General features: G+C 44.8%; 9 protein-coding genes and 3 non-coding genes across 18 annotated transcripts in view; 10 read left to right on the forward strand and 2 right to left on the reverse strand.

Annotated features, from left to right (window-relative positions):
- The window catches only part of rpn1 (ribophorin I), a 4,714-nt gene extending 3,913 nt beyond the window's left edge, over positions 1-801 (reverse strand). Inside the window, exon 1 of the mRNA XM_029151739.3 lies at positions 423-801. Within this exon, the coding sequence (XP_029007572.1) occupies positions 423-662 (240 nt within the window). The 5' untranslated portion in view covers positions 663-801. The remainder of the gene's footprint in view (positions 1-422) is intronic.
- Positions 802-999: 198 nt separating this feature from the next.
- trnaf-gaa (transfer RNA phenylalanine (anticodon GAA)) lies at positions 1,000-1,072 on the forward strand. The gene has a single exon. It is a non-coding gene; the product is annotated as a tRNA-Phe (tRNA).
- Positions 1,073-1,959: 887 nt separating this feature from the next.
- LOC114855873 (ras-related protein rab7) lies at positions 1,960-6,396 on the forward strand. Its single transcript, XM_029151383.3, has 6 exons — positions 1,960-2,294; positions 3,761-3,823; positions 3,943-4,069; positions 4,219-4,437; positions 4,554-4,682; positions 4,833-6,396. Exons 2-6 carry the CDS (start codon positions 3,771-3,773, stop codon positions 4,926-4,928), a joined length of 624 nt encoding a protein of 207 aa, XP_029007216.1. The 5' UTR covers positions 1,960-2,294; positions 3,761-3,770; the 3' UTR covers positions 4,929-6,396.
- On the reverse strand, positions 5,655-8,536 carry hmces (5-hydroxymethylcytosine binding, ES cell specific). 2 transcript variants are annotated; one of them, XM_055509057.1, is made up of 7 exons: positions 8,048-8,536; positions 7,799-7,942; positions 7,484-7,687; positions 7,094-7,245; positions 6,914-7,008; positions 6,816-6,873; positions 6,580-6,753 (listed from the first exon to the last, which is right to left on the reverse strand). In XM_055509057.1, exons 1-7 carry the CDS (start codon positions 8,234-8,236, stop codon positions 6,723-6,725), a joined length of 873 nt encoding a protein of 290 aa, XP_055365032.1. In that variant the 5' UTR covers positions 8,237-8,536; the 3' UTR covers positions 6,580-6,722. The 2 variants fall into 2 exon arrangements, with proteins under 2 accessions (XP_029007214.1, XP_055365032.1); XM_029151381.3 differs by having other exon boundaries at positions 5,655-6,753; positions 6,816-7,008; positions 8,048-8,535.
- A 1,796-nt stretch (positions 8,537-10,332) lies between these two features.
- On the forward strand, positions 10,333-14,656 carry LOC114856240 (cytochrome b-c1 complex subunit 1, mitochondrial). Its single transcript, XM_029152043.3, has 13 exons — positions 10,333-10,493; positions 11,375-11,515; positions 11,598-11,684; positions 11,778-11,907; positions 12,114-12,312; positions 12,540-12,619; positions 12,957-13,072; positions 13,198-13,341; positions 13,571-13,731; positions 13,837-13,922; positions 14,001-14,089; positions 14,177-14,252; positions 14,336-14,656. The coding sequence occupies exons 1-13, from the start codon at positions 10,431-10,433 to the stop codon at positions 14,398-14,400; spliced, it is 1,437 nt and encodes a 478-aa protein (XP_029007876.1). The 5' UTR covers positions 10,333-10,430; the 3' UTR covers positions 14,401-14,656.
- Positions 14,657-16,733: 2,077 nt separating this feature from the next.
- LOC114856221 (urocortin-3-like) lies at positions 16,734-17,479 on the forward strand. The gene has a single exon (XM_029152016.3). The coding sequence runs from the start codon at positions 16,734-16,736 to the stop codon at positions 17,118-17,120; it is 387 nt and encodes a 128-aa protein (XP_029007849.1). The 3' UTR covers positions 17,121-17,479.
- A 1,527-nt stretch (positions 17,480-19,006) lies between these two features.
- cidec (cell death inducing DFFA like effector c) lies at positions 19,007-22,438 on the forward strand. Of its 2 annotated transcripts, none has more exons than XM_029152015.3 (6): positions 19,007-19,089; positions 20,294-20,367; positions 20,449-20,590; positions 20,674-20,823; positions 21,337-21,527; positions 21,958-22,438. In XM_029152015.3, the coding sequence occupies exons 2-6, from the start codon at positions 20,315-20,317 to the stop codon at positions 22,136-22,138; spliced, it is 717 nt and encodes a 238-aa protein (XP_029007848.1). In that variant the 5' UTR covers positions 19,007-19,089; positions 20,294-20,314; the 3' UTR covers positions 22,139-22,438. The 2 variants fall into 2 exon arrangements, with proteins under 2 accessions (XP_029007848.1, XP_029007847.1); XM_029152014.3 differs by lacking the exon at positions 19,007-19,089 and adding an exon at positions 19,832-19,991.
- A 996-nt stretch (positions 22,439-23,434) lies between these two features.
- LOC114856063 (G-protein coupled receptor 22-like) lies at positions 23,435-32,966 on the forward strand. 4 transcript variants are annotated; one of them, XM_029151683.3, is made up of 3 exons: positions 23,435-23,602; positions 25,912-26,098; positions 29,608-32,966. In XM_029151683.3, the coding sequence occupies exon 3, from the start codon at positions 29,717-29,719 to the stop codon at positions 31,229-31,231; it is 1,515 nt and encodes a 504-aa protein (XP_029007516.1). In that variant the 5' UTR covers positions 23,435-23,602; positions 25,912-26,098; positions 29,608-29,716; the 3' UTR covers positions 31,232-32,966. The 4 variants fall into 4 exon arrangements, with proteins under 4 accessions (XP_029007516.1, XP_029007518.1, XP_029007514.1 ...); XM_029151684.3 differs by having other exon boundaries at positions 23,591-23,713; XM_029151685.3 differs by lacking the exon at positions 25,912-26,098 and having other exon boundaries at positions 23,435-23,713.
- Positions 32,967-33,770: 804 nt separating this feature from the next.
- Positions 33,771-33,843, forward strand: trnaf-gaa (transfer RNA phenylalanine (anticodon GAA)). The gene has a single exon. It is a non-coding gene; the product is annotated as a tRNA-Phe (tRNA).
- A 900-nt stretch (positions 33,844-34,743) lies between these two features.
- On the forward strand, positions 34,744-34,816 carry trnaf-gaa (transfer RNA phenylalanine (anticodon GAA)). The gene has a single exon. It is a non-coding gene; the product is annotated as a tRNA-Phe (tRNA).
- A 3,658-nt stretch (positions 34,817-38,474) lies between these two features.
- Positions 38,475-53,738, forward strand: LOC114855911 (inositol hexakisphosphate kinase 2-like). Of its 2 annotated transcripts, XM_029151440.3 has the most exons (7): positions 38,475-38,613; positions 41,889-42,033; positions 49,610-50,134; positions 51,133-51,355; positions 51,615-51,794; positions 52,063-52,246; positions 52,341-53,738. In XM_029151440.3, the coding sequence occupies exons 3-7, from the start codon at positions 49,867-49,869 to the stop codon at positions 52,992-52,994; spliced, it is 1,509 nt and encodes a 502-aa protein (XP_029007273.1). In that variant the 5' UTR covers positions 38,475-38,613; positions 41,889-42,033; positions 49,610-49,866; the 3' UTR covers positions 52,995-53,738. The 2 variants fall into 2 exon arrangements, with proteins under 2 accessions (XP_029007273.1, XP_029007274.1); XM_029151441.3 differs by lacking the exons at positions 38,475-38,613; positions 41,889-42,033 and having other exon boundaries at positions 49,385-50,134; positions 51,615-51,799; positions 52,071-52,246.
- A 7,215-nt stretch (positions 53,739-60,953) lies between these two features.
- Positions 60,954-65,633, forward strand: LOC114855673 (protein transport protein Sec61 subunit alpha-like 1). The gene is made up of 12 exons (XM_029151023.2): positions 60,954-61,108; positions 61,944-62,011; positions 62,097-62,162; positions 62,263-62,341; positions 62,556-62,687; positions 62,852-62,961; positions 63,280-63,433; positions 63,545-63,705; positions 63,830-64,027; positions 64,148-64,339; positions 64,418-64,494; positions 64,594-65,633. Exons 1-12 carry the CDS (start codon positions 61,102-61,104, stop codon positions 64,778-64,780), a joined length of 1,431 nt encoding a protein of 476 aa, XP_029006856.1. The 5' UTR covers positions 60,954-61,101; the 3' UTR covers positions 64,781-65,633.
- Positions 65,634-66,499: the final 866 nt, after the last annotated feature.

Consider the following 66,499-nt stretch of genomic DNA (forward strand, 5'->3'; position numbering starts at 1 on the left):
TGTTCCACAACTCAAAATCTGTCTCTCTCATTTATATTAAGCTTTTCGCTGGGTTAGACTTCATGCCCGTAATTTGCATTAGAAGTAGACACGAACAGAAAGCTTCATGAGTTAACTGTGGCCACTTGGCTCCAAGCTTGTAGAGTTCACTGCCCCACAGGAACACAATGAATCACATCACATGGCTAATAGCAAGCATTCAGTGCATTAATTGATCGCATCCCAACATCGTTTGACAAAGTGCTCTAATTAAGTTCAGCCGCACTCTTGCTGTCACGACATGCGTGAAGTGCAAGATTTTTCAGAGCCAAACTGAATAAATAAGGAGTTACTTCAAAGTAGCTAACGGGCTAAAGCTAGCTGGCCTGCAGGAGCTACAGCAGAGGTTCTGGCGCTGTTTCAGTCGCGTAGGTTCGGCTCACCGAGGCTCCGATGTATGCCAGGTGCGGAACCAGGTCAGCCTCCACCCCTAACACGAAGCTCTGCACGGCAGAGGCTCCGTGGTTGGACAGCACGATCTCCGCAGTGATCTTAGCCAGATGAGTGCTCAGGTCCACGGTCCTCTTCACCTCCTCGTTCACCAACCCGTCTGCTAAGACCTGCGAGCTCAGAGCCGCCAGACCCAGGAGCAAAGCGGCGACGAACTGCGAACGTCGGATCATGGTTAAAGATGTTACGAGCTGGAAACCGGGATAAAAGCGGAAAGCTTGGGAGGAATGTAGAGCAGCGAAGAAAGGCCGCCGTGCCGCTCTACATCAGAAAAGATGACGCTTCATTCAATCCGGCGCGATGACGTAACAGCGCGCGTCGGGTCAGACGTCGTAACAATAGTCACTCCTAAATAATGGGAAAACTGTAACAAACGCCTACAATTACCTTACAAATACAAAACTATGTTAAAATAACATATTGAACTTTTGTTTCTGTGTCCTTCGTTGGATTGTCTCTATACAATCTTAGTACTTTCTTACCAGCGTGTGCATGAGACCTGTTCTATAGGCCGAAATAGCTCAGTTGGGAGAGCGTTAGACTGAAGATCTAAAGGTCCCTGGTTCGATCCCGGGTTTCGGCAGAGTTACAAGTGAATAATGTGACATTTTGTAATCCACAGTATTATTAAACTGTTTTGCATTAGGCGTCTGTGTTAGTTTCATTCAAAGATAGAAAGTTTCCATGTATTCTTTACCGTTTCGAATAATAGTCACATGCTTATATCTGTTTATGGGGCGAAGTTGCATATTCTTTGCAGTTACATACAAATTTGATGGATTGTGCTTGTACATATTTAAAGGTCCATGTAAAAGTATCTATACCAAACCTCAGACCATTGTTTGATATGATCATAAAGATGCTGGTTCCGTTCTACACAGACATCACTGAATCCGTTATCACCTGCTCCATCAACGTGGGGTCACTACCAGAGACAGGCAAAGTCTTCAATGCATTGTGAAGGTGATCAGCTGTAGCTTTCCATCTGTCCAGCGACGTGCAAGTCAGATAACAACTGATGTCTCCCACCCCGGACATGGACTCTTTCAGTACCTGATAAACCTCACGTCATAAAAACAGCTTCTTACTGTCAGTTGGACAACAAATAACACTGTCCTGCTCTGCCCATGTTCCACTCCTGCTTTGCCCAGCTGCTGGTCAATTTTGCATTGATATTTATATTTTTATGTTTTATGTCATGGGTCCAGGGAAACAAAAGTCCCTTGAGCGAGACACTTCACGCAAGCGTTTCTGATTAGATTGCATCTAAGATTATATCTATTTAACTATTAAGGTGTTCATGTGTTGCTAGTGGAGAGATGACTCGGATGTCAAGGCTGCTTACATGCATAGTCTCTCCGCGATAAGTGGCATTACATTTTTATATAAATTTTTATTGATAGTGTTCCAATTCCTCGGCTCCTGTCCAACAAGGCGTGGCTAGAATGTGACGTCACGCGGCGCCGTCAGAGCTTGTTTTGGAGGAAGTGGCCAGAACTTGGCTAACTGCTAGCACGTTAGCTTGACAAGAAAAGCAAGCGTCAACGATTAACAGGCTCGCTTCTGTTACACGAAGGGCACATACATCTGCAGTGGCAATTTTGAGTTTCACAAGTAGGGTAGACTGGGAAACTAGATATTGTAGGTTATTCAGCTGTGGACGCTCCAAACGTGTTGCTTTGTTACGGCAGACATTTATAGGAGATATTAGCCTGTTAGCTAGCCTTGCGTTGGCTAACGCTTGCAGACCGAGGTAGCGGAGAAGTCCACTTTTGATATTACTTTACTGCGGGATCATCACTCAGGTTGGTATCTGGTAACGTCATTTTTGGTTTTAGCATTGAACGTTGTAAACAGCACGGCTCTTGTTAACTAATATATACTAATTGTCAATTAAACGTATTAAGCTAACAAATGTTAGCTTAAAATAAGAGACACTGTCACGGCATTGTTGGCTAATTGACAGCATACACGATAACGTTATTTGAAACGTCTTGCTTAGATTGCTTGTCTTTTAGAATTTGTATTCTATAATAATCCGTCTCTAAAGCTGTATTTTAGATTCTGCTTTCGTTTGTGTGAATAGCCATCTAACGTTTCTCTTCAACCTTACGATTTCTCTATTGCTAACCTTTTGCAAGATGCGTTTGTGGTCATTCGGTTAAGTCGGATCGATACATGTACAGCCACGTAGGCCGACACATTAATCACATTTGTGGCAATTGGCAGTACGTGTACTGACTTTTGCTAATAGTCTCAGTGTGCTAATCGCGCTTGCCAAGTCATGGTTCCGTTAGTCCTGTTTTTAAACCATGTGATCAGTCACTGACACAGTGTCATGAGGTGCAGATTATGAGAGCCGCACCGACAGCTCTATGCTCCTTCTGCTTCATAATAACTAAATGGATTAAAGTAGTGTCTCTTTTCCACACTTGTGTACAAAACGTAAAATGACCTGCGAATTAAAGCTATTTTGCTGTTTTTCCTTTTTAAAGGTCGAATTCAATTTAAAATGATGATTTAATCAAGTCAGCGATAGAGTTTGAACTTTGGTCATTGCACCTTTATTGAGAGGTTTACATTGCTAAGCACAGTCATCCAAAGTCAAATGATCAGTGATCTCTTAAAACATTTGTACAGATCAGTTTTAGTGCACAACACTATGTTAATGTAATATGCTGGAGCGTATTTAAACATGTGTGTAGATAGGTACATTTGGTTGGGCAGGTATTAATTTCTGGGACAATCACACATTAGTTTGGTACTGTAACTGGGTGTGTTCCATCTTTTGTTTTAAATTGATATAAAAGATTGATGACTCGGGAATAGAACAACAATATGTTTAATGTGAATACATTGTCGAAATCATAAATATAACAAGATATGTTCTATAAAAGAACAAAAGAAATCTGTTGTGGTGGAAAAAATAGAGAATGTCAGGTCAAATCAACAGCCTCCAGCATTGCACTCTTACATTAAAAGCTTTTTTTTATTATTTACTGGAAGAATTCTATTCAAACTCTCTTGTTGCTCCATGTGTCGGAGTACATTGTTACCCTCTTATCCCCTGTTACTGTGTTTTGTTTCTTTTTCAAATGAAGGAAATTCAAGCCTCGGGGGCTGTTCCCTAGAACTGGAACATTCTTTTGGACTATACTTTAAGACACAAATTTGGATGGCTTGGAGTGAAACCTTCTGGTCATTGCCAGAACAAGGCTATTGAGGCGTCTGTTTCTGTTCTGCACTCAAATCTGCTTTTTTCACTTCACAGCTGTGGGACAATGACATCAAGAAAGAAAGTACTACTCAAAGTCATCATCCTTGGAGACTCTGGGTAATTTAAGAATAGCAACAGTTCCATGAGCCTCACCAATCAAATATTTTAAGTAATGTCTGCCATGGTATTTCTTATTATTCTCTTTTAAATGTTGCCTGTCTTATGCTGTTTTGTAGAGTTGGGAAGACTTCACTGATGAACCAGTATGTGAATAAGAAGTTCAGTAACCAATACAAAGCCACAATAGGGGCTGATTTCTTGACAAAAGAAGTAATGGTGGATGACAGACTTGTCACAATGCAGGTACTGAAGAAATTATCTTAATAATTTAAAGAGTAAAATCATTCTTGAAAATAATTTATCATTATAGACCCAACAACAGTAATGTAGTTTATATAAAGTATTTGCTGATGAAAACATGGTATTAACCTTTCTCGTATTTTGAAACTCAGATTTGGGACACAGCAGGTCAGGAGAGGTTCCAGTCCTTAGGTGTAGCATTCTACCGTGGAGCTGATTGCTGCGTCCTGGTGTTTGATGTGACAGCACCCAACACCTTCAAGACTTTAGACAGCTGGAGGGATGAGTTCTTGATCCAGGCAAGTCCCCGGGACCCCGAGAATTTTCCATTTGTGGTGCTGGGCAACAAGATCGACTTGGAGAACAGACAGGTTAGTCCACATAATCGCACTAAAGATGGCCAGGTTAGCCTTCCAATTCTGATTCTGTATGAAATATGATGTTGTGGTTGGTAATTTTATGTGAGTTCCCTTCTTTTGTGTTTCAGGTAACAACCAAACGAGCACAGGCTTGGTGTCAGAGCAAAAACAACATCCCATATTTTGAAACAAGCGCCAAGGAGGCTATCAATGTGGAGCAGGCCTTTCAGACTATTGCACGCAACGCTCTTAAGCAGGTAAAGTATCAATATTACAGCTAGGATTGAGACAATTTTCTGAGTGACTCTTAGTAAAAATCCTCAATTCAAATTATTTAGCCTGAATGCTACTGCGTGTTGTACAGCACACTGCAAAGACACTTACTGACCTATCCTGTTTGATTTCAGGAGACTGAAGTGGAGTTGTACAACGAGTTCCCAGAGCCAATAAAGCTGGACAGGAACGAGCGAGCCAAGCCGTCAGCAGAGACCTGCAGCTGCTGAGGACTCTGAGGACCATCGGAGGGCTGTCACTGCCCCCATTACCCTGTCTTGCCTTGTCTATATATCCCTTTTCCCGTGGCCCACTGTGTTAATTCCTAAAGCCGAACATACAAACAGCGTCCCACTCGTAGAGTATACTGCGACTACTACTACTACACACAAACACTCACTTCCTAATGTATACAAAACACACATTTTCTATCAAAAATATGAATTTCCAAGCCCAAAGAACATCTTAAGGAAACATACAATTCAAGCGTAGGATGCTCACTACTTGATGTTTTCCATGTACCTTTTCATAGCAGTCGTGGTTTGGGCTAATCTCATTTTCAATTTTCACGTATATGGTTGCTTTCGAACCCCACTTTTGGTTCTAACCAGTTTTATTTGGATACTTTAGGTGGTAATTTGAAGCATTAATAACCGTATGTTTGTGTTTAGAAGTTAGAAAAGCAAATTTAGTTGATTTTCTTTTTTTGAAATCAAAGTTTCTTGAGCAGTGGTGCTTGTTTTTCTTTTCCACTGCTGCATAAGTAGTCCACTGTCACTGTTCCACCCGTCTTACTCGTGTGTTGTGGAATTTGACCAGTTTCACTTTACCTCATGAAAAATAATCCCATACACAAACAGGGAGCCAGCTGAAGCAGTTTAGAATGCGTGAAGGAGCATGTGTGGGTCATGTTTACGTGCCACCTGATGAATTGACACAGCTCGAATTGAATTCAGTAATGACATTCTTTTTTTTTTTTTCTTTTGCACTTTGCTGTCCTCCACAACAACTGAATCCTGGTTCAGACATCTCATTTAGGAGCCACAAGAAAAGCAATTGTAGCTCTAGTTGCTGACATTGTGTGAATACAGACTCAGCTCCTCTGTGTAAGTACTGTCCCTAACATATTATTTGCTTTTCCTCCATTGGGAAAAAATAAGGTTTATATTGTAATCGGTTATTCTTGGTACAATATTCAATATGGCAATGCACCAATCAAGACAGCGTGTCATTCTGCCTGATAGTCCTGAAAAGGAGAGAGGGTTTTTCTCGAGTATAAATATCATTCATAACCGAGTACTGTTAGCTAGTACATTTCTTATTATTGCCATTTATTGCAAGACTTTGTATATTTGCAAACCTCTGAATCAAGACGTGGGGATGCAGAAACTTCGGTTGTAAATCTCCATATCTGACTCTGCCAGATGCTCGTGTTGGCAAACAGTTTAAGTGCTTGACGTTTCTTTTAACCGATCAGATCTTTAACTGTCTGTTCGTATCTGTATTATGTCAAACTTTGAAATACGTCATTGATACATGCATAAAGTTAGAATACATACTGTAACTTTGAAACAAGAAAAAGGTGAGGGGGAAGTCCTGGCATTCATCATTATCAATAAGATAAATGCATAACATCTACATTCTTTGGAAATGTCTTTGCGTTTCAAGTAATAAGGGTAAATAAAACATTGAATAATGCATGTTGTGTTCATTTCTGACATTTATTGATAAAATTGTGATAATTAAAAGAATATTTTAATATAGTTCATAGAACAATATGCCGAAAATCCAATACAAACTATTGACAACACAGTGGAACAAGATCTATAAAGTCTTTAACTGTGTTTTAAGTCCGGTTGATCATGTTCACTTTGTTCTTGGTTTCTTACTGGATCCCTGAAGCCACTGCTGCAGAGCACCTTTAGGCTTTGGCTGAACCTCTGGCTTGCTTTCATGCTCTTTACTGTCACATGGCTCGGGCTCTTTTCTCTTTGAAGGTGAACCTTTGGCCAGCCAGTTCATCATCATCTTACTGCTTGCCGTTGGCTTTGGTTCCTAAGGATCGGTGATCACAGTTACCACAATTTTCCAGTTACTGTAAGCAGTATATTTAATACCTTTTTGCTGTTAAGATCCAGGGGCTGAATGCACTCGGGAGAGTTGTTGCGTGAGTTGTTCACTAGTGAAGACACAGGGTGAAAGGTCAAAATGTTTTTAGGCTGTAGCATTTTCAGGGCTTCTAGAGACTTAACCTCCCCGTAATTGAGCCATTTCCTCACTTCTTCTTCTCCATCCAGGATTGCTGGCATCCTAAACACAACCATGCTATAACTTAGTGTTTCATATAGACATAAAGAAATAACAAATAAAATGTTTTCTCATCAATTCTACATACCTGTCATGGATGCCTTTCAGGTTTGAGGAAGCATTCACAGTGATGACAGTGTATGTGTAAAGGGGTTCGCCACCATCTGGGGTCCAGCAATCAAACAGACCAGCCATGGTCAACAACCTCCAGCCATTCCATTCAACCAGTTCTTCTTCATTCTGGCCATTATAAAAAAATTGTCACCGAAAGTGCTGTTTATGGTATTTGCAGTCTTTAGTTTGCTGGTATACTGCATGAGATCTTAAATGTACTGGATGACACGTGTATGCCTTTGCCTTGGCTTCTCTCCCACAGGAAATTTTCACCCACTTTAATTTCCGCCGCGGTTGCTTTTCATCTACTTTTGTTCTACATGAAAGCAAATGTTCACGGCGCTATAAAGAATGAAACACAAACCTCAGAGGCCTCCTTTGGAGGACCCTCTGTCTCTGAATTCTTATTGGAAAGGGAGGATTTACGGTCATCCTGATCCTCTGTTTTCATCTGGGTAGGTGCCTGAGGGAAGTAGATAAAGAAAGGCTGCTTCGTCTTCTCTTGCCTCTTCCACTCATAAAATCCGTCAGCCAGGATGACGCACCGCTGTCCTTTCACCAGGGGATCCTTTGGTATGAAAATAAGGTCATCAGAGACTCATGTCTTCAGACCTGCAAAAAACATACTGCAAGCGGGTATTTGTAGAATGCCTCCAGCAGCATCACAATCTGTACGTACTTTGTAGGATTTCTTCTCTAAAATATTCTCACTGCGACAGTTGCTGGTGCTGTACTGCATCTTGCTGGGGTCATTCTCTCTGAACCACGCAGGTATCAGACCCCAACGCATGGAGGCCAACACATACTCATCTTCAGGAGCATTCTGAGGACATAGGGGCACAAAATAAAGTTATCTAGGAAGTTACCGCGATCAACGTTACATTGTATTTATGTCCCGACTCACAGCCGGGCATCACTGTGTTGTTACCTTGTCAAAATGCCTCTGGGGCAGCAGGACGGGACTCGTGGACTGGGGAGTCTTGTTATAGGAAGGTCTGTATTTCTCCGCATCCCCATCCCTCCAGCGCGGCAGTCTCCGCTGCCCTCCCCGCTTCCCGAAGGCGCAGGCTCGTCTCACCTCGTCGGGAGCAAGCGTGCACGCAGTTCTTCCGCACATTTTACTGTGAATCGACTCTTAAACCTCCCGAGAAAAGTTCAAGACGGAGCTAACGTTAGCTGTTAACCGACGGTTAGCATGTTAGCTGCAGATAATTCCAGGAGTGTTTAGTGGCCTTATATGCGCGGTTTATAACATAGCGATGCGTACCCCTACCGGCGTGATATACGGTAATGCGTAATATTATAGTTACTGTACATACAGAACTGTATATATAATATTTTCGAGCTGCGCGTATTTGAATGTTGTGCGGGGAGTCGCTGGAGCTGCTGTCAGGACAGAAGCGCGCACGTGACACCGTGACGTAGAGCTGCCCCGCCCATCGCAAAATGGGCTCAACATATTATTATAACATCTAAATATTCATTTTTTAGGTGTTTTAAATGAATAGCAAAACAAATATTGTACAAATAAAGGTTTAAATATTATTAAATTGGGTGGGTGTATAAGTTTAATAGAGAAAAAAACAAAGTGCTTTACTGAATCTCAGCACTGTTGCATGGATTTTCTTCCTCAGTGATGGAGGTTAAAAACAGTGATGCTGCAAGGCCTTGTTGCAGAGACTGGGGGAACTGTGTCCACATCTGGACATAGATGGCATACAGAACATCTGGAACATCAAGCCTGGGGTGAAGTGTAGGGGCAGAGGTGAGGTGTGAGCCATTGTCAAACAGTGAGTTTGATATCTGATATCTGACTAAGACTGAAATCTAACTGTTAACAGGCAAATTAAATAGATGGTGCCGTATGTGGAACGGCGCAAAGTTTAAGGTGCACCAGTGGTTGCTTATAACTGTGTGGTACCGAGCAACCTCAAGGTTCTATAAAAGTGCTATTTGTGCTCTCGTCCCCGACCGTACTCACCTGATAAGCTGGACAGGTGAGTCAGATAAGTGTAAGAGTGTGGCAGAATAAGTGAGAGGTAAAATTCTGAAACTAAATGAACATCTGGAAGGGGAAGTGAGACATGAAAGGTAGCATTCATTGTGATTATGCACAACTGATGCGTGGCCTGAAACTGACTGTTGGGCATCTCCTTGGGGAATATTTAAATGTGGGTTTTTTTATGCCTTGCGCATCTGCTGCAAGAAACCTGAATTTAAAACCTTACAACTAGTCTAGTGAGAGCTGAAAAGTGAGTGTCGGAAAGGAAGGAAAGATGGCTGTATAAAAATAACAGACAGAACACACAGGTAGAACATGCAGATGAGCTAAAACATAGAAAGTTTTATAATGACCACAATTACTGTGTTAATATTTTGCATCAATCATCTTTTGTTTTTCTTTTTTTGTCTTAAAATTAAACTTATTTTCATTATTTTAACTTATTTACAGACAACATATGGTCTGAAAAAGTTATGCAAAAACACCTTGAGCATTGATGGAAATTAATACCAGTCTCCCTCCGTACATTGCCTCTACACTACAGTTTAGAAGGGCATGTTACACAGGAGAATCTGAGCTCATATTCAGGCAGGCGAAAAAGACTTTTCTTTTCTCTGATTAATCAAATGTTCAATTGTGGCAGTGACATACAGTAACCTAGCTCTTCTATTCTCTAGGCATCAGTAGAACCACGTTATGTAGTAGTTTATGTTGAAGGCTTCATGTCTCCAAAGCATCCTGCCCTGAAACACAGATGCCCTGTAAAGGAGAAGGACCATGCAGCAGAAACAACAGTCCAAACGCTGTTGAAAGGTGCAGACACAATGGCAGCAAGAAACATTGGCCCTTTCCATTGTTCCGTCCACAGGAGCTCAGTCTCACTCCATATTTCCTTTCCTGTTTCACGGAGAAGCAGGAGGGTCATTCTTTGGAGTTCATTATATTACCTAAACGAGCAAAGCCAATACAATTGCTGTGGAAGCCCAGATGTTTTAGTGTGACCTGTAATGAGATTATTTATATATGACAATATATCAGATCAAGCATTTTGTTTAAAACATCTGCTCGTTATCTGTCACAGCTCATACCTGATTCTGATTAGAGTTGATATTGCAATTTCACACCTCACATGCACAGAGGACACATTGTAAATAAAAAGAAAACTATTACCCAGTTAGAACATACTACTGAACAGTAGACGGCGATCTATGCCCAGCTAAAGAGGAAACGCACTTTTTCACGTAACGGCGAAGAAGAGCGCGAGCGCAGCCGGTTCGCATCCTTTAGCTTTCTGCAACCCTCCAGAGAAATGGCGGCGTCCGTATGCCGAGTTGGGAGCACCGTGGGCCGAGCCCTGGTCAAAAACCGCAGTGTAAGAACACAATCAATGGCGGAAAAGCGTTTTTGAAATGTTAAATGTCTAAGTGAGACACACGACATGTGTTTTGTCTCGCAGTGCTGAAAGAGGTGTAGCTAAGATACTGGACTGCTTGCTAACAGGCTAACTAGCTAAAGCGACCAGGACTTGTTAGCTAGCAGTGTATGCAAGGTCAACTGGAAAATGATGCTCTGAGGCTTACAACTAGTGCTCGGCGTAAAGTATTAGTGTTTTGTGCACACAACTGGAATCTGTGATTTATGATAGAAGTATAATACTCCTCAATTCACAAGCAGCTGTTGTTCGTCCTCTGTTGTCCTCGTAACGCAGCTGATCTTCCTGGCTAACCGAGGCTAGCACTTAGCGCTTGACTTTGACAAGACACTTGCTGGCACTGACAAGTCTGTTTATATTGAGATTTGCAGTTTTTTTGTTGCTGTGCAACTATTTTTAACACAAACTGCATCGATTGGGATTTTAGATTTTGTGCGAAACCGACTGGGTGATGTTGAATGACTGATGTTGTGTTGCTTGTTTTTCTTTTATCACACCATGTTTTTATTAAGCAGAAGACGAGAGGGAAGTCGTTTTCAGCTCCCAGTCATCAGTTTATAAGTTCAGATGGAGCATATGGATTGCTAAGCATAGCCAAAAAAAAAGAAATATGCCAATATCAGCTGCTGTTCTGTGCATAGTCTCCAGAGATAGTAACATAATAGTCTCTATGAATATAATAAGCTGGGTATTCAATGTTTTATATTTTGAATTGGAAGTATTTTTGTATAAACATGAAAGTATGCTCATTTCAACAGTCTTTCTACAGTACAGGTTGTGGACACGATTCCTGTTGACTCTTGTGTCTCTGCTCACTTTAGCCGATACTGCTGTCTCTGAGGCGCGGACAGGCCTCAGTCAGCTATGCCCAGAGCCTGTTGGGACTCCCTGAAACACGTCTCACAGCTCTAGACAATGGCTTGAGGGTTGCATCTGAAGAAACTGGACATGCCACATGCACTGTAAGTACACAACAACCGTCCTCATAAAACCGTGGTTTGACAGAATGTTATTGCATGATCCTCATTCTTCCCTTTGTCAAAGGTTGGATTATGGATCAGTGCTGGTAGTCGCTATGAGAGTGAGAAGAACAATGGGACAGGCTTCTTTTTGGAGCACTTGGCTTTTAAGGTAAATTAGATTAATTTATATCAATCAAAACCATACTGTATTATTAATCAAAACAATACCATCAATGCCTTCACATTTTTTCTTGTCTACCAGGGAACCAAGAAGTATCCTCAGACAGCTTTGGAGCAGCAGGTGGAGTCAATGGGTGCTCACCTGAGTGCCTACACCTCCCGGGAACACACTGCTTACTACATGAAGACCCTAGCGAAAGACTTGCCTAAAGGTGAGAAGCCACATCTGGCTGTGAAATTGTTTAATTCATAGTTTTAAATGATGTAGACCCTTTTCCATGGCATGTATAAGCAATGGGGTAAGCTTCTTTTGTCAGCCTTGCATTGTATGGATCACTATAATCTATGCTCTTCAAACAAAGGGGATGTATTCTGTGTCTGATCTTGCTAACAGTTATTTATTCCTATGTGCTTGCAGCTGTAGAACTGCTGTCAGAGGTGGTGCAGAACTGCTCACTGAACGAGGCTGAGATTGAACAGCAGAGGGGTGTGGTGCTCCGTGAGCTTGAAGAAGTTGAAAGCAACCTGCAGGAAGTTTGCCTGGACCTGCTGCATGCCACAGCCTTCCAGGGCACTCGCCTGGGACAAAGTGTGCTGGGACCCTCAGCCAATGCCAAGTAAGGTTGATTACATGCTCTCACAAACAGGGACCATTTAAGATTAGTCTAAACATCTGAACACTTGTGGCTGAGCAGAATTGTTTTTTATCAAAATACATATGTGTAATATGCCTTAATGCAGCGTTGAACATTGTGTTACAACATTCTTGTAACACAATGTATGTATGTTTCTATTTATTATTCAATTAATGCAAATAAATAACGCTTCATTTTTAATTTCCCAGGAATCTGACCCGACAGGATTTAGTGGATTACATCAACAGTCATTACAAGGCTCCTCGTATGGTGCTGTCTGCTGCTGGAGGTTGGTCCTCTTCCTTCTAATACTGGGCTTAGAATTTACCATAAGAAGCACCATAACAACCCCACTTAACAGACCTAGGACATCAGTACCAATAATAGGTGTTGGACACAACATCTGACAGTTTGTCCTGTGTGTCATAGTGGAGAACAACCGAGGCCACAGCTCGTAGTCCTTGTTTTAATGAGCCAAGTCATTACAAGAACTAACAATGTCTGTTTCGAAACCAGTGACCATCGTTCATTGGCATATGATAAGATAGTGTTGTGTTGTGATATGTGGAGAAAGGCTGCAAATGACTGCTTTTGCTTTGTGTTTATGTGATGTGCTTTGTTTACAGGCGTGAACCATGAGGAGCTAGTGGGTCTGGCCAAAACTCACTTCAGTGGGGTTTCTTTTCAGTATGAGGGAGATGCCATCCCTGTGTTGTCCCCCTGCCGGTTTACAGGCAGTGAGGTGAGATGTACAGTATGATATTATGTCAGTAAAGTATTTAAATGAACAATCTATTTGGTCTGAAATTTTAAACAAGACATATTGGGTTAAGTGTTTTTGATCTCTCTTTTTTTTTAACTCTACAGATCAGTGTGCGTGACGATGCTTTGCCTCTCGCACACATTGCCATTGCTGTGGAGGGGGCCAGTGCTGCCAGCCCAGACATTGTGCCCCTCATGGTGGCCAACGCCATTGTTGGCAGCTATGACCTCACCTATGGTGGTGGAAAGGTTGATATATTTTTGTTCTTGTTTTGTGGGTTTTAGTTTACAAAGCTTAAAACGTAGAAAAATGGCATTTGCAACCATAATGCTTCCTGTCATCAGACATTATTGGTCACCCTCATTTTTAAATTTTTGGGTAATGAAACAAATATTTTTAACCTATTACCTGATTCAGGTATGACACGATTTCACTGTAAAGTCCAGCATTAACAAGCATGATCCTCCTCTCGTGCAGAACCTGAGCAGCCGCCTGGCTCGTCTGGCAGTGGAGGAGAAGCTGTGCCACAGCTTCCAGACCTTCCACTGCTCCTACAGTGACACCGGCCTGCTGGGCATTTACTTTGTGTCTGATAAACACCACATTGATGATATGATGCACTGGTCCCAGAATGCTTGGTGGGTAATGACATCAGAAAACTAGATACTACTCTCAGTACTGATCAACTGTTAGCACTGTAACATGATGCTCATGTTGAGTTTTGATGGGTGTACTCCTCGTAGGATGAATCTGTGTACCACCGTGACAGAGAGTGATGTGGCCAGAGGCAAGAATGCTGTGAAAACCAGCTTGATCGGACAGCTTAATGGTATTAAATGTGGCAGCCACAAAAATACATACACACGCATACCCCTGTGAACAACACAAGACAAGTGTTTTCTTTCAGGAACAACACCAATTTGTGACGACATCGGCAGACACATCCTGAACTACGGGCGCCGTATTCCTTTGGCAGAGTGGGACGCTCGGATCGATGTAAGTAGACAAACAGCAGAATCTTCTCGAAATACCTCCAAGTCTGTTTTCAGGATGAGTTGTGACGTCAGCTTCATGTCTTCTCAGGCCGTGACCCCAAAAATGGTCCGCGACGTCTGCTCCAAATACATCTATGACAAGTGTCCCGCTGTTGCAGCCGTCGGTGAGTACTGCTACACTTTCATTGCTTTTGCCGTAGATGATGATGACTTCCTCTAATCTGTCTCTACTGTCTTTATCCACCAGGCCCCGTTGAACAGCTGCCCGACTACAACAGAACGCGCAGTGGCATGTACTGGCTCAGGTACTAGGTTGTTGTTTTCCAGTGTCCGAAATTGCTCCTTATTTTCCATCTCGACCACAAACTGCTTTCATTCTCTCGTGACTGCGAGAGAATTGCCTAGATCTGTTTGACATCACCGGTAGCCAAACAACAACAACTGGATACAGTACTGGTTATAATGGAGCAAGAGTATATTTATCAGCTCTGTAATGCGTTGCTGTCCTTTCTTGTACATAACAGAAGATCTCATTCTGATAAAAAATAAAATGCTGTAAACCCCTGCAGCGTATGGCCATTATTCATAAACACATTACTTACAGTAGCAGTGGTGGATCGGTTTGTAGAGGAGTCGTCTGTGGTTGCACTCCTTCATCCACGTGGCTGCATGTTGGCACCAAACCCCTGTAGTAGCACCTACATCTGTGTCCATCTGTCCAGCAGATTTATAAAGTAAGGCATTAGCTGTACAGTTATGTCACTTGAGCCATTCATATTAGTGTTATTAGTTTTGTTTGATTTACTTTAATCATATTCATTTAAAACTTCTAATTGCAAACATGTCACACACCAGAAATTTAACACAGCAAATTAGGGTGCAATGTCCAAAATAAATGTTTCACAACAACAGACTGTTCACTGTTAATTAATTAATGAAAATAAACCATAGTCCAATTTTCAATTGACAGAATGATCCGATAGACGTCACAGTTTAGAGCATGAGTTTGGGTGAGAGTGATAAAACCAAGACCTTCCATGACTGTACAGTCTATCAACTGTATTTTGAGTCATCAGTTGACCAACGTTCTCCGTGCTCCTGCGTCATCCTGTGCTCTGACAACACTACTGGTAGGAGCCTGGAGTGTGTATTTGGTTCTACGTGACATTTATGTGACCCATGTTTGTTGATCGGAGGGTAAGTGAGAGGGCTCATGATGCTGTGGACCCCTAAGGGCGCCAGACCTTCACCATCAGGTTATTCTTACACTGTTCATATCATTAGTTGGATGAGGAGAAGTCCCTTGATGTGCTGCACTGGAGGTGACTCAGGAAATGAGGTAGGCTTTGTCTGTGTGCATCTTCCTCCTGGGCCTAACTGCCTCTTTCTTCTTATTCCCTCCTGTTGTTCCTGTCTGACCCGCAGGACTCCTCTGTGTTCTGTACTTTTAAGGACTCTTGTTGCTTTAAGTGCCATTTTCTGTCCCATTTTATACATCGTGAGGATTCTCTTTCACTCAGTAACCTGCACTAAAGGCTGCTATACGAAAAGTCAGATCTGAAGATTTGACTCCATGAAGTGACTGAGTACTGAATCAAGCCCGTCAAAAGGAAGAAACGCGTTTCTATCTCTTTTTCTTTGCAGTTAATTGGTTTTTAAATGCAGATCATTAAAACTGCTCTTGTACCTTGTTGACATTTTGTTTTAATGGTGCTGTAACACATAGAGTACAATCTTCACAAGTGTATGCGTGTATGACTGTTTTCAGGTCCTGATACAGTAAAATCACAATGATACATTAAACAGAAGTAAATGTTTGTGTGTGAAGTGAGAGCCTTAAATGTTTTGTGGCTACTGTTTACACCTGCAGCAAAACTTCACTGGACACAAACTAGAAATATAATTTGTGTCTCTGTGTGTTTACATTTTTTCCGAGCGTTGATATTTTATGAATGGAGTTGGTTCATCTTTGATTTGGCTGCGCAATGAGACAACTGTCCAACTTATTAGAGGCAAACTATTGCCACGACGATGCGCGTTATTTTTAGAAGGGACGATAGCGGCGAGGGTGGAGGAAATTAGACGAAAGGAGGGGAGGGCGACGGGGTGCAGCGATGCCAGCGATAAGCCGAGCGTGGAAGGGGCAGTGTCACGGCGAGGACCAACGTGGGTGCAGACGAGGCTGCGGACGAGGCACAACTCCACAGCATCCGAGCGCGAGTCACACGGGAGCGGCAGCGGCGACGCAGGACACAGGAGACATCAGCCGAGCCCCGCCGTGCAGCACGCGGACGACAAGTGCCTTTTGCCAAGTTACTGACTTTTCACGGGGTGACACCGAGTGAGTACTGGGATTATGAAATCTGACAATGTATGTGTGTGTGCACGGGTCAAAGAATAGTGCATGATTAATGCAAAAACTGGGACTGACAGGAGAAGTAGGTCAGAGTTTGATGAAGCCATCCTTATATTGACACTTGTGTATTTATCAGAACAATGTATGACAATGAGAATATTAGAGAAGTGTTACATTCCACTGTATTGATGTATTTCGGTGAATGGCTGCTGTGCGATCGTCCCACTGATCGGAGTGAAGTCTCGCAGGGTCACAGTCGTGTCCTCCTCCCCCGCAGACAGCGCCGACCATGAGAAGCGTGTACGTGTGCTTCTGCCTGGCTCTGCTGCTGCCCCGCTGGGTCCCGGGCCAGAGGAGCAGCGGCGCCGCCCTCGCCAGGCTCCACGAGGACGCGCGGATGGACGCGCTGGCCGCCGACCTGCTGAGCCGCGGCGGCGCCTTGAACTCGCTGCTCCAGTCGGAGCAGCAGCGGCGGCCGGCGCCGAGGGGGGCGCGGGCGCCGCGCCCGGCCGCCCAGGTGCCCAAGAGAGCCCAGCAGGGGTCCCGCTTCGCCCTGTCCCTCGACGTGCCCACCAGCATCCTCAGCGTCCTCATAGACCTGGCCAAGAACCAGGACATGAGGACCAAGGCTGCGGCCAATGCGGAACTGATGGCACGAATAGGCAAGAGGAAATGAGGCGGCGGTGGGAGCAGTTTGAGGATCTGATGGAGGAATCCTGGCTTCAGAAACAATGTTAGTCTGGGTAAAAACGGTCAATGTGTGTTCTGTAGAGCTTAGCTTTACTTTTTTACTAGTTGAAAATAATTGATATACAAGAAAACACTCCACGGACGGACTGAGAATGACGCTGAGCATCAACCAGGACACAGCCAACCAAGTCCGACAGCAGAAGATGACACTGACCCTTTGTCTTGAACATTATTCACCTTATTCCGAGTCAGAAACCGATCAGGTTGTGAAATCAGCTGCTTTTTGTGTGTTTGCATGCGTAATCTTGAATTCAAAGGTTGTTCAATTAAATCCAGTCTGATAATCACACCCCCTCCCCCCCCTCACGTCCAATTCATTTCGACGCAGCGGCGATAGCAGACACGCTTAGTGTCATCACCAGCATCAGCGCAGCCATAAAACACAAATGAATGGGTCCGAGCCAAATGAGCCTGCGTCACCCACAGCGCGGCCTGATGAGTGATAGCGGGACAAAACGCGCACAGGATATTGACAACAGGCGCCTTCTATAGACTTTTGTTCACTAATTCTGGCTACGTTTCACAAACAAGTCACAGCTATTTTAGGTCCGATGCCTTGTGCTCATGGGGGCTCTGCAGCGAGCGTGAAACGGGCAGCAACAGGGTGAAAACACTGCTCGCCTCATTCACGCTGGTTCATTTTGACCTTGGCTTTATTCACCTATCACTCTGTTACAGTTTGAATCGTAGCTAAAGCCAATTCTCAACTTAAATGATCATTACTGTGGTTGAGAGCACAGCATAATTAAACCAGTGAAGACTCCACCATCTAAATATACAAATGATAAAGCAGTTATATAAATATTAGAGCTTAATTGTTGCAGCCCAGGCTTGTTTATACTGTCATGATAATATTAGAAATGACCACATTTCTGTGAGTCCTAAAGGACCCAACAGTTGTGTTGTTTCCTTAAAGAACCCCACGAGTCGTCAGAAGGAAGTTGTCACGGCGGCAGCGTGACTGCAGCCTACTGCTTTATGTAATGAGTGACGACCTCTGGAGCACGGCGCGCTTTATTTAGCCTTTTCACTTGGGTTTAAAGTTGGTTCGCAGATTAGCCGGGACAAGTTTACTTCTGCTACAGTAGCTGCTGATGAGACGGGAAATAAACCCGGATGGGCTGTGGACACTAGTAACACACACGGTGCAATCACGCAAGTAACGTAGTGCAACGAAAAATATGCATGTTAAATAAAATAATAATAGAGGATGAAACCTTTAATTATATTAGTACAAAGCAGTATTTACTGAATGTGTATGGCAAAATGCACATTCAGTGAAATATTATCATTAGACTGTTAATATTATATGTGATGCATCTGCTGTAGCTGTTGAGTGGAAATCATTTGAACTTATTGTAATGAGCCATTCGCACCTGCAGCACATATAATGTGGGTTAACTACATAGCTGCTTCCCAAACCTAGAGCTTAATGATCAGAAGCTAAGTCCTGACAATGAAACACTTCTTTGCTTGTTTTTTATTTTTTTCCAAACATGTTTCGGACCTTTTTGTGCGTCAAACGGTATCCCCCTTAGCGATTTTACCTGGGTAACACCCATGTGGAGAGTGAAGCGTGTTTTCAGCCTGCAATTCCTCGTCTCTCCACACGATGTCCTCGTTGCTTCTATCGACTTTTTTATCCGTTTACGTCCTTATGGGCCCAGTCAGCTCTTTTTCGACTCGACCCAGCTATTCAATTAAAGTTGGACTAAAGGCGACTTTAATTTTTCTGATTATCTGCTCATCTATTCGAGTAGCAGACTTCACCGTGTAGCTTTTTGGACGAATGCTGACCGTCTAGCGTCAGTGGGGCCGTTAATTAGCTGCGTTCACGCCAGGTGTGTTAATTGGCGTCAACGCAGTGGCGGCTTCTCGTGAGGAGCACGGCGGAAGTAAGTATGGACGCTCTTCTGTCTTTCTGCTCCAGCTTTGTCTGTTCTGTCAGATTACAACCTGTGATGATTTGGTAATCGTATAAAGGCCGGTGACGCAGAAAGCCGCTCTGCTCCTTCAGTTCGGCTTCACGTCGCAGACATCAGCCCGTCTGAGCAAAGTCTAACCGTGTGTATGGAGCTCAGCTGTGTGAGGGTTGCGCAACGGAAGCGCAGTGTGACTCCGGTCTGCGCCCTGTATTTTATCTGAACTAAAGTTTACCGTGACATTAGCAGCAGCAGCTGCTAGTTTTCTTAAATACCTGAAGTTCTACCATTGGTTCAAACAGATTACATCAGTTGTGCAATATGTGATAACACAGGGAGGTCTGACACACCTTGTCCCGAAAAACGTGTCGTCTGCGTCTTTAATGATGACCTCATTTGGGAAGCTTGGCGCTTTAATTACCCTTTAACCTTTGACCTAGTGCTTTACCAGATTTACCAGAGGGTCAGTTGTATTGGTGCCTGTTATAATCCTAGTAAATATACCAGTTGTATGATCGAACAGCCAAAGTTTAACCATTTCAAAATAAAAGTTCAAACGTGTACATGTGTTGAATGCTTGATTTACCAACCGTATGATGCTGTGGCTGCAGCTGTTGCAATAATGTGACTGTGGATGACAATCGGCAGCCGGGCCTTCGATTGGGCAGGGTCAGTGGGAGTGTTCAGAGAATTACTCAATTAAGCTGCAGACTTGAACTAGCTCAACAGTCATTAGCACAAAGTTCAGTGACCAAGTGGTGCAAGAAGCGGCGACGGGACGAGAGGGAGCGTTCTCGCAGAGGTTTAGTGTTTAAATCGGCAGCAGCAGCAAAATAAAGACGGCCAGGAATCGACTGGGGAAGAAACACCACTCTGTAAGTGTGAGGTTACTTATGTAGGTTTTTATTCGGTGTTAATCAGGACTTTATTGTGGAATGTGTGTTATTTGTTAAATAAGGAAGTTAATTCTCTCTAACTATTTCTAGCCTTGCTCAGTATTTAGTGTCTGGCCATTACACACCACTGAGTGGGATTGTGAAACTTTAAATCTCTTAAGTTTTTGTGTAGAGGAAGTCCAGATGACTATTTACAAATGTTGTGCATAGCCATGAACGCCCGCTCAAACATAAACAGCTGTCGCCGATGATGAAATGTGCTGAATAAACATCTGTTCCAGTTGCAGGTTGTGTGGTCGTAGATGGATTATGCCATGAAGTCTCTCAGCATTCTCAGTCCGACCTCCCTCTCAAAGTGAGACCGCAGCTCCGTGCTCCCAGGTTCCACGGTGAGGACTTCCGCACCGAGTGACCGGTGTCTTCTGTGCCTCCTCAGGTGCGTGACGGCCAGCGCGTCCATGACCCAGCAGCTCCTCTCGGGTCGGTCCCCCCGGCCCAGGCCCTTCAGGGTCACGAACGCCGACCGCAGCGTGAAAAAGGGCATCATGGCCGACACGCTGCGGGACCTGATGGACAAGGTGAGGCCGGAGGGCGGGCGGCGGGGGGTGGGGGCTGTGCGACCTGGGGAGCGGCCGTGTGAAGTCCTTCCCTCGTCTCGCAGGTCACCGACTCGTTGAACGTGTCGTGCGCTGGAGCCCTGGTGCTGGACGAGGACGGCACGGGTGTGGACACGGAGGAGTTCTTCCAGACGCTGGCCGACAGCGCTGTGCTCATGGTGCTGGACAAAGGGCAGAAGTGGACCCCACATCACGTATGCATTTACCCTCCTGATGATCATTCCTACGTTGTCACACAACACAAGCCTGGACGTTTATTATTAAGCATTGGATATGACAGATGGTCTGATATGTAGAGTTTAGACCGATGTCGAAAACCTGTTTTTTTCAAGGCAGCAGCCGTGAATATGAATGGTACACGCAGAGAACATGTAATCCTCCAGTTACATTTCGGTTATTGTGCAAAAGCAGAAGGCACAGATCAGTTTCCAAATGATTTCAGGAGCAATGAGAGGCCGAGGTTGAATATAAATCCGTCCCAGAGGTATCATGAGATTTGAAGGGTGTTCGCCTAAAAGCAATCAATTTCCAGAGAAATAACGCTGGTGGTGATTTGCATCCCACCCTCCCTTCTAAAGAACAGCAGCAGTGACCTCGCGCTGACCTTGCTCCGTGGTAATTTTCCCCTCTCATTACCGCCGACGGCAGCTTCCCTCCGTAACCAGACGGAACGCGTCCTCGCCCGACTCATGTCTGTCGCCCCACAGAACGGCACCCCCCGGAACCAGCTCAGCGAGCACCGGAAGCAGCACCGGACGGATTTGGCCAAGGTGACCTTTGACCTTTACAAGAACAACCCCAAGGATTTCATTGGCTGCCTGAACGTGAAGGCGACTCTCTACGGCGCTTATTCCGTGTCCTACGACCTGCGCTGCTACGCCGCCAAGAAGGTGCTCAAGTGAGTAAGCGATGGTATTTCTATTTGATGAACTCATGCTGTGCTTCATGTGGAAGTACATGTCTGGTAATGCACAAATGAAAAGGGAGCAGTGGTTTTTCCACAAGTGTTTCATAAATGAGTGAGCTGGTCGAGTTCTTCTCTGGTCTCTTCCCACAGGCTGCTTTTGTAACAGCATTGTGTGCAGCCTCTAACGTTTGTACCTGTGTGGGCGGCGGAGTTGAAATGGCCAGATAAAAGTAGAGAGGCCCGGTTTTTACCCAGATTAATTTAGAGAGGAGCTGTTATGCCATCGCGGAAACCTGCTGGTTTCCCTGCGTTGGCACGGAGCTCCACCAGAGGATTAGTTGACGCAGAGCTGGTGAAGACGTGCCTTTTTGCGTGGCGTCGGTTTCATTGATGACTCCCGCCACCGTCTCTCTCTCCCCAGGGAGGCGCTGCGATGGACCATCTTCTCCATGCAGGCCACGGGCCACATCTTGCTGGGCTCCTCCTGGTACATCGAGCAGCTGCTGGAGGAGGAGGAGCAGGCGGAGAAGAGGCTGGCGCTGCCGCGGGAGAGCCGCATCCGGCAGCTGCAGAGCCTGCTGATGGGGAGGAGCTCCCACTGAGGACGAGCTCCCACTGAGGACGGCCTGGAGCTGGAGCCCAGCGTCCGACGTTGGGCTCAACAAGGCGCAGATGTTACGTCGACGTCGAGGTGATCTTTACCCGACTAAGTCCTGGTTTCCTGTGTGTTTTGGGAACATGGCGTTGGAACAGTCTCTCCTCGCAGTCACCTGCTCTGTTACATTGTTTGTGTCTCATGAATGTAGAAACCAACACCGCATGTTCCTTAGAAAGCACTTTTACTCACACTTGTCATTTCCCTTCCCTGTTGAGATGAATAAATAAAACTAACCCTTTTTTTACTTCTCTGTTTGTAAAAGTCAATAGAAGTTTCCATATATTGGGTCAGATCAGTTTGCTGATCAGTTGGTGTTATTGCCAGAAGGCTCAGCTGTGTCTCTGCTGCTGTAATTGTCCTGTGGCCTCCACTTCCCCATCAGCTTCACCCTGCTCCTGAGAATCAGGACGGAGGGGGAAAGCTGGCAGGTGAGGGAAGATGTCAAACCATTATGCTGAGAGATGATGAGTTTAGCTTGTAGCACAAATGCCATTTGGGCCATCAAGGCCTGGACGGCAGCAGCCCAAAGCTGAGCACAGACCTGACGATGGGGTGTTTGGTCTGTAATGAGGCAGACGCTGGTTTATGGGTCGAATGTCAGAGTGCGACTCTGCTCGGGTTCGACCTTCTGTCACGGGCTGCTTATCTTTTGTTTTGAAAAAAAACAACAAAAAAAACAATCATTGCGACAACAGGAAAGGTCAGGTTCTTGTGTTTGTTTTTCACGAGTTGCAACAAACATGGTTTGTGTTCGTCTGGATGCGCTGTTGGATGTTGTCGTCGAAGCGGGGAGAGATAATGGACGGAGGCAGTGGCGTTTTCCAGTTGGTTACAATGCATGAACTGTGGTCACACAACACAACACAACAGCCACAACGGGCCATATGCTCTTACATGCCTCACTTCAACCCGGTGTCTCTGGAAGCAAGGATTTCACTGTTTACAAATGATTTTCCAGCAGATCAAACATTTTTCTACACCTTTAAAGTACACTTAATGTACATGATAGGAGTGTGGTTTTTATCCCTTGGTATTTTAATGATGTAAAATGGCTGCCGTTATGGCTATAAATATGCCTGTGTTGACTGAAGCCATAATAAACTGTATAAATACTCACCAGAAATTGCCTGAATTTATTTTGTGTTACACACAAACCTTGACGGCACAAACTGCTGAAGCTTCACCTGTGCTCTGACCTTGGTGGTATTTGCGCCCCCCCCCCCTTCCCCCCCGGTCAGTCCTGACACCGGGGCGCACGCGAGGCGTCCGACTGAGCGGGGTCGTAGCGGCTGCAGGCGGATGCGCCGCTCGCGCTGCTGATCGTGTGCTCGTTGCTTCGCCACATAAACGGAACGGCTCTTCGTCCGCGCGCACTCCGATCACGGACGTGGACGGACGAACACAGCAGGTAAGAGCGTTTGCGTCGTGGAAACGGTCTTTTCCAACAAAACGCGCGTGTTTGAACGCGATGCGCAGCAGGGGGCACGTTTGGACTCCATCGATCCAGCACCCATTAAAGGTGAGAAACATGCAGTAATTCCACTTTAGCGCAATGGACGAGCAGTTAAACGTTACGGAAACGACAGTTCGGGCTACAGTTGAACTTTTACGCAGACGCTACAGGCGTTTATTGCTGCTCGATGTTTTAGCCAAACGTGTCACCCGTCGCGTGGACATCGCGCTTAATCTTTACAAACTGTTGTTATTCCACCTATTACACGTCTAAGTTTGCGTGTTTACTTCATGCGATGGCGGGAACGGGCAGCTTCGCCTCGCGCTGCGTAAAGCGCGCAGACCGGCGGCTTGCGGCGCACCGAGCTCCGCTAAATACTCTATCGATTGAGCGGGAGAGACGTGGGCTTCGTCAGGAACCTCGGGCTGTGCGTGGGAGTGGGTGCCTGACACAGTTCCGTGCTCCGAGGCCGCGTGTTTTCTCCCACGCTCCCGAGGGAGTTCTCCCCTCAGCCCGCCGCAAACACGCTGGTGCAAACACGCTGGATGGTGCGCGAGCGGTCGCGTCTCTTCTCCGTTGCTGCGCTCCATCAGCCTCGGGCACAGACAGGATTTAAAAATAAATCAAATGCTCCAGGACTTATATCATTTAGTCTCACTGTCCCTCAGGTTTTCTTTGTTCTAAAGTTGTGCTTCCGTCTTCTCTTTTAATTGCACATTCAAGCAATTAGTGCACACTTGTCTGGGCCTGTAAAATGTGACATTTTAAAATATTAAAAACGAGCTTTATGACGGACCAACATGTTGCAGCTCATCTAAGAGAGTCCAATAAGACGAACAGTGTCCATTAGAGTTTGTCAGATGGAACAATGTGTGGCTCAGCAGCTGTGAACTGATGTATACTCTTATTAAACTCCCATCCTTTTCTGCGCTGTGCGTCTGTCTCAGCCGCTCATTACAAACAGCAGGACACTGGGGGGGGGGGGGGGAAACACTGGCTTAAAAAAATAAGGGATGAAGAGAAAAAGCAGCGAGGCCCAGCAGGTGTGATGAGCAGTAACAGAAGGCAGAGGTTGTTTGCTTCCACGTCCGCGCTGCCGAGAAACAAAAGGGAAGAAGTCCTGATCAAAGCGTGTGGGCTGCGTCTCCGCTCGGCCATCGCTGCCTTCTGCTTCTGAACATCAAGGGCTGAAGCCCGGTTGGACACTGGCAGGCAGGAACCCAGTTTATACGCGCCTGCGTGCGAAACATGCAGCCAATTTACTAGGAAATTAGTTTCCTCCATGAACATTGGCCCTTTTCACCAAGTGGCCGCTGAGCGTCCGTCAGTTGCACCTTTTATTCTCGTCTTATTATTTTCTGTTTCTGCGACTAGTTTCAGTAGCTTCAGGTCCGTATTTCCATTCAGCGATAAATAATTCCACCAACAGGACAAAATCAAGGCCTTCGGCAAAAGCCAGGGTGCTTTGCTCAAAGCTGAACTGCTCATTTGGAAATTCTGCCTGAATAATGGATTTGTTCCCCAAAAGGAAGTGCGTCCTTGTCAGTTACATCCTGGTCCAATGAGAAATAAGAAATATCCACAAACGTCACAGAAGTCAAATCATATTCTCTATTACAGAAATGCCTGTATTACTGTGTATTTCATGCCGTCTTGTTGTCAGAAAAGAAAATTTGAAAAATTTATGTCCTGGACAGAAATTATACTGGGAGGCATGAGTGCGGCTACAATGGAGGGTTGTAAAAACCCTGGAAAGGTTCGATAAAGCATCCAGAATGTGTGACCTTGCTTCCGTCCTCCCTGAGATGAGGGTTAAGTCTGGATCTGGAGGAGACGTGTGGTGGAAGCATCACGTGAAGTAAAACAAACACGCTGGGCAGAACATCCTTGCTTTTTATGAGTCATGCAGATTATTTAGAAGATATGACTAACTGTTGTGTCAGAAGTTAAATATATATAAATGCACCCTGTGTTAAGACAGTTGAAAATGTATGTTATCATGAAAAACAATGTAAGTGACCTCTTCGCAGTGTGCACAATAGCTCCATTTATGAAATGGTAATCCTAATGCAGCGTCAGCATCATCTTTATATCTGAAGGTCAGAGGATGCGCTGACCTCATGAGGTTTGATGCACTAAAACGTTGGGGACCAGCTGGAAGTCCGCGCTAGCTGTGTTCAACCTGTATTGTTTTACACTTAATCTACTGGCAGGGAAATAATCCCCCACGTTTACAGCTGTGTAATCTGTATATTGCTGTGCAGCGCTGCAGCTCCGCGGGGGCTCCTGCTGCGATGCCGGCTCCGGTCCGACTGCACTGGGGACGAGCGGCTGCAGCACCTGCGGCTCGTGTGACTCCGTGACATCGGAGCTCGTGTCTCCTCACAGCACAGTGCGCCTCCTAACCTTCACCAGCGAGCGCGGCTGAAGGCTACACACGCACACATGCCGGTGGGTGTTTACTGTAGACACGGCGCGTTCTCATTCCCACTCACTGCGGCTCCTCTTGTTGGGCGCCGCTTTGTCTTAAGTAATGCTTTGTTCCAAACGCAGCGCTGCCAAGCGTTGGGGTGCCGCTGTCTTTACAAGCGATTTGTGCCTTTTCAGAACAAAAGACGTGATAATCAGACTCATTCAAGCGACACACTAAGGATAGATGTCTTTTTTATAACTCGCCATGGGACTGCAAAAAGCAACTTGATCATCACACTGCTAGAACTACATGGTGATGTCACTATGAGCTAGCATTAAAAACAATAAACAAAGTAAAATGATGTTACGCATTAAGATTGTATGATGCTAATTAGCATGTTGCATTAGTACACAGCCTTGTTGAGGTTGCATAATTCATTCAAGTGACCTTTTACATTTAATGTCTCAATGTCTAATGTCTTAAAGACATGATGCAAAAAACCCCATGATCTTTAAAATTCATCCATCCATTTTCTACCGCTTGTTCCCATTCGCGGGGGGGCTGGAGCCTATCCGTGTAGCTGAGGACGAGAGGTGGGGTTCACCCCGAAGTCCATTGCAGGGGATCTTTTAAAATATAATAGAAAAATGTTTTACAAATTGACCTGAACAAAACAACGCGACATGTATTCGGTTTCTATTCATGTACTTTTTTCTGAATCCCCATCTTTTAACAACCTGTTACATCACCTTGTCTCGCAGGAATAGCAAGATTATCCTCCCTGTCCTTCATCTTTTTAATCTCGCTACTTGTTACTTCTGGGAAAAGCTGAACGGACTGGAGTTGTTCAATTATACATGCCATATAGTCTCTTGTCACACAGGTTCTGGCTCCTGACAACAGAGGGGGGAAAGGTTGAAGGGAATCACTAAAAGCTATGTGGGAAACAGTGGATCCGGATACAAATGGACTCCAATGTGTTAAAGACATCGTGCTTGTGTTTGAGAGCAGTTTTGTGATAGTCATTTAAAGTTTGATTGCTTTTTCTAAGCCGGCTCTCATAGACTACATTTCCTAGAATAACATTCTGCCCTCGGGGGAATGAGCCTAAACTGCTGCATTCAAGTCAGACTGTTTACAAGAAGAGGCCGACGCTGATCAGTAAAACAAGAGTGAATACAGCATATAAATACATATAATACAGCTTCTTGTATCAGCTACACTCTGGGCTGCTGTGGGTTCGCTGCATTCATAAATCAACAAGTCATGTAGAAAAATAACCTTTCGCACATGGAATATATTTACATGTAAATACATCTTCACTGAGATCTAACAGAACATAGAACCACTACATCAAAACATTGGGTCAGGCTCCAGATGTGATATTAAATACTTTACTGAATGAAATCAATATGTTAAGTGCATTTTTTGCCCATATAATAAGCCTCTTTAATAATAAATAGATATCAGGCACCAACTGCAGGATGATTAAATAATTAATTATTTATGAAGGTGTAAAAAGTGCATCCTACCAGCAGCATCTCGCTTCTCACATTATCACAAGGTAAAAGATTCAGCCGCAATAACTTATTAGGGGTTTAAAGGGAGAAGCTGCTGCTGAGACTGTACAGTACAATTATTAAAGGCATCACCTTCATTTGACCTTTTCCCACCGCCCAATATATCAGGGTCTAAGTGCGATTATTGCCTTGTGCAGAGCCTGAGCGTGGTCCCGTCACCCGGAGCGCTCCCCGGAGGGCGGCTTCCGCTCGCAGGCCACTTAATTAGGAGGCCATCTTAAGAAATGCAGTTAGTTTCACACCTCCCTGCCTCTCCAGTTTCCAGCTATCGCCTGGAAATAGAAGCGAACGGAAAAGCTTTCCCCAGGAAGTCCAGGTTCTTCATCTCGGAGCGGAGGAGCTCCCTAATAAGCGGCATGTGGATGATAAACAGTGTGACAGGAGCCGATCCTCGGGTCGGAGCGAGGTCGTACGCATTGACTTTTCTCACTCCTGCTTCAGATAAATGGTCTTTGGAACGCAACCGTTGAGACAGTGAGAACCAATTGGCATCATTTCATTATTTGGCAGATTCACAATAAATCTCCATATTATGTACACGAGCCGTGCACGATCAGCAGTCCTGCGCTTTCAGGAATGGCAGCAGTGCTCCTCTTTCCTTCGCTCAGCGTCCAACTCATCACAGAGCTTTTGGGCCTCCTGGGACCCGCGCAGTCTGCTGGGGACTGGAGGGAACCAGGAAACCGGCTGCAGTCGGGCCGACTGATGTAAGCCCTGAGATTAGACAAAGCCCCGGCAGCGCTGCTCCCTGGGACCGCTTGTTTACCAGCGCTGCGCGGCTGCTCCGCTCCGCTCCGCTTCCTTCCTACTCGCTCGCGCTCTGTGTGATCTGGCCTCAGCGCTCCAGCGTGTCCCGCTCCCAGGTGATACTGTACGTCTCCACAGCTCATTTCTTTCTCCTTACTGTGTGCCTTCCTGTTTCCTCTGGTGGCACTCGGCCGCCGTGCTCATGCCTGCAGCGGCAGGAAGCCTCCAGCACGAGTCAAGCAAAATAGCTGCAAGTCTGATGGGCTCGATTCCTTACCCTTCATTTTTGTGGTTTCCATGATGACTGCAATTTTCTTATATTATCAAAAATAATAGGAGTGTTAGTTTTTCGTTTCCAGGAGGAACCAGAAGTCATTATTAAAGGCGATATGCAACGCATCCATTGAAGCCGACTCTTCCAATTGCAGTCACCTGTTGACATTTCCGCTCACCCGCTGAGGGATGCTGTAACTCTACCGTCTCACTCTTACTCGCCCGGTGTCACCAAACTACCCAGAGTCACACTCTCCGATGCGACGGCGCCCGCGCTCTCGTTAATCTATATCCCTCGTAGTGCGGTTGCCGTGGCAACGGAAACAAGAGCAAAAGAGGAGTCCATCACTCAGCTGAACGCCTCGCTGCCGCGCTGGAGTTGTGCAGAGGCTGACGGATGATGTGCTGCGTTGTTTGTTTTGACGTCGCCGCCGTTTTGCCAGACTCTGTGACGACAGGCCGTGATTGTGATTATTCAGCTGATTGCTGATCTTATTCGTAGTTGCTCCTTGAATTGCGACTGTTATTGAGCACCAGGTTCTGCTAATCATCACTCAAGTGGAGTCGGTGCAGCACTCTCTTATGCACCTTAAGCTGTATTAGTGTTTTTAACATCTCATCTGTGCAGCTGGAGCCAGGATCATAACCGGTTTAGCTGAATGTGTAGTTTTAACTGCTTCATGAAACGGCGGCTGACAGCCTGCGGGGCTAATTAAATAACTTCATTCAATTAGCGACGGCCAATTGGGGCATTCACTTCTGACAGCTTGTGTGCAGGTCTCAGGCAGCGACTGAGCCACAATGGTAGTCAGAGAAACAGAGGGGAGAGCAGATAAGACTGGACTGATGCATAATGCAGGATCTGCAGCGATGCTGATACACACTGTAACACAGATACATCGACTTTATTTTTAATCTGTCTGTCTATTGTGCTTCTTTTTCCCTAGAGCTGCCATCCACCAGTTTATCTCATGTAGACTCAACCTGATGCATCATGGGAGCTCATCAACTGCGTGACAGATATACAGTGCAATATATTAGGACTTAGAAGTGATCATGGACAGTGACAGCTTCACCCCAGGCCCAGCGACCGCTGAGTGGGTGGGGATGGTGGGCAGCCTGGAGGGAGTGGGGGTGTTCCAGGAGGAGGAGGGGGGAGGCGCCGGCGCCGCGGCCTGGTACGCGCCTTACTCCCTGGGCTTCCAGGCGTCCCTCACGGCGTTCCTGACGCTGGAGCTGGTGCTGGGCTTCAGCAGCAACCTGACCGTGCTGGTGCTCTACTGCTCCCAGTCCAACCTGGTGGACTCCGTCAGCAACATGGTGACGGTCAACCTGCACGTGCTGGACGCGGCCGTGTGCGTGCTGTGCCTGCCGCTCACCGCGGCCGTGGCGCTGCTGCCGCCGGGGCGGCACCTGGCGCTGGTGTGCTGCTTCCACGAGGCGTGCGCCACCTTCGCCGGCGTGGCCACGGCCATCAACGTCCTGGTCATCAGCCTGGACCGCTACGACATCTCGGTGCGGCCGGCCAACCGGCTGCTGACGCCGCGGCGCGCCGCGCTGCTCCTGGCGGCGGTGTGGCTCACCTCGGCGTCCGTGTTTTTCCTCCCGTTCCTGGAGGCGCAGTGGCGGGACGGCGGCGGGGGCGCGGAGGAGGAGCGCGGTGCGGCGGCGGCGGCGGCGCCAGAGTGGCGCAACAGGACAGCGCTGTGTGTGGGCGGGCAGGGCTCCCACACGGGCCTCAGCATGTATTACCACCTGATCCTGCAGGTGCCCATCTTCTTCACCACGGTCACCGTCATGCTGTTCACGTACTCCAGGATCCTGAGGGCTCTGAACATCCGCATCGGCTCACACATGAAGAGGAGCCAGCGCTCCAGGGGCCCGTCCTGCCGGAGGCACCGCGGGGGGCAGGCGAAGAAGAAGAAGAAGAAGGCCGAGGTCGGCGCGGCGGCCGGCGCCGAGGCCGGGCGGGAGCGCTGCACCGCCGACGGCAGCAAGCACCTCGCCCGCCCTCCCCTCATTCCCTCCCCCTCTCCCACCCCCACGGCCACCTCCCCCCCCGCGCTGTCGTCGTCCGCCCCGCTGGTCGCGGGCGCGGCCACGCCCACGCCGGCGCCCGTGGGCGTCCAGGCGTCCGTGTCGGCCATCATCGCCCTGCGGCGGGCGGTGCGGCGCCACAGGGACCGGCGCGAGCGGCAGAGGCGCGTGTTCAGGATGTCCCTCATCATCATCACCACCTTCCTGGCCTGCTGGGCCCCGCTGTCCGTCACCAACCTGCTGATCCTGGGCATCGGCCCCAGCGACGCCCTGGTCAGCTGCCGCCTGTGGTTCCTGGCCCTGGCGTACGGCACCACCGTGTCCCACCCCGTGCTCTACGCATTCACCCGGCAGAAGCTGCGCCGCGCCCTCCGCGCCAAGGTCAAGAAGAGGGTGGTGTCGCTGCTCCAAGTGGACCCCTCGCCGGGCGGCACCGTCATCCACAACTCCTGGGTGGAGACCAGGAAGACCAGCCGGCAGGTGCGCCTGGAGGCGAGCGAAGGCACTGACCGGTGCCTGGCAGAGGCCCTGTGAGAGCCACACACGTGGGCTGTGCTAATACAACTATAAAGAAACAGCACGGAGCCACAGGTGTGTTTGCATTACGAAACTCACCAGCGCGTGAAGCGAGTGGAGGAAGTTTCCACACGCTTCGGCCTCCTTTTCACCGCAGCCACCAGCAGCGGGTCCGGCGGCAGAAGCGGGACGCTGGCGTCAGTGGGGTCCAGAGTGGGCTCACGCACACGCAGGTGTATATACCAGCACTCCCCCAGTGCAGTGTGTTTACATGTGGACATGAACGATAGAGGAGCGTCGCAGAGGCGCTTACGTCTTCATCCAGCAGAGGACGTCTGTGACGGTTCTCATTGGTCCCACTCAAATGATCCAAGGCAGCTTCAGAACTCTGAGACCCTTCAAACACATAAATATAGATGTATTTAGTATTGTGTCTGCCTTAATTCAGCTCTATGGTGTACGTGCCGTGTGTTGTGTCCAGACGTCAGCTTTAGAAGGGCCACGGGGAGCAGGGCAGAGGACACGAGGCAGGGAATCAGGACGTAGTTAAGGCACTTTTGCTTCAGCGTGCGACCTCAAATTTGACAGTGTTTACAAATTTGTCCATGGTTTGTTTAGAGTGCAGGGGTAGTTTGAACTGGGAAATGAACTCACTCCCCTACAGAGGAACCAGATCTCACTCTCGCCTGAATAAGATGATGGATTAACGTAGATCCGAAATATGTCAAGAATGAAATGCTTTCCCCTTTGTCCGATTTTAATGAAGTACATAGAAATTGTTAATGACTGAGCTTTACCTAATGAGAGACTCTGGCCTGTTTGCATAAAAGACTGTTGTTTACTAAACCATCATTTTAGATCATAAATCTTTGATTTATAACTGACAGAGTACATTTGATCTGGTGACTCTGTATACATTTCCAGACAGTCCATAACTGAACAGGCAGAGCTAAAGTTACAGTGCAGCCTTCTGCTGGTGTCAGAAGGTGATGGGTGCTATGATTATAAATAAACGTAGCACCTTAAGCACCGGGGGCATGGACCAAAATCGTCTCTAATTGCAACTAATTTATTATTGATTATTTAATGTCACCAAGCTTTCAGAGTTTTTACCGCACTGCAAGGTTAACATCTGCTACAAACTTTATTTATTTATTTATTTGTTTGTTTGTTTGTTTGTCATTATAGGGCGTAGGAATAAATAATGTTGCCTTTTGACATGAGTCATTGTTTATATTGAACTGTTAAATATCTTCTAAAAGCAGTGGTTTCAGTTTGGTTTTCACTTGTTTTTCCTATTGTCCATCTTCCTTTTATGTATGGGCCTAGTCTGGTTACTGCATAAAAAACATGCCCCTGGTTCCAAAAGCTGTACTTACTTTACTGGTTCAGTTCAACACAACATGAAAATATTGCATAGGGGTATATAGTTTTGGGTTGTATTATATTTGTGGCTAATTTTAGGTTTGTGTCTACAGTAATTCTGTGACATAAGGTGTACATGTTGTAAATACAGATCTAGATTTATTACATGTGACTATAGAGCGAGTCGCTCAGTTTATACAGTATGTAATGATGGACTGACCTTTTATGTATCAGTAGTAGTTTTTCAGTTCTCTGTCAGTAAACAGAAAGAAACAGAAACTTAGCGCATATCGTCAAACACGTGGGAATAACAGCTTGTGACATGTCATTTCTTTGACACGCACTATTCTTGAATGTAAAACTAAATAAAAGTTATTATTATACTGTCTCTGCTATTTTTACCATGGTTTTCTTTTTGTGTGAATGTATCACTACAGAGGTTAATTATATCAATAGTAAATACGAAATATTCCGTATGTCTTACTACCTGTGTTTTGTAGTCAGGATTATATCATTTTCTATGAATTACAAAACGAAATTCTGAAAACAACATACAAATACTATTTGTCCAAACGTAGAAAAGGAAGAGTTTTACTGTTGCGCCGGTTGACACACGATGTTCTCTCCGTGATTATTCCCTCAGTGGCAGAAGGAGCGGGTCCGCAGGGACGGAGCCATACATTAAGGCAATAAATAAGCGAGCTCGTGTACGTGCGGGTCTCAGGGGTGTGCGTTGAACACAGCATGCACTTGTCCACGGTTACTGCGTAACAATCACAAGGCAGGGAGCGAGTAGGTGTTGCTATTTGTATGTGTTAATTCTAGCAGTCCCGCCCACGCGGTTGTGTTAAAGTCCAATTTTACAGTCGAGTTACATCTAGCCATGCTCAACGTTGAACTCGTGTTTAGCGTCTGAACTAATTACCGATGAGCGTATCATCTCAGTAACGCGATACATTACATTGGTTGAATGGCTGTTGTTCGAACACTTGCGTGGGCTTTCGACTGCGTGGGAACGACACGCTCCTGTGTCGTGTAAAAACAACAAGGTCGTCCACGTGGGATGAAGGATATGTGATAACTTTTATCCCTTTTTTAAGTATATGTAAACACCGGTAACTTGTGAAAATGCAACCCCCTATATGAAGAGCGACATCTGCCGTTGATAGGAGCGAACGCTGCAACGCTGCGTGCCGAAATAGCTCAGTTGGGAGACCGTTAGACTGAAGATCTAAAGGTCCCTGGTTCGATCCCGGGTTTCGGCAGAGTCACAAGTAGTTCGTGTGGCTTTAACTTAACACATTGTTATTGGAACTTACCATTTTAGATTTATAAAGTCATCCATTTTTCTACTGTCAACCATGCTTTTATGATCCTAAATCTTCAGTTATCATAAGTATTGATCTAATGAGAATATTGTACCTGCAGTGTTTCTAAAATCAAATACATTATTATTTCATTATTCATGTAGATCTATTGCATTTGTGATACTTCATAAGTAAAAAAAACATTGTAGTATTATTTATGGACAATATAACCACGTTCAGTACAATAAGTAAATAAAGTAATTAATATAGCGTACAGTAGTGAGCACCTTGTCCAGTAGATGGTGCACTTGCATAGAGCTAGTTGAAATCCGGATTTGATTTGGGTGAAAAGAATGCATATTCTGTGAACCTACTGAAGAGAGGTTCCAATGTGAAAACTGAGATTTGAAGAATACTGAAATTCAGATTTTTGAGCGAACCTATAACCCCCAGACTCCTTTTTAGTCTGGTTGCAAATGTCTTTATTCTAATTTTAAAAAAACAGTATGAGTGGGATCTCACCAACCTCTGGTGATTTCCAACGTCAGAAAACTTGTTTCGTCGTGTTTCGCGTCTGAACTAATTCCCGAGGAGCGTCTCATCCCAGTAACGCGATACATTACATTAGTTTAAAGGCTGTTGTTCGAACACTTGCGTGGGCTTTAGGTGCGTGGGAACGACGCGCTCCCGTGTAGTGTAGGAACAACAAGGTCGTCCATGTGGGATGAAGGACGCAGTATGTTATAACTTTTCTTTCTTTCAGGTAAATGTAAACACCGGTAACTTGTGAAAATGCAACCTCAATTAATATGAAGAGCGACATCTGCCGTTGAGTGGAGCGAGCGAAGGTTTTCTCGAGCCGAAATAGCTCAGTTGGGAGAGCGTTAGACTGAAGATCTAAAGGTCCCTGGTTCGATCCCGGGTTTCGGCAGAGTAACATGTGGTTATTAATATTATTGAACTTACCATTTCAGATTTATAAGGTCATCCGTTTTTCTAGGCAGCCACACTTGTCCAAAGCCATGATCACATGCAGACATACTGCACCCTACTCGGCTTTATTTCTTGCTTAGACTGATGGAGTATATGAGAGTGCTCAACACTTAAACCTGAAGAGTTTATAGACTCATCTTATCTGCAGCTTGTCTATTTTAGAACATGCAACTGGTATTTTCCATAGTAGTGCCAGTAGATGGCAGTACAGAGTTTCAACCATGAAACAACATGAACTACATAACCAAAGCCTCAATTGGAACTGGAATTGATGAACAGAAAAAAACATGATTATTTTATTCTTCGACTACACATATGCTTAGTTTACTTAATCTGAACAAATACTAATTTCGAATAACATCAGTCTATGACAAAAACACTAATGGAAGTAGTCTTAGATACCTTTATAGTTGTATGGTTTAGCAGCCACATAGGACACATTAGGTGCTGCAAAAAGGCAGTTATGTAAGAAACACAGGCTGTTACACTTTTAAACATCACCTCATGCCAGAGGACCTTCGGCAGGGCTGCAGCATGTTTGTGGGACCTCCTGTGGCACATTTGGAGATTCTGGCTCCGTCCCAGCTGCTGTAACCTGTCTGAGTGCCAGCTGAAACATGTACAGGCAAGAGAGCCACCGTGCAACAGAGCAAGTCCAGGCCACAGGGCACTAAACAGGTCAGGGATTTACGTCACACCATTGAAGACTGAATGAATGGCCGGCCGGCGCTCTGTGGTGATGTGCTAATCAGCAGTGCATTGATAATGAAGACAGGGAAAATGGTTCGGAAGACTAACGATGCAGGAGGCTGTCGGAAAAGGCGCAAAATGTTCTGGCGTGCGTTTAGAAACGCACACACAAAACCCACTAAGAAGACAGCAATAGTAAAAAGAGACCAAAGAATGAAATGCAGAATGAACCTAAAGGGGTTTATTTGGATAACACATAATATAAACCCGAAATAGAAACAGGACAGTATCGCTTGACTGTGCGTGAGATAAGAAATGTGATATTCAGTCAGTGATTAAAAATCATGAACGAGTTATTGTCATGAATGATTGCATGGGCACCTTGAATTACAAATAGATGATTGGCCATTTAATGATTATTTGTCTGTCCTGCCTGAAAATGATAACAATGATAATTACAAAGACTATAATGAAATGACAACGAAGCATTAAGAGAGTCTGTGTAAGTGTGTTTGCAGGTTCGAGGGTGATTGAGCTAAAGATTCCTTTAATAGATTTTCTTCTTTCTCCTTTCACCCTGTGATATCCTGTGCTGCTTAGTTACGTAAGACATCACCTCATTCATTGTGTTTGGTTTTACTCGCGGTTTTGTCCCCGCTTTTCTTGGAAAGTCATGAAGATGCCAGTCTGCGCCCAATCAGTCTGACGTTTGAATGAAAGCCACAGGTGAAGCAAGCGCGGCCCGGGCAGCGGGTGGAGGATGTTTTTGCTCGAACTGCTCCATTCACTGTGGCTCCACTGGCAGGAGGCTTCCCGTGGACGTCCTGGTTGATTTGGCACCGCTCGCGGACTTGCGTAACCGGAGCAGCAGTGACTTCTACCCAGCAAATTTCACAGAGTTTCGGTTGCATTTGCATAACTGGATGAGCTCTAGGTGGAACAGTGAGTAATGCCATTGCACCAGATGATTGGCAGCACTGCATTAACCTTTACATATCTGCTGAGTAGCCACACCAAGATTTTTTGAAATAGTAGCAGGTTAAATTTTGCTGTCGACGATTTTCACCGCAGCCACAAACCCAGGTTCCCCCTAATACAATAGATACTGTAAACAGCACAAACACATTTTAACTATGTTAATGCGACTATATTTAAGTATGCCAGCATTTGTTCCTAAGATGACCTTGTGGTGGAGCTTCTGTGACATAACCCACCACGATGGATAAAGTCCCAGTGTAACAAGGGAAAGCTGTCTAGGAGAACAGAGCACGATCTTGCTTTTGTCCTCTGAGTTGAGAAGGAAGCATTGTCTTGTGAGACTGGCTGAGTAGAAAGTAACGAACCCACTCACTGTTCCTTGAACCCGCTCCAAGGACAGCAGGGCGACTTGTTTCTCTGTGCTGCTCTGTCTGGTTGTCATTCACGCTGTTGTTGTTTCTCCTCACTGTGTTGACCTTTGCAAAGGCCTGGGTTGAAGATTGACGTCACTAAATCAAAGCTGCAATTGAAGAAAGTTTGCAATCGTTGCTGTTTTGTTTTTAAGGGACTATTTTTCGGAACTTTTTAATTTCTACGTGTGGAAATAAAATACATTTATCAACATATGTTGTTCGCAATTTCTCACAGGTTGACGCTTGTTTCTAAGATTGAGCCATAAACCTAAACATGCTAATAGTGCTGTGAGGTTTTGTGCAGTTTACTGACCCCTGCATGCTTCATGCCATAAGAAGATTACTGACATCATTCACTAGAGATGGACACTACCAGGTGCACAAGTCCCACAGTCCCAAAGCGCCCACATGCATTACATTCATCACTCTGTAAATCACTCAACTCACAAACGCAAAGTTCTCCTGTTGTCTTTGACATGTGACGTTAAAAACCTTTGTGTTGTTTTCAAAATAAAAATAATTTAATAGAACTAAAACTAAAATATTAATATGAGGTGATGAATTAATTATGAAAATGACTGCAACATATAAATTTGCTTTCATTTCACATAAATGACCTGGATCTTGCAGCTCTTGAACTGGTTTTTCATCCTAAATCAGTGCAAAGCTTCCGCCAGTGACTGAATTAAAACGTGAATCAGCCTGAGTGTATTTCAGCATGTGTATTTATGCTTTTTGTCACGTCGGGGGAGCATCCGTAGTTCATCCACCATCTGTCAAACGTCTGATATATGAGGAAATTTAAAATACAAGCTCAGTAATACATCACAGAGGGACAGGAAGATGACAAGCGATCACTGCAGGGTTGGATCCAGGAATCACTTGCACACGTAAAGAAAACATCTCGTCTTCCCCCGTCCCTCCCACAATCAGCAGCACACACACATAAACACACAAATTGAAAACCCCACTGGCAAGATTGAGTGTCCCCCTGAACATCTAAAGCATTTGTCTATTGATATCTGTCTGGGGCCTGACTGCTGATCCCCCCCACAGGCACACACACCCACTCACACCCATCCACGCTCTCGCCTCTCTCTCTGTCTGCCTCTGCAAACTCAAGTTCATGACCTATTATATAACCTTGATCTGCAACAATTGTAGAAGATGCAACAACATGATTATGGCCAATTTTTAGTTTTTACAAGTAATCATGGGAAGTAATTTAACAATTTTGCAATTTTGCGGGGTACATTTGAAAGGTTTAACTAAGGTTCGCTAAAGGGTCCTGGTCGCTGTGACTAAGTACACTTACGGTGTAAGTACAAACTTCCAATGAAAAGGACCTATTGTTTTTCCAAAATATATCAATATGGAATCAAATATTGACATTTTAAAATCTGAAAATTTGCAAACGTCACAACTCAACGTGTTTCGTTTAAATTGCTGTCAGTCAGCTATTGGGGTTGTCGTGCTCGCTAATCTTTGAAGGAATGAACATCCACAATCGAGCGTGTGCGGACGTTGCTGTCCCGGTTGCCATGGCATCCAAACAGTTACTTCCGGCCTAGTGGACCAATCAGAGTCACCCGTGGGAACCGGAAACCGCACATTTAAAAGTCTGCGTGGACTCTGTTGAGAAAGTGATGAAGAGGTAATTTTTTTGCATACTTTGTAGCACCCAGCAGATATTTATGGCATATTACGCAGACGTAACGCCAAACATAGCGGCTGTAGCATTTGTACAAAGCCTAAAACACCAACGCCTGCTAGCGGTACAGTTCAATTCACGGCTAACGCCAGCCATACAAACTGGCGCTAACGCTAGCTCATGTACCTTTACTGTTCTCCATGTGGTTAACGATAGCAACAGCAACTTATGTATAACATGTAAACATCATTCTCAATAGATACTCAGGAAACACAACTATTAGGAATGACTATGGGTTATCTCAGTCAGTAAAATGTGCGTGTACCAGCACTGATCCTTGAATACTCGATCAGCAGTTACGTTTATTAATTCTGAGGTTACGGTCCTGTAGATTGTCATGTTTCTTGTTATCAGAGTCTGTCAGGGACATTTTGTATTTCCCGTTATGGACATACTTTCTTTTTTTTATGGCCTTTCATAATCAGCTAAGGATTTTGACTGAACCTCTGACTGACTTGGCTGAAGTAACCTCCGTCCAACAGCACGTTAAACAGACTGAATTCCCTGAATGCAGTGGTTTGATGTGTCGGTGTCATTACATCAGTGTTTCCCTCCTTAACCCCGTGGTAGTACGACACTCTGGGACATTAAAAACATCCAGCGCACACTTGCCGACAACTTGTTTATTAGTATGATGATTAGACTGATGAGACTGGGCCAAGACCGAGCAAAAGCACAGCAACACATATAACAAATCACGAGTCATCAGGCCAGTTAGTGTATATTGAAATACATTAACACAAGTATATACTGTGATCATGGGCATTTACTCTTTCCTGCGACAATACATCATCTTTGTGGATTTTTATTTACTGAGAATTGTCCAGTGATATGTCTTCTGAAAGGCCAACATCTCTGCTGCTTCTTTCCTAATTAGGGTCTGACGGTAAGAAAGCAGACACCCCCTTCATGGCTGGGACTGAGGCCACACAGCCTCTTGGCCCTCGAGTACGGTGACGTCTGTTGCCCTCACTTCTTACATTCAATTATTCAGGCCTGTTAATCTGCCAAACCTCTGATCTGAGAGCTTATGCACAACCCTTTTTTTTGCTGGCGTTGTCTTCTGTGGGATTTAGTGACTTTAGCTTTCACCATTATGGATGTGTTTTATCTGTTCGAGCTGCTTTACCATTTCGGGTCATGTTTTAGTCCAGTGTATAAATTTGTCCACTTTAAATTGTCAGCGAGACGCGGGCCCATACTTTCAGCGTGACTTTCACACACTTGTGGTCACGCTGGGATGAGTAGCAGCCCAGTGAGCTTTGGCACAGCGACAAAAACATTCTTTGATGATTAGGGTTGTAAAGTAACACAAATATACTGTCATCCAGCCTCGGGGTAGATCCTTTTATTCCCCAGCAAGTCTCAGTGTCCTTAGGACGGTGTCTGTTACCTTTAAATAGGTGTCCATATCGTCACAGTGGCAGACAAGGGCTTCCCTCTGAGGTCAAAGCGTAGAGAGAAATAGACACTTAACGCTGATGAAACCAGATCAGGCTTTTGCTGTGGGGAGAAAGTGACACTATGCTGGCACCTCATTGAAGTATCAAAGCTTGGCCTAGGCCTGGAGCCAGCAGCGCTTCTTTGACCTTATTAATATTTCAGGTGCTTACCACAATCCAACAGGGTGACCGCCAGGGCCAACGTTCTCCTTCGGAGCTGGGGCTGACTTACCAGTCATGCTCCCAGTCATGGAAAGTGTGACAAGCTTTAATCCTGTGACTGCATATGACAATCTCCTCAGCAGCTTAATTTCTTCTGAGTAGCTATGAGCCTTGTTTGAGAGGAGAAGCGTCCAGCATCAGAGCAGACCGCGTGCTGGGAGACGAGGAGGCCAGTTGGACAGAGGCGGAGAGCGTGCCCTTTGTCATTGAGAGGGCACAGAACATGAAGCTGTTCCATTCGATGAGTGACCATCGTGCTGTGAACGGTCACAGTGCTGGGCCTTTGCCAGTTGCCTTCTGCCCCCCCCCCCCTTTGCTGTCTGTAGCTGCCACACTGCCGTCCAGGCTCCCTCATTAAGTGGCCTTGTGTTGAGGGATTTCTGAGTTTATATTTAACCGCTGTTCTCACCATCTCTGGCCGCTGGAAGCAGTTGTTGGCTTTGCCAGCTCATTTAGAATCCATATCTGTCTGTTTGGTCTCTGACTGACTCCCAACGGTGCCTTTTTACTTTTTCATCTTCTTCGTCATATTTTACTGTTGCAACAACCTTTCCCTCCCTATAATAAATCCAAGCAGTGGTCATTGTCCACTCTAGTGCTCTTCAATCTGTATTTGCCAATGAAGGACTCAGTTATTACATTATTGTGAAGTCACCACAATGTGTGCATGTGTTCCTTGTTGTGAAGAACACATTGTTCTTCCTACTGCATGTGTTATTTAGAGTGAATTCTAATTAGTCACTCACTCATTTAAAGTGCACTTATGGGGTTTGGCCTCCGGAGAAATGCACTGTAATGCATCCTTCATGGCAAAGTAGAGGTCAACGAAAGAGTTTCTATTTTTGAACAGGTTTTTTTTTGTTGTTGTTGTGTGTGTGGTTGCGTGTGTTTGACCTTTTAGCAACATCTGCACTGAAGTGATATTTGTTGGCAAACCTCAGCGTGTATCTCCATGCAAGCCAGTGTTTTAGTGGTGTAGCATCATGCAGGCACAGTCCTTGTCTTCTGCTGTGCCCCGATCATTGTATTCAATCCCCTGCCCTCTGTCTGCGACATCATCTTCCAGTTGGCTCATCTCTCCCAGCCTCTGTCTCAGGTGTGGTGTTACTAGGCCAGGTCGCAGTCGTCTTATGTCAGCTTGGCTTGCACTGTGAGCTGCAGCCCTGATCAGACACATGGGCAACAGCGGCCTGTTATGGTATCATCAGCAGTTAAAGATGAACTGGTTCTTTATGATTCAGTTTGGTTCATCTTATTAGCTACAGTAAAGTGTCCATGTAGATCCCATACATTATTTTGGCCCTGAGGGGAGCTGTAGATGGATTTAGATGGAAAGTGGTACAAGAAAGTCATTAGAGAGACAGGCTTGCTCTGCTTTAGAAATTACACATATATGATGTTTGTTTTTGAAACAGAAGGAGGATGAAGCTAGAGAGGAATATGAAAAGAGGCATCTTAATTGTGCAATGACAATAAATAAATCTTAATCCATTCATTTTTATATTTACATTTTTTAATACTGTGCATTTACCTGTCTCTCTGTCTCACTCCAAGGCTTCAAACGATCTTCGGTCAGCGTATTGGAGCACGGCCAAGGATAATAGTACCCACTCAGAAACATCTGGCCACTAGGTTCTGGACCCCAAGAGTGTGCCTTCTCTTCTTCTTTACTGCCCAGTATCCGGGTACAGACCACCAGGTGAGGAGAATAAGTAGAGGTAGGAGGGTAATTGGGGTACTCTTTTAGATTCCAAGCAATTGATTAATGACTCAGTGTTGTGTGAAAAAAAAACTCAACACAGAGACCAAATTTTAGTCAGGCCTGTGTCATTTTTCCTGGACTGAGTGGTGTCCAAATTATGCTGGTTAAAAGGGGCTGATGCTCATATTACAATGGACAAATGTTGCTATTTGGGGGAAAATTGAGTCTGGACGTGAGAGGGCTAAATATGACGTCTGCCTTGGTGCAGAAAGCAGGGTTGATTTTGTCAGGAGGGGGACGAGTGTCTTCAGAACGGGGTATGGATGGGCTCTTCTCTCATCCTGTCACGTGCACTCTCTCTCACGTGCACACATGCACTGCAGAGCTCTCTGCAGCACCAAAGCACACAGCCGCACGCTGCTTTGATCGCCCAACGTCCCGACCCACACACGCGGCTCTACATCTTCCTAATGTTATTTCACCAGTGCTACCGTGGACCTTTGCACTGTAATTGTAAATGGTCCACACTTGTTTACGTGACTGACATCAAACATGTAACCCTCACCCCTAATGGTACTGTATAGCTCCATGTTGCTTGATAGCAACGAGTATCTGTGTAATAACCGGTTTGCTGCTTGACCTACATACAGTCTGGCATTAGCTGTAGCACTCTACGTGTACATTTGTGAGGATATTTAGGTGTAAAGACTTCCTCATTGCTAAAATAGCAAGCATACATCTAAAATGGAAATTTGTTTGGTTAGAGAATTAGATCTGCATATTATATGAATGCTCTAGTTCTGTTCTGTTCTGAGAGGCTGAGTTCAAATGCTGAGCCTGCCCTGCAACAGAGTGAATCCAATGGGCACAGTATCACAGTGGTACACAGGAGTCGTGTTTATGTGTCTGATGGCCCCGAGCTTTCTCCTTTCTGTCTTTTCAAGTCCTCTTAGTAACTTTCTGCCGTGTATCTGTTGTCACAGCTTGTGTCTGTCCTTGACTGACCTCGGTCCTCTGCACCAAACCTCGACATTGTTGCAACTGTACTCTATCTTGAAGCCTTACATTACAGTATTATGTTTTCGCACGTGTGTGGGCTTTTTCCAAGGATTAATATTAATCTGCCCGGCAGTAAGCAGAGGCTAAGGCTCTTTGCCTTTAGCATGCTGAGTTGATTTACAGTATTAAGTGTCCTGGATGAATCAGTTGCTTGTCTTCGCTCCCCAACGATGACATTTCTTTTTACATAATTGTATCAGGTTTCAAGTCCTGGCTTTCCATTTAGCTTAGTTTGTCACATATTTGGCTATACTTCAACCAAAGAATGTTTTTTTGTTCATTCTTTCCATCACTAAGTTATTAGAATTTGACTGATGCACTAAATGGAAGTTGGCTTCCAAGGGTTCTAATTTTATAAAGGAAGCGAATAGGTTATTATAGTTATATTTATGTCTAAATGTCTGTGCACAACAATGTGACTGTATGGAAAGAGCTCTGGTCTCCTGGGCTACACTGGGAGCATGCCATTGTGTGTAAGTCAGTGCTCAGCTTTTAATAGCGTCAGATAAAGTGTATGAGTGTTGTTATTTCTGGCAAGAGAGATGGGGGGGGTTCTGTTTGGTGCGATGGACGCGCCAGCATGTGCAGCCCTCCATCTAACGTGGGAAGGCGGTGGCAGGAGTTGACACTCTTTGGAGGCGACAAAATGTCAGTCAACGTAAACACGCAAATGCCTGCATCCTGAGTGTCTCGACGTTATAGGAACTTGAGTTAACTTTTCAGTTTTTAAGATCATTTTCTCTAACTTCACCTTCCAACTTTCAGGATTAATTTAGTCGCCTGCTGCTGATTTTTTTTTGCTAGGTGAGAGGAAGGCATTTCACTGATACTTAACAGCTCTCTGATTTTTGAAAATTCCAAACAGGTTTAAGTTTGATCATGTTCTCTATAAAAAATTACAACAATATTGGTCATTCATAACAATAAGTAAATAAAGTAATAAATAATAAGCATAATTTAAAAAAAAAAAAAAAATAAAATAAAAACCGTAAGTTAGCTGTCTACACTGTTTTCACTAAATGAAGAAACAATAACATTTTTTTTAATCACTTAATCATAAATTGATGTGTCAAAACAGATGAGTGATGATCATCCAGTAGTTTCTCTTATGATGCACTTATGATGCAAACGTTGCCAACACAGATATGCATTGTAGTTGAACAAATACTATTCAATATGGTTTAAAACACATGAAAATGATAATAGTGCTCACTAAAACAACTCGGGACTGAAAGTGAATGCCGACACGTCTTTGAAGAGTAAACACTGCTGAAAAGCGATAGGCCCTACATAGAAAGTATCCGCTGCTAAACCTGTCTGTCGTGTCTTTTCTCTGTCATGACAGCAAGACGGCGTCTGACTGATACAGGGCCACATGTAAAGCCAGGGGTCAGGTGTTGAGTGTTGTTGACACGCAACTCTAACAGACTAACAGAGGCTTCAGCAGAGATAGGAGTCAGACAGGGTTGCTTGTGACACCAGTATGTTGACAGGTATCACTCGTACCCTGACCCTAATATCCCAGCCACAGAAAACAATGTCCGTCCACAGAATTCTATTAAGTGGGTTGGTGTTTTGTGCAAAATTAGCCATAGCGACTATTTTTACATTTACTTTCTGCTAAGAAAAAACAAGGTTTCTTGTAAAGGACCAGTTGGTGTCAGCTCTCCCTGGCTGCAAGGCCTTTGCCACCATTGAGATGGAGCTTGGTTCATATAAGGTGTCAGAAGCAGAGGTCTTCCTGAAGTGAGTGTAGAACGCTCAGTTTAGTTTCTCAGAAGACACAGATTTTCTCTGAGGACTGGGATGGGACAATGTTTACATTTGTACGATAAACATAAAAACTTCACTATTATTCAACTTGTTAATTAATATAATTTGTCATGCCTCACTTTAAAAGCAGGTAATGGAAAACTAATGTTTAGGGATTTAGTAGTGCTAGAACCCGTTAGCAGTTCTGTGCCAGAACTCAGCCGGTGGTTCTGCATTGTCTCAGTGAGCTGAAGCCTGCTGAGAGTCCGTCTAATGGTTCTGAGAAGTGCAGACAGTTTAAGAATGTGGCAAAGCTTAAATACTGTACAGGAAATGTCTGACGTCAACATCCCTGTTTACTGTACAGTGTTGCTGAGCCTTACAGCTTGATGTAACGACTCAGCATCCAGATTATCAGACACTGACGAAGAAGAAGGATAAACCATCGTTGTGTTTTCCAGTCATGTATTACCCTTAAAATGGATGTTTTTCTTTTCTTCACTGTATCCTCTTCATGATCGGATTCATTGCTACTTACAGAGGTGTGATCTTAGCTCTTGGCAGAACATCGGTGTTATCCAGAACTAGTTCTTACTGTCCCTATTTCCTCCAGGGACTCGCAGTACTAATCCTGGCCTATTTCTGACTCGGGCGCACTCCAATTAGACTTCTCTTAATTGTAAACCTATATCTTGTGTCTCAACTATCCCCATCGTCACTGCTCTGCCAATCGGGCCGTGGAGCCAGTGCACGTAGAGAGGCTGGAATGGAGCCATTGTAAACACGATGAGCCACATATGCCTGTATTTGGCCAGTCTCACCACTGCGGTAAAAGGCTTTTTGCTGAGTGTACCCCTTAAATGTTAATTCACACGTATCTCCAGTCATTTATATTTTAACTGTGCTCCTGTTTACAATTATTTAAAAATATACTTTCAAAGAAATAAGTTTAGACTTTCTATGATACTTTGACAATGACAATGCTTGAATGCTAAGGTGCATATTCATAATGATCAGTATCAGCTAATCAGTAATCACTCATCTTATTCTGATGATGGAAAACGCTGGAGGATACGCTTTATTGAGGACATCAGGTTATTCTTGGTGCTCTCATTTACAAGTTAATTAGGTTAATCATCAGGCGAAAAAGCCGGTGTAATCATAATCTCATCACCGCCATTGCGCCAGTCGTCTTTGTTATATTTTTGAACCTCGCTTCCCTTTCAGATGTTGGACAGGAAACAAGTTGAGGGCGGTTGTGTGTAGCGGTGAGGTGACCTTGTACAAAGAGCTCCCACCCATTGTCGGAGGTTGTCACACAGTGAGGTTATTATTGAACTTGATCAAAATACGGTCAAAATAGAGATTATTGTATATTGTTATTGTTGTTGTTATTATTATTATAAATAGACACAGAAGGTGACACTGACGCTAAATGGAAGAATAATCAGACAGAATTGTACACCTATGTAACTGGAACTATGACTAGGCGACCACTTGATCTATCCTGAATCTTGTGTTCGTCTCTTTCCACTGACACAGAACAAGCTTGGTTAATTAATGTGTGCTTTAATAGCCTGTCTTCCAACATGTTTATTCTGGAAATTAACTCAATCAACCTGTTTCCTCTGCAGCCAGGTCAATGTGTCAGCAGACACAGGGCAAATATCACTGATTGTTTTTGTTTGTGTGCAGTCTGTGTTGTCTTTTGCGTTTGTATGAATGTTCTTGGTACATGAATATGTGTTTATCCACAGTTGCCCTTGACCACAACATAAATGAATCCAGATCCATTAAATCCAGACTCCTGCCACCTTACTCAGATTACTTGTCTCATCCGTTAATTCTCTTGGAGGAGAGAAGGTCAGCAATACAATAACACACATCTAGATACTTCTGAGAAGCAGGTAAGCTGAGGATACACCTATTTACTGTAGGTCTAAAACAGAATGCTTTGAAATGATTGTGTTGATGTGCTTTGTGTGGTGTATTTACTGAAAGCATGACCCACATGGAGCACATCCATAGTGTGGCTGAACGCTGTAGTACAACATGCTCTGTTATACTCGTTCAAACCTTCACTCAGCACCTTGATATTAGTCCTCTCCTCCAGTGTCCATGGCCACAGGGGCAGAGGACAGATCTCACCCTTCCTTCCTGCTCTCCCCCTCACACCCACCAAGTGTTTCTCCCAACGTGGGCCCCGTTAATTCAGATATATTTACAATCACATTTCTGGGACACCTGAATGTGCTGCAAAGCCCTTTGGAGCTAACCCAGCCTTGATTCAATATAGCATCAACCCGATTGATATCCACAGTGACATACTTATTGTCACTGTTACTGTTGATAGATGAATGCTCACAGCTTAGGTCTGCTAAATTAGGCCTTTGATCTCAGTGACTGTGCTGATGATCGTGGGGGCTGTTGAGACCCCTGCTTGCATGACTTAGAGTTTGAATATGGAGCAAAGCGTACAGTGCTTAAAACACAGGATGCTGATGAGGTTTACATGCACTAGAACTGTAAAGACTGACACCTTATGTATCTCTTTTTGGCTTTGCATCAGTGTTTAAAGGGCATTCGAGTCCAAACACACACATCTGGGGTTCTTTTAATTCTCATTTTCTATTTATGTCACAGCTTTTAGTTTGTTTTTTAGTGTATAGTACTGAGTTTCAGAAGATTTAGAAGTTACAGACCAGTAGATTTTGCAGGGTACCGTTGTTTGAGTACCAGTAGCTGCACATCCCATCTCATGCTGCCCTGCCCATTCCAATCAAGGTCATGGCTTTGACTTCACACTTCCCTTTTGTTGATGTAGCTGTCTCAGCACAGATTTAAAGATGTACTCCTTTGTTTCACTTAGTGTTTCTAGATTGGCCTGTGTTCTGTCTTCTGCCTCTGTGGAAATTCAATAATATCCCGGAGTCAGATATGGTGATACATTATGTCCTATTGTTAAAAAATACATTTAGAACAATGTCATATCCAAGGGTAATTCAGATCATGCCTTTGTCTGCTGTCAGATTGCCTTAGATGTGTTGTATATATGTACACAGCACGTGTGTTTAAGTGTAACTGTGGCTATTTTCTGCTTGTTTGTCATGGCCTGTTTCTCTTTGGTGTTCCAAGAGGCGGGATTAGAGAGATTAGCGCTTGGCATTCTGACACTTCTCCACACAACAAGCCAAAGACCAACTTAAATGTATATTTAAATGTGCACGGACACATAGTGGCATACGAGAAAACTCAAAGGCATATATTTAGACAAAAGACGATGCCAACTTGTTGCCTGAAAAGTATGCGACCCCCATCTGATGTTATTCCATCTGTAAACTATACACACTTATCCATAGATGGTTGTGAGGAGGCTGGAGCCAATCTGAGTCCTTTGACAAACTCAGCCGCCTGAAGAAAGAAGCACCAACTATTAAAATAAGATTCCACAATTTACACTACACAAACAGAGACATGGGCTTCAGAGAACTGTGTGTACCACCATAACGTTTTGTAGTGAGGCAAAGATAAGGGCTTTTTGGGTGTTGCAGGCAGCTCATTGGACAGCCACCTCCTCAACACTTCACTCATCATCTGACTAATACCAACCTCCACACAGATCTGATGGTTAGAAACCCAGATGTTCAGATTTGAAGCTGTGTTCTGTAGGGGCAGAAAAAGGGGCTTTTCATCTCATTTTATTGCTTCCACAGTAGGGAACTGTTCTCTGCACTTTAACCCATCTCACTTGGGGGATCAGTGGGCAGCCTCACAGGCTGCGCCCACGGGGAGCTTGCTCAAGGACACACCTGGCGACTGAGGCTGGATTTGAAACCAGGACTCCTACATTCCAGTCTCATGCGCTACCTGTGGGCCAAAATAGCCAAATATGCAGTTTCTACATTCCACATTACTTTTAGAAATGTGTAAAGTAAAGGGATATAAACACTTTTCAAAGTGACTGCTCGCCGTGCCCTCTACACACGCCAGTTTTGTGGACTCACGTGCATGGACACAAAATATTCAGGCTGCTGCAATAATCTGTGTCAGGAAGACCTGGGAGGGTGTGAGGGGAGGATTAGAGCTTTCAGTCTGGCTCCGGCACAGACCCCTTTAGCTCAGATCCTCCCTTCTCAAAACATTATCTCCTCACCACCACATCCTCACATCATGTTCCTCTTCCAGTAAAGAAAATGTGCATTTTAATTTTCAAACATGGCATCTTTATTCATCATTATTTGTGCTTAATTTTGTGCTTTTCTCACTGTTTCTGTCCCTGTTGCTGCTTATCCTGTCAACTTGGTAAATCCCTGCTGTCACACAAACAGTAAAAAACAGCTGAGTTCAGCCTCACCCTCCTTCCTTGTTTTTATTCTTCCTTCCTCTCTCTCCCTTCCCCCTCCCACCACCGTCTTTGTTTGCTGCTCATTTTCCCCAAAGGGTTACCACCCAACAACATGCTCTGAGCGCTGCTGATTGGCGGGCTGCTCGTGATGGGGGCGGGCTTAGAGACGAGCTTGGGAGAGTTTTACCAGTCCCGAGCCAGCTCTGTGCTGTCAGAGCTTTGGTCTCCAGTAGAGGCACAAGTGCAGGCTTTATGTGGTGCTGCAGCACTGGTCCAAAGCCTAACGGTTAGAGGACGTCTAAGGGCTTTCTGCTCCAGCCGCAAACAGGAGCTGCTAGACCAGGACACAAAGGGAATTACCCACTCAGCATTTCTCCTCCACGTCTTCCCTCTTGTCTTTTGCTTTTTGACCAGCAGAATCCTCTGACAGCGCAGACAACGCATATCATCATCATCAACGGCAGCCTCTGAAGACACACCGTGGGAATAACTGGACCAGACCCTGCAGTCTCCACGCCAGCATCTTGGACTGGTCCCGTGCAGCTCTGCAGTGTGTGAGCGCCTGAGCGTGTGCTTGTGTGCGCGCGCCCCTGCCTGATAGGGCCCCCACCACATTGTGTGTGTGTGCGTGAGGAGGCTAATGCCCGCTGTCGTGTGGCCAGGGCCAGCGGAGGATGAGTCCGGCTGTGGAGGCTCAGGCCCGGGAGGCCATAGATGCAGAGAAAAAGCAAAAGCAGCAGCAGCAGCAGAATCAGCTGCAGCAGAAGCAGTGCTACATGGATAAAGGGGTGATGCTGGAGCCCTTTGTGCACCAGGTGGGGGGACACTCTTGCGTGCTGCGCTTCGGAGAGCAGACTATCTGCAAGCCCCTCATCCCCCGCGAGCATCAGTTCTACAAGAGTCTGCCTGCTGCAATGAGAACGTTCACTCCTCAGTACCGAGGTAATACAAACAAGCCTTTCATGCCTCCAGCGTGCAGTGGCTTCGTGTTGCAGTGCATTGTGTTGCTGTGGCCCTGTGTTGTTCTGTGTTCACCGTGGAAGTCGGCGTTTTGTAAGCCGTGCTATTTGGCGGCTTGTGTGCAATTGCAAACGGAGTTGTTCTCTTCATTTTCCCAAAAATCGGCCTGTTTTCCGAGCCAGCAGAGAACAGTGTGTGCCACAGGAGGGAGCTGCATCCTGTGAGCAGACCGCTCTGTCATAACGCTAGCAGTGTGCAGTCTATTAATAATGATAATAACTGAATGTTAAGACATCAAAGAGTGGCCTGAAAAGGCCGGTCCGCCTAAACATCAGCTCCAGCCTGTTGCACTGGTTTGACATTTTTTTCTCCTTATACACACACATAACGAGCTGTTCAGGTTGTTTTACGACAGCATTTTAGAGCTCATACCTGTGGAGCAGTGCTGTTCATGCACATTTCTCATACCTCACCTTCTCATTGTTTTACTGTTTCCTGTACTCGTAGTACAGGACACGAACAGGCGTGACCTTTTATAATAGAAACAGGTGAAGACAGAAATCTGAGGTTGGGTTTATGGTGCTCTACCTTTGGAAACCTTGAAACTGTCTGGATTGGTGTTTACATGTTGACATTCTGAACCTTCTAGGATGATAGTACCACTACTGTTATATGTGGTTTCTCTTGGCGGTGTACAGTGTGTATATATCTGGTAATAAAATCTGAAATATAAATCATGGCCTTGTGTTATTTGGGTTTGACCTTTTAGTTATTCATGTTCCCAAATACGTTTGGACCTTTTGACATTTCACTATGACTTTTTGATTGTCTGTAACGTTCCTGTCCACATATTTGGAATAACTGTCTGATAGCAGTGTATGTGTGTCAACACAGTCTGTTGCGTGAGTGTCACAGCTACAGCAGGTAAACATATGAGATGTTTGCTAACTGTTTTGATTTTGTCTCTCCCTCTTTCTCAGGTGTGGTATCGGTGAGCTTTGAGGAGGATGAAGAAGGGAACCTTTGCCTCATCGCCTATCCCCTCCACAGCGACCCGGCGGCCGGCGTGGAGAACATGGACCCCTCCGCTGACTGCGAGGCCAAGAACAAGATGCTCCAGTGGGGGACGGTGGTGGCGTCCTCGCTGCTCGTGGACACCGAGAACAGCCGAGGCCGCCACTGTCGCAAGGACAAGGACAAGAGGTGAGGTGGCAGCACACACACATATAACCAACGAATCCCAACATTTGTCTGTTGTTTCCCTTGAATGATAAAGCTTTAGCCTGACGGCTCGCATTCATCCGTTGATGACGCACATGTCGACCAATAAACCTTACGGCTAAGTTAATCAGACTAAATACAGCAGGAGGATGATCCTCGGCTGCCAGAGGCGGCTTCGGACCTAGATCACTGCAGGAGACTCCTGATTTGTAACTGCAGCCTCTCTCCCTCTGCCGTCCAGTGCTCACAAGCTGCCGGATGACGTGGAGCTGGAGTGGCGGCACCAGGCTGAGGTGCTCCACTACAGGCTGGAGCGTAGTCATAGTAGCGCCGTGCCGCAGCTCAAACACAACCCTTGGAGTCTAAAATGTCACCAGCAGCACCTGCAGAGGATGAAGGAGAATGCCAAGCACCGCAACCAGTACAGTATCCCTTTACTGCCTGACACCTACACTGTTCCACTTATAATATTCTCTGCCCAACATTCAGGATCACGGAGGAAATAGATAGGAAATAAAATTGTTCATATATTCTGAGGATGAAGCACCGGAACAAATCACAGACCTCTTGTCTGCAATGTCCAGCTAAAAGTGACTTTGCTGCATGAAGTTGGAAGCACTTATTGGTTTTCAGATATTAGTATAGAAGAAGGCCACGTTCTTTTTTTTTCCACTTTATCCTTGACCCAGTTTTGTAGAATTCATCCTGCTGGAGAACCTGACGTGGCGTCACACGGTGCCCTGCGTGTTGGACTTGAAGATGGGCACGCGGCAACACGGAGACGACGCCACGGAGGAGAAGAAGGCCATGCACATGCGCAAGTGTGAGCAGAGCACATCGGCCTCGCTGGGAGTCCGCCTGTGTGGGATGCAGGTGGGCTTTTATTCCCAGAGCTCTGTCTCAAAGGAATCGTTCTGCGTTTCAATTCCACTCTGCCTTAATCACTGTTGTTTCTCTGCCCGTGCAGGTGTACCAGTCGGACACAGGCCAGCTCATGTTCATGAACAAGTACCACGGGCGCAAGCTCACGCTGTCGGGCTTCAAAGAGGCTTTGTACCAGTTTTTCCACAGCGGACAGCATCTACGGCACGAGCTCCTCTCCCCGGTGCTGCGCAGGCTGAGGGACATGCAGGCCGCCCTGGAAGCCTGCGAGTCCTACCGCTTCTACTCCAGCTCTCTGCTCATCATCTACGACGGCGCCCCCCACCGGAAGCACGCGCGCCGCTGCACCGAGGACGGGCTCTCCGAAGAGGAGGAGGACGAGGACGAGGACGAGGACAAGGAGGTGGAGATCGAACCGGAGATGGAGGAGGAGGAGGAGGAGATGGGTGAAGTTGCAGGCGCCCTGGGCTTCCCTCACAGCTCCTCCATGTCCAGCGACATCAGCAGCAGCAGCAGCGGTAGCAGCGGCGGGAGCTCGGGCGTGCGCCCGGCTCAGCTGACCCGTCCGGACCCCCGCAGCCCCCTGGTGGACGTGCGGATGATTGACTTTGCTCACACCACCTGCAGACATTACCGGGAGGACAGTGTGGTTCACGAGGGCCAGGACAGCGACTACATCTTCGGTCTCCAGAACCTGATCACCATCATCTCGGAGCTGGAGAACCAAAGCTCAGACTAAAGACTGAACTGACGCACACACACATTCACAGAAGCACAATAAGAAAGAAAAGTGGAGGACCGGACTGCAGGAGAGGGGGAAGACGTTTCGCTCTCCTCTTCAAAATAAAACCATGGTGCAGCCCTGTTTATTGGAGCTCCTTCCTCTTTCTGCCATTGGTGCTTGTCAGTGTTGCCGTTGTGTGTGTCCATCATCCAGATATGAAACAGACCTGCAAATAACACAAAGGAAACATCTACTGTATGTGACTGATGCATCGATTTACCCACTGTCATCATTCTGTTTTAACCCAGTTCACAGATAGTAAAAAGGGCAGGCAGCAGTTTGAAGTGTGAGGCGGTAGAAATGTTTCCGTTGTGTCTGATTCCAAAGAAGGTGTTACCACTATACGCACACGAAGGAGTGTGTTCACGGACTGAGACAGGGCTATCAGAGAGAGCAGTTTGTGCACGAGGACGGATGGGAGGGATGGTAGTGCCTGTTTGTTCTGCCATCCTTTTCCTGCTCATCTTCACTGAAAGAGAATATATTCATATATGTATCAGAGATATAGTTTATTTATTTGACATGTTTCATAAAATAAACTAAAAGTTCAAAAAAGAATGTATATGGAGAGCATTACATTCCATGTTAATGTTACAATAATGATATGAACTAATATTGTTATTGTTTGGATACCTCTACCTTGTATTTTTGTGTTGTCCACAGTTTGTTGGGAAGGAAATTAAAGACGGGTTTATGCTACTGTGTTTGACATCTGCTGTTTGTCGACAGTCGGAACTCTCTCACTTAAAGAATGGACGGTGCCCAGATGAAGGTTCGTGCTCCAGCCTCCCTGAATTCAGCTGTTGCAGTGCGACACAAACAGCGGTTGTTCCCCGGGCAGCCGGTCTGAGCCGGATGCAGAGGAGGCGAGTCGCTGGCTCTGCACGCGGAGGCAGGGACGCCGTGTGCTGCCGACACGTAAATGTCACTCACGCAGTCAAACGCTTTCCAGAGCTGCTTTGTTCTAAATCTTTGTCTCATGTTGATCAAACGTTTTCTACAGCTGATGCTGAAGACATTGACCTCCTGTGTATCACCATCTGTCCCCTGCCTGCAGGGTTTTAAGTGCTCTGATATTTATTAATATAATATACAGTATAAACACTCATACTTCATCTATACTATCAGTTGCGATACCAATGGGAACTTGCCAATTGTAACTTACGACCTAGTGTGTTATTTTGGGCAGTATACGTGAATATTTGTATTAATGGTTTTAACTCAATATATCTAGGATGAGTCAAAGATGAGTATATTCCAACAGTCGTGATATGTCACGGCTTTGTTAAACACTGACTAAGCATCGTCATACATGTAATACTAAAAAAAGGTAACGTCAGCAGTGTTTAAATAACTGGATGGATGACATCTTTTGGACCTGTCTGACTCAAGGTTTCAGCCCTAATATTTTAAGGACGTCTGTGGACTTGGTTCAGAGTTGTCTTTATTCGTGATTAAGCCTACTTTTCATCAATGCACACATCCATGTCCCAGTGTCAAGGCCGTCGCTGGCAAACTTCAGTTGGGCTGAAATGTGTTTGGAAGAGAACATACTGTACAACACTATATATGCACATATAATAGAATATTGTGGTGATCACATTCACACGAACCTCTCAGCACCTCACAAAGGTTGCATTGTGTGTGTGTGTGTGTGTGTGTGTGTGTGTGTGTGTGTGTGTGTGTGTGTGTGTGTGTGTGTGTGTGTGTGTGTGTGTGTGTGCGTGCGTGCGTGCGTGCGTGCGTGCGTGCGTGCGTGCGTGCGTGTACCATATGTATATCACACCAGTGTGTGACAGGTGTGTATGTGCTGTCCTTTATTGTGTTGCATGATGAAGGTTGCTGGTGTAAGTGGAGCGGTTTTATAACATCAGTCACCATGGCAACAGCAGCCTCCGGGTGCCGGAGGTGAAATAATGTCACGTTTATTTGGGCCACAGGAGTAACAACCCCGTCTTGATATTAATAAATTGAGTTCAGTCGCCCCATACGCTCCAACACTTCACCAACATTTAGTCCATCACTTCGTGCTACACAGTTCTTGTTACATATCAACAACTGGATCCACTCAAAGCAGCGTCTCTGAGCCAAAATGTCGCCTCCGAAACAATAACTGAGAATGTTATATAACACTAACTTGGCATCATGTTTGCTTCAGCATAAATTGACTTATTTTTCTAATTTTGTTGTTTTGTAAAGTGTTTGTTCGTGTGCTCCTTCTCGTTTCCTTTTCTCTCAGTGGTTCATTCACCGAACGCGACAGACTGAGGATTATCTAAGAAGTGTCAATACGCAGCTCGTGGCCAGAACTGCTCCTCAGCTTTGTTGCTCCTTTGTCGTTGACACAGATCGACTTTGTCTCTCGCATTCCATAACATGCAAACATCAGTGTTGTTGTTTCTGTGTATTTGCATGTGTTTCTGTGGAGGCATGTTGTGTTTCATACAACATCCTTAACCTGTTTTACATGCTGGTTCCCTGCAATGCTACATCACTGAGCTCACAGCCTTGGAGCCTTTTTCCCTTTTTAGTGTCTTTGGTTTATAAGCGAAATTAGTGAACACAATCAATCCAGTAAGTATCTGATGACTGCTCCATGTGACCCCCGACCCTATGTTTTAGTGGCATCTGAGAATCGCTCCATTGTCCATCACAGCTTAGCCTAAGAGCGTGCGATGAGTGGAGTGGATGCTGCTGCCTGAGGCTTGGAAAACAAAGCGTTGATTGAAACCACTCAGTGCTGCTGTCAACGACATCTAATCTGTCTTCAATTTTTTATTTCTGAAAATGCTGCTGCAGACACTGGTGATAAATCCCACCTTTAAATCTCGTTTGGAAGGCTTTAGTCTCACCAGAAGGCGACGCATGTGCTGTCAGCTGAAATGAGTTTTACCGAGTCAAATATGGAATGTCCAAATGAAAAAAGCACAGGAATTGTGTTGTACACTGTATCTACTATGACAAAGAAATTTAAATTAAATCTCACGTCGACAGGAAGATGAAAAGTGAGAGCTGCACGACTCAGGAGCCAAATGATGAAGGGATGGAAGACACGCGAAATCTGGACTGACTGAGCTGATGGAGGTTGTAGAAATTAGTTTCCTGACCTGCTTAACACCTGTGTCTGATTCAATTAGAGCTGTGTGTGTGTGTGTGTGTGTGTGTGTGTGTGTGTGTGTGTGTGTGTGTGTGTGTGTGTGTGTGTGTGTGTGTGTGTGTGTGTGTGTGTGTGTGTGTGTGCATCTGCTCATGCAAAGCTGGTTTTCAGGTCGTAATTTTTTATTACATTTTCATATTTGATGTTACACATTGAATCAAATGAGATTAAACATCGATTTTTAAACTGCGGTCAACAAAAAATCCTTTTGTGTGAGCTTCAGGTTACATAAGGTGCGCCCTGTTGAAGGAAGTCAATACTACTGTGTATTAAATATGCAAATGATAATTCAAATGTTTATTATTTGTACTAGTTTGTATTTCCGAGTGGCGTTATGTGACAGGATAAGTGCTTCAGACAATCCATCTGTTCAGACCAGCTTGTCAAACATCATAAAGCTGGACTTATGGATCTGCCAGTCTACAGCCATGCCAGCAGCCCTGAGACGCTGAGGGGTGAGCTCATGTTTACATTGGCTGGCCCATTTAGCACATTAACACACTAGCACTAACAACTTTATTGTGATGTTTGACGAGCTAATGGAGATGACTGAAGAGTCAAAGGCTCACACCCTGGAGAAGCCTATTTTAGATACAAACAAGAGTAGTGGACAGTTAAGTCCTATCTTTCAACCCAAACATGAATCGTATACGTTTTTGCATTATCTGACTCATGATCAATGTTGTTTCCAGGAATTACTGTAGATCTAATGTTACACCATGACATAACACAAACAAACAAATGATTATTTATCACAGAAAGGATGAATCATGCATTAACCCATTTCTGGTCTAAATCATCCAGTTCATAAAATCCCCACTCACTCACTCACTCACTCACTCACTCACTGGATCCTGCGCTTAGATACTGTATGATCCAGCTGTGGCACTGATGCCATGTCAATACATTTAGCAGGTTTTAACCCCAGATCAGAAAAATCAAGACCCCATGCTGTGCACGAAAACGGGGAAAGGTAGCGAAATGGACGGCGAATTCAAGAGAGGAAACGCGAAGAGGAGCCAATTACTGTATAGTGTTACATAACGGCGGTGGTGACGCTGTCTGCCAGGCCTGAGGCGCCTCTTGTCCCGCTGGACGTCTGTCCGCTGTCATTTCATTTTCACTGCCCTCCTAATTACTATAACGAAGCATCGGAGGCGCTGATTAACATCAAATCTGTTTCTGAAAGCGCAGCCGTGAGGGTCGGAGGAAGACTGACTCGTTGCCCTGGCTCTTATTCTGCCGTGTGTTTTACTGCCAGGCCTCGGTTGGATTAGCAAAGAATTACAGCGGAAAAAAAACTAACAACAACTATGAATAATATTATAGTGAAACAGTGTTTAGTAGTAAGTGGCTGTGTCTGCTGTCCACGGTCCAACGAGGGGGGGGGGGGTCAGGGACCGAAGCAAAGCTGTGTGACGAGAGAGGTATGGGATGAAATGAAATGAATCCTCACCGCCTAATACTGAGACAGCCAGATTATCACTCCATCCTGGGAGATGCATTTTATATAAACCTCCATACACATAAATAGAATTTGGGTGTAATGTGTGTCAATGCTCACTCTGGTGAACAGCTCAGGATTATTATGAGGCTGAATGCACGCTGAGCGATGCTGGGTATTATCTGGAATTTAAAACACACACACACTGAAGGTCCACACCCTCATCGGCACTTGACTGTGTTGCTCTAATGGGAAAGAAAAAGGCTGACTGATTCAGAATAGACGCAAATTAGATGACTAACCAACCGCCCCGCAGAGGTTATCGCCGTGTGCCTTTCCGCTCCCTTATCACGCATCCACACCTCGGGCAAACGCCACGTGTCACGGCGTGGGGCGCACGGAGGGCTCGGTGGGAGCGCGGACGAGTTGGACGGGATGTTTCTACGACCGTGCGATGCTTTAGACGCGGCGTGCCGCGCCTGGAGAGATCTGCTTCTCGAGTCCAACCCGGGAAACCGAGCACGTGGCGAAGCCGGTCACCTCACCCGAGATCATGTTGAACAGCGCTGACTCAGCCGCTAATGGAAAATGAGTAACACAGGAGCGCTATCAGCTCACTCTTCTGATAAAAAATGAAAAATTGTAGGACTTTGTAGGATCAAATGTCAAAAGAGCTACAGACACTCCTTCGTTTTTGTTTGAAATACTTCTTAGGGTGGAGCGGTCGACCCACTCACATTTATCAGACGTAGGCAGAATATGAGCAAGGAATGACTGACATATTTGACACTAAACTATGAATTATTGTGCCATAAACAGCAGGCGTGTCTACAGTATCACATATTCTATTGCAGAATGGTGTTCGGGGAGATTTTCTGATTTCCAAAAGCTTTATTCCATATGTAAAAGTGACCTGTCAATCAATCTGATTAGCTGTGTGATGTTTGTCCCTCTATTTTTAAATTGTTCTCACCTTTGCTTCAAATTTAAAACATTTAAAGGTTGAATGTTCATCTGTGTTTGATCGTGCACACATGAAAGTTTGAAGCAAGAAGAAAAACAAGCCGTGCTACAGGTAAAGGCGTCCAGTGTGCTGTTGTCTTTAATTAAGCCAGGTTCATGGGTCATGGTGGACCCGCTTGCTTTTGTTAGCGCTTATGCTAATTTAGAAGAGTAAACAGTGCAGGAGCAGGTATTCCACGTCCTGGGATTCCGTGTATCAGGCACACACTGAACCACGGGTGTGTTTACACAATTACAGACAATGTCCCACACAGGGACACACGAGAACTGCAGGGTAAACATTATCCAGGTATCAAACACATGTCAAATGACACATTTTAAATTTGCACAGGGTTTTTTTGTCTTGAAACACAATTACCATTTGTTTCGGCGTTGACACAGACTATTTGCATTACCTGCCTCTAAGAGACTGTTTCATAACATCTTTGGGCGTGTGATCTTTTCCAGATAATAAACCTTTTGTATTTTTCAGTTTTTATTGACAAGTTTGGAACTAGATTTACATTAAACTACTGTAGAGCATTATATATAAAAACTGTATTGTAGACTATATAACAACAGGCTCTACAGAACACAGACTGGAGAAGCCTGTATGGAACTGGACTGCCCTCACTTCTGTGTTAGCTCACAGCTCTGTGGTGGTTATGTAACCACGTAAAACAAATATCCCTTTATCTGAGGGGCAGATGAGCCACTCTCCACTGCCCCTGTACTGTATGTGCGCTTGTGTGTGCATTCCACAGAGACAACGAGTCAAGTGACGAACGGCAGCAAGCGCTGAGAGACCGAGCAGATGTACAGACGACGCCCTGCTGCCGTCTTTGTCATGCTGTTGTTTTATTATTAGGGGTCGGAGGCTGATTGTGCCGCCAGTGCCACGCCATCGCAGGTGTCGCTTTCAGTACTGTGCTCGCTGTTAATGAAATAAAGAACCTGTTAATGCAGAGACTACATTGTGTAAGGTTTAAAGACATGCTGAAACTTTTAAACGGAAAAGTATGATTTGAACATTTGAACATTAAACATCTGAATATATGAAAAATGTTTGTTTCTGTTTTTGGTGTCTTGGTGTGTTTTTGTAAGTTTTTAGTCGCTCAGACCTTAGTTTGCTAAGTATTGCTAAGGACACACTTTTTATTTTATTTTGGTAAACAATTTACTGTATTGTTTGTTTGCACCAAGAGCTCATCCAGTTTTATTGTATAAATGCTTTACAAAGACAATAAAGGCTATTCTATTCTATTCTATTCTATTCTATTCTATTCTATTCTATTCTATTCTATTCTATTTTAAGCAATTTAGCCTTTTTCACGTATTCAGGTATATATAGATCTTATTTTCAAAAAGGTGAATCCCACTTTTCACTTATAAACCCCACTTTTCAGTTCCAGTATCTTTTTTCAAACCTTTGAGTTTCAATGTTGCAAATCGTGACCATGATTTCATCCCATAAAAACCTTACTTAACACTCCTTGAAGGTCCATAAACCCACCCTTGACAATCTGACTTCACCCAAAGGCGGTGGGGGCTGTCATCGCCTTGTTAAAATGTCTTAACCTCCTTGCTTCTGTCAAATCAACCCTCACTCTGCTGGCCAACGAGGAAGCAAGCGAGCGCACACAGCCACGTCACGGTCAAGCACATGCACACGCGGCGCTGAGCATCACTGGAACAACAGTGCCCTCTAGCGGTGAGAGCATGCTCCTGAGAACCAGGCCCCCTTCTTCCAACCAATCTGTCGCCACAGGATTCTCCTTGAGATGCATCTCTTCCAGATTTAGATGTTCTGCTTCGTCCTGTCCTGCGGATCTGCGTCTTTTGTGTTACACCATCTGTTTGTAAAGTTTATTTAATCTCTCCTATAGATCTCTCATATAATCTGTACACTATGCATTGCATTAAACAGCATAGTCCTTAATGTGTTATTACCTGAAAGTTTTACAATTCCTGGAGGGTTCCTGGTGCTTGGAAAGAAGAGAGAGTCCATTGAATGTTGCATTCTATTATTTGACCACTAGATGCTGTTAAACCTTTCACATTTCACCACATATCTAGTTTAAGTATATATCCAGCATTATTTCGGGGGAGGGAAGGATATGGTAAGAGTGGGTCAGAGCGCCTGTCGTGTCTGGGCTGGAGCGCCCCCTGGCGGATTGGCGCAAAGGCCAGTTTAATTATGTTATTACAAAAACAATGCATCCTGCTAAATTACAATATTTATTCATCGTCCAGAATAAAGCATTCTCGTAAATAAGGCGGTGCGGCCTTTGCAGTAAGCGCTGCGTTGCGCTGTGTGTCTCCGAGAAGTGACGTGTGTTAGCGGCTTGTCTGGTGACGTGTCTCTACTGCTCTTTCTTTTCCGACGGAGCGGCTGATGGAGCCACACTGACTCCACTTAGCAGTAGCAGTAATACGACAGGAGTCGGTCCAAGGACATCATGGGGAGTACGTGGCTTTCTTGACTTCTATACATGTGTTGAGCGTGAGCTATAGCAGCAGGCTGTCTTTTAGTTAGCTCTAACGGCCACCGATTTTATGCGTTCATTCAAAAGCTAATCACCTGGCTAGCTTTGGTTGGGTTATGTGGCAAGTAGAGCTAGCTTGTAGCGGCAGTAAAATTTGTATGGTAGTCAGATTTTGTCTTACTGAGGGTAATTCGCTACTGTTTGTGACCGATAAAGACGGTTTCGAGTATCTCTAAGATTTCTTTCAGTAAAACGTGAACGCTTTTCGTAGTAAGGCGCTCACTGATTTGGTGATTGAACGCTTGTTAGCAACATGCTAACGACAGGTAGCTGAATGAGATGAGTTTAGTGTAAAGACGGACTGAATTTGATTACTTCTGCTTGTGATCGTGTTGATTCTCGGTCAATCACGTCAAACGCCCGGTTATCAGAAGCCAATTCCGCTTTTGCGATTAACATGTGGAATCGCTTTATGTCAAAGTCAGATTCAGTGATTGACACAGCTGATCGGCTCCGAGACAAAACATTCAGCAGCCGCGTATAATTGCTACAGGCTCTCACTGTAGCTTCCTGTTATAATTATATGCACGTTAAGTTGTTAGTAACATATAATTTATCACTTTAACAATTCTTTTAGCGTGTTGTTGCATTGACCCGTTGAGCAAACTGCTTTGCTGGCAGCTGTTTAGCTCGCGTTAATGATGACGTAGCATCAGAGCTAAAGAGTCAGGACTGATCACTGAAAAATCATCCGTTGATTACAGTGTCTGTGCAGCTCAGATTCTGTGTTTTAACCCACTAATCACTGTTTGCAGTTAAATTTTTGGAGGTCATCAAGCCGTTCTGTGCGGTTCTACCTGAAATTCAGAAACCAGAGAGAAAGGTAAGACTAATGAAGCAATGCAGCATCTATACACTGTCCATATAGAACAGAACGAATATAACAATTTTTTATTTAATCTTCACAGATTCAGTTCAGAGAAAAGGTACTATGGACTGCCATCACACTATTCATCTTCCTGGTGTGCTGCCAGGTTAGTATCTACTGCTTGAAACACCTCAGGCCAACATACTGGTGCTGTTATTGACACAGTGGTGGTTTGTGACACAGCTGTATCTCTCTTTATTTTTCAGATACCCCTCTTTGGCATTATGTCATCAGATTCCGCAGATCCCTTCTACTGGATGAGAGTAATCCTGGCTTCCAACAGAGGTGCTTGACTTGTGCATACATTGAATGTCATTGCCCAGTCACAAACCTTATTTGTGGCTTGTGCAGCATGAGCGAGAACAAATAATCTTGCTCTGGTGTTAGCATACGTGGCATAATCACGTCGGCACGTGATAGATCACAGGTCAAAAGATTTGGACTTTCTTGTTGTTTGCAGTGCTATTGATTGTTAGTAATACTGTCCTTTATCCTCCAGGTACTCTGATGGAGCTGGGTATCTCACCCATTGTCACCTCAGGCCTGATCATGCAACTGCTGGCTGGTGCTAAGATCATTGAAGTGGGAGACACTCCTAAAGACAGAGCCCTCTTCAACGGAGCTCAAAAATGTAGGTTATATTGCCGCTCAGCAGTCACTATTTTAAGCACTGCTGTGTAATTTTGAAGTCTTTGAGATGTTTTATATTTTGAAGATTGCACGGTTGCTAAGTTTTAACAACATCCCCGATTTTGACATTGCCAACTGAAAATGATTTCCTCTGTGCCTTTGTAGTATTCGGTATGATCATCACCATTGGACAGGCCATTGTATATGTAATGACTGGCATGTATGGAGATCCTTCTGAGATGGGCGCTGGAATATGTTTGCTTATCATCATCCAGGTGAATTAAAAACTCACTTCTGCTCCCTAGTCTAAATTTGACGCATGTGTTATGACTTAATGCTCAAATCTAGCAGAAAGTAAACAGTTAAACATAGTACAGTAAACCAGCCCAACTAATAATTTTTTGTAGGAACCAAGCGACCAACCAATTGTTTTTAATTTTTTTATGGAATTCTCAAACGCTAAAGCAAATATTAATGTTGTTTATGGGCTTGTCAGGCATATCAGGTCTTGAGGATTGTTCTTTTGCTGTACACTATTGCTTTCTCTCATTTGTAGTTTGAGTAAAAAATAAAACTCTGATCTGTTTGTTCAGCTCTTTGTTGCTGGTCTGATCGTCTTGCTGTTGGACGAGTTACTGCAGAAGGGCTATGGTCTTGGCTCTGGCATCTCTCTCTTCATTGCAACCAACATCTGTGAGACAATTGTCTGGAAGGCCTTTAGCCCGACCACCGTCAACACTGGTAGAGGTATGTGATAGCTTTTTGTTGTGTAAAAAGAAATGAGCGATGGTTCAGGGCTTGTAAAAAAAAAGAAAAAAAAAAAAAAGGTGTATTCACCTTTATTTTTGGTTGATCCAGGTACTGAATTTGAGGGAGCTATCATCGCTCTATTCCATCTGCTGGCAACCCGCACAGACAAGGTGCGCGCCCTAAGAGAAGCCTTCTACAGACAAAACCTGCCCAACCTCATGAACCTCATCGCCACTGTATTCGTGTTTGCGGTGGTCATATACTTCCAGGTGAGCTGGTGATGCCAACAGAATACAGTCCAACGTCTATTGTTTGTAACACAAAAACAAGTGGGACTGCAGAATGTGAACATGAAGACCAGCTAACTTGGTGATTTTCTGGCCAACTTACCAGGGTTTCAGAGTGGACCTACCAATCAAGTCAGCACGTTATCGTGGTCAATACAACACCTACCCTATCAAACTTTTCTACACCTCCAACATCCCCATCATCCTTCAGTCTGCCCTGGTCTCCAATCTCTATGTAATTTCTCAGATGCTCTCAACACGTTTCAGTGGCAACTTCCTGGTCAACCTTCTAGGAACTTGGTCTGTAAGTACTGCATTTACAGCTTCAGCCTTTTCAGTATCTATATTCTATATTGAGGTTTTAGTCCTTTTTTTTATAAAGCATTTTATTTAGTATAGCTAGTAACAGGTTTATCTCTTGTAGGACACCTCGAGTGGAGGACCAGCTCGGGCGTACCCAGTGGGTGGTCTCTGCTACTACCTTTCTCCTCCAGAGTCGTTCGGTTCGGTCCTGGATGACCCGGTTCATGCTGTTATCTACATCGTCTTCATGCTCGGCTCCTGCGCCTTCTTCTCCAAGACCTGGATTGAAGTCTCAGGATCTTCTGCCAAAGATGTGCGTGTTTTGCGAAAGAGTGTGAAAAGTGCCCCGTTTTATGTCAAACTGTCCACTAAGTCGATGTGTTTGTTTCAGGTGGCAAAGCAGCTGAAGGAGCAGCAGATGGTAATGAGGGGACACAGAGAAACCTCCATGGTGCATGAACTTAACAGGTACAAAGCAAACCTCACTGGCTACTTGCCTCTCAAACAAACTACGGTGCCATTCCTCCCCTACATTATAACAAAGTTATAATTTATTCATGCCTACAGGTACATCCCTACAGCTGCTGCATTTGGTGGTCTCTGTATAGGAGGACTGTCCGTCATGGCTGATTTTCTGGGGGCTATCGGTTCGGGTACTGGAATCCTCTTGGCTGTAACCATCATTTACCAGTACTTTGAGATCTTCGTCAAGGAGCAGAGTGAAATGGGCACTATGGCAGGACTGTTCTTCTAAAAAAATACCAACCTGCAAACAAACATCAGACACAAAACATCCCCCCCTATAATTTTTTTTTTTAATTTAGAATTTTTAGTTATTTTGCAATTGGCACAGTCCATGCATTTGCAGCTCGGATAGGTGACTTTACTGCTACGTTTGTTTTCCTTTCATCTCCCACATGTCAATGCTGAAAAAACTGTTTTGGTGACTCCCAGAATTGAGCATAGTAATGCCTCAGTTCTTTTATTCCAGTAGCTACAACCCGTACAGTTTTGCAGGCTGTCCAAGTCCCCACTAACTGTCTTGTGCGGCAAGTGCGAGGTGCTGTGTCTGATTAGCCTCAGGTATTTGTCACTACAGCATGTTCAAGGTCCTTGAATGAAGCAAAATCATATTTGTGCTTACTGTTAGCTGAAAGCCTTGTGCAAGGACGTTTGAGGGAGTTGAGAGAAAGTCACGACGTGTTCATCATGTAGCGACCATGCTTGGAATTTCTTAAGGGTCTAAAGTAGGATGTGAAAGTATAATTATTATATGCTTGTACTCCTAGTAAGGTTTCTGGTAAACTCAGACAACCCATTGCAGGTTTTCCTTTACCCTTATTTTCATATTTTAAATGATGGACTGTTTATATTCACTCTGATCTTATGTGGGGCACAGTGTTCAACTGCTGTCTCTAGGTCCTCAAAGCAAAGTGTTTGTGTTGTCTTGCTCTTTTATTCCCAGACTGAATCGCTAAACAATACTGCCGAGATGGTCAGGGACAAGGGTGGGTTTGATAGGGACTGAAAAGGGGGTTTTGTTTTGGTTTTTACTTTATGTAACAAACATAATTGTGTTATTAAAAAACAAGTGTTTTTTTCCAATACTTGGAATTTGTGTTTCGATTCCTATTGTGTCCTAGTTTGTCCTGTCATGTACTGCCACAGTTGTGATACTATTATTGAGATACTGTTATACTCAACAGTATACTGTATATAAGTCAGTTCTAAATCAGCCCTGATTTGTCAATTGGAAGTTGTACTAGTTCCACTAGAGGTCATAAGAGACTTACAATAAACCAGCTTCACACAGTTTGCTTCACTTAACTTTACAGAACCATATTTAACTTTTCCATCTTTATTTTGCATATAATTAAAATTTGTACCAGCCATAGAGAGCTTTTCTGCCAAATGCAAGGAAATAAACCAGGATTTCATATATTAATATATACAGTACTGTGCAAAGGTTTTACGCAGGTGTGAAAAATGCTATAAACAAAGAATGCTTTGTTTGAAAATTCATGAACAAAATGCAGTAAATGAACAAAAGACAAATCTAAATCTAAATAAAGAGTGTTACTACTTTTTGCCTTTAACACAGCAGAAATTCTTTTAGGTACACACAAAGTAAGGGATTTTGTAGGATTATGTTCGGGTGTATGATCAACCACTTAAAGCCAACGGGGGCTAATGACCACCAGGATCATCTGTGGTTAGTTCTCCCAAGATGTTTGGAAAAACCTACCAGCCGAGTTCCTTCAAAAACTGTGTGCAAGTGTACCTGGAAGAATTGCTGCTAAGTTGACGACAAAAAGTTGTAACACCAAATACTGATTTGATTTAGATTTGTCTTTTGTTCATTCACTGCATTTTGTTCATTCGTGAAAATAAACGTTTAACACTTTCTTTCTGAAAGCATTGTTTGTTTACAGCATTTACAGCACACGCATGTGCCTGATGCCTGACGAGTGGA

This window comes from Betta splendens, chromosome 5, assembly GCF_900634795.4.
Source record: "Betta splendens chromosome 5, fBetSpl5.4, whole genome shotgun sequence".
NCBI lineage: Eukaryota > Metazoa > Chordata > Actinopteri > Anabantiformes > Osphronemidae > Betta > Betta splendens.

What these genes read in the sequence shown, in the direction of transcription:
- LOC114856240 (XM_029152043.3), top strand. Translation starts at nt 10,431, where the DNA reads ATGGCGGCGTCCGTATGCCGAGTTGGGAGCACCGTGGGCCGAGCCCTG. An exon ending in GGACCCTCAGCCAATGCCAA is followed by an intron (nt 12,313 to 12,539) that starts GTAAGGTTGATT and finishes TTAATTTCCCAG; the next exon opens with GAATCTGACCCGACAGGATT. An exon ending in GGTGCTGTCTGCTGCTGGAG is followed by an intron (nt 12,620 to 12,956) that starts GTTGGTCCTCTT and finishes CTTTGTTTACAG; the next exon opens with GCGTGAACCATGAGGAGCTA.
- cidec (XM_029152015.3), top strand. Translation starts at nt 20,315, where the DNA reads ATGGATTATGCCATGAAGTCTCTCAGCATTCTCAGTCCGACCTCCCTC. An exon ending in AGAAGTGGACCCCACATCAC is followed by an intron (nt 20,824 to 21,336) that starts GTATGCATTTAC and finishes GTCGCCCCACAG; the next exon opens with AACGGCACCCCCCGGAACCA. An exon ending in GCCGCCAAGAAGGTGCTCAA is followed by an intron (nt 21,528 to 21,957) that starts GTGAGTAAGCGA and finishes CTCTCTCCCCAG; the next exon opens with GGAGGCGCTGCGATGGACCA.
- LOC114856221 (XM_029152016.3), top strand. Translation starts at nt 16,734, where the DNA reads ATGAGAAGCGTGTACGTGTGCTTCTGCCTGGCTCTGCTGCTGCCCCGC.
- LOC114856063 (XM_029151685.3), top strand. Translation starts at nt 29,717, where the DNA reads ATGGACAGTGACAGCTTCACCCCAGGCCCAGCGACCGCTGAGTGGGTG.
- LOC114855873 (XM_029151383.3), top strand. Translation starts at nt 3,771, where the DNA reads ATGACATCAAGAAAGAAAGTACTACTCAAAGTCATCATCCTTGGAGAC. An exon ending in ACAGACTTGTCACAATGCAG is followed by an intron (nt 4,070 to 4,218) that starts GTACTGAAGAAA and finishes TTTGAAACTCAG; the next exon opens with ATTTGGGACACAGCAGGTCA. An exon ending in CACGCAACGCTCTTAAGCAG is followed by an intron (nt 4,683 to 4,832) that starts GTAAAGTATCAA and finishes GTTTGATTTCAG; the next exon opens with GAGACTGAAGTGGAGTTGTA.
- LOC114855673 (XM_029151023.2), top strand. An exon ending in CTTCAACGGAGCTCAAAAAT is followed by an intron (nt 62,688 to 62,851) that starts GTAGGTTATATT and finishes GTGCCTTTGTAG; the next exon opens with TATTCGGTATGATCATCACC. An exon ending in CAGGATCTTCTGCCAAAGAT is followed by an intron (nt 64,340 to 64,417) that starts GTGCGTGTTTTG and finishes TGTTTGTTTCAG; the next exon opens with GTGGCAAAGCAGCTGAAGGA.
- hmces (XM_029151381.3), bottom strand. Translation starts at nt 8,236, where the DNA reads ATGTGCGGAAGAACTGCGTGCACGCTTGCTCCCGACGAGGTGAGACGA. An exon ending in CTCCAAAGGAGGCCTCTGAG is followed by an intron (nt 7,246 to 7,483) that starts GTTTGTGTTTCA and finishes TATAATGGCCAG; the next exon opens with AATGAAGAAGAACTGGTTGA. An exon ending in TGGATCTTAACAGCAAAAAG is followed by an intron (nt 6,754 to 6,815) that starts GTATTAAATATA and finishes ACCGATCCTTAG; the next exon opens with GAACCAAAGCCAACGGCAAG.
- LOC114855911 (XM_029151440.3), top strand. Translation starts at nt 49,867, where the DNA reads ATGAGTCCGGCTGTGGAGGCTCAGGCCCGGGAGGCCATAGATGCAGAG. An exon ending in CGCAAGGACAAGGACAAGAG is followed by an intron (nt 51,356 to 51,614) that starts GTGAGGTGGCAG and finishes TCTGCCGTCCAG; the next exon opens with TGCTCACAAGCTGCCGGATG. An exon ending in AATGCCAAGCACCGCAACCA is followed by an intron (nt 51,795 to 52,062) that starts GTACAGTATCCC and finishes TCCTTGACCCAG; the next exon opens with TTTTGTAGAATTCATCCTGC.